Raw genomic sequence first — 72,089 nt, 5'->3', positions numbered from 1 at the left:
AGCTGCAAAGTCACGGGTCTACGGGAGTCCGCGGGCGCCGGTCGCATCCTAGCCCATCCTTTAAGCGCTCTGGAAAGGACAAAAGACCCGGTGGGGTCCGTCATCCCGTGGAGCCGAGAGTGAAAGGAAATGCCTGCAAGGGCAGAAGACATGGACGATTTTGACCTACCCCTTTGAAAATGTTCCCAAACAAAGGCCATCAAAACGTCAGCCGGGGACTCACCTGCCACACCGTACCTACTTTGAAAGGCCGATCAATCATGCCAGGCCGCATCGAGCGTGGAAGGAGCCAACGCACACCTGGCCAGAGCAGCTAACCCGACTCAACAATCTGCCAGACAGAAGGCGGGCACGGTAAACCCTCCGCCGCCGCTCCCGGGACCAACGCCCGGAATTTATCAAACTGGAACCGAGACAACGCATCCGCAATTCCGTTGTCGATTCCGGGAACATGACGGGCCCTGAATTAATATTGCGCCGCAAGCAAACCAGCACCAGATGTCGCAAAAGCCGCAAAGCCTGTGGAGAAGAACGCTGATTATTGATAGCGTGCACCACTCCCAAGTTGTCGCAACGGAACGAGATGTCCCGATTCGAGAACTGGCAGGCCCACAACTCCAGGGCAACTATGATCGGGAACAACTCCAGCAAAAGTAGGTTCTTGGTGAAACCCCACGCCACCCAAGAGGACGGCCAAGCAGCAGCGCACCATGACCCGGCAAAAAATGCCCCAAAGCCCTGACTGCCCGAGGCATCAGTGAACAACTGGAGCCAACTGTTGGAACAACAAGGGGGAGACCACAAAACCTCCCTGTTGAAGGACATCAGGAAAGAAACCCAAATCCGCAAATCATCCCTGATCTTGCAGGAAAGGTACACGGTGTGATGCTGCCGGACCGTCCCCGCCGTGGCCCGTTCAAGTTTGCGACAGAAAACCCTACCCATGGGGATAATCCGGCACACAAAGTTGAAGGAACCCAGCAAAGACTGTACCTGCCTAAGCCGAACCCTGCGCTTGCCCAAACAATTGTGAATTAAACCCAACAGCTTACGCACTTTATCCTCGGGGAGGCGACAGCAACCCGCCACAGTGTCTATTTCAATTCCCAAATAGCTAAGACAACTGCAGGGGCCCTCACACTTGTCCTGCGCGACGGGAACCCCCAAACTTTCGAACAAGGACCTGGTAACCGACAGCATATCGCCACAGACAGGGGAGGACCCGGCATACGAGCCCGCAAAGGCAGGGGGGGACCGCAACCCGGGGCCCACCGACTGACCACGTGGGCTGGACGCCAACGGCCGAACTAGCAAAATAAAAAATGGAAAGTGCGGTGAGGACGGAACCGGGAGGCCTATGAAAGGAACTCCCAGGGCCGTTTCTAGCCAATTTGGCTCCCAGTGCGAGATTTAAAAATGCGCCCCCCCCATTCACATAAAAAAAAAGCGCCCCCCCATAGATATAAATAGTAAAAGCATGCGTGCGCCGAAGGCGCGTGCACTCCCGGGAAGGGGGCGTGGCTTTGTTAAGATGGGCGTGGCCTCATCTGATCTCATCATCACGCCCACCACAGGATAAACAAAACAAAAAAATCCTCATTTTACACATTACAGCAGGCACGCGACCCCATTTTACACAACACGGCAGGCAATTGTCCCCATTTTACATATTGCGGCAGGCACATGCCCCCATTTTACACATTGCGGCAGGAAAGTGTCCCCATTTTACACATTGCGGCAGGCACGTGCCCCCATTTTACACATTGCGGCAGGAAAGTGTCCCCATTTTACATATTGCGGCAGGCAAGTGCCCCCATTTTACACATTGCGGCAGGAAAGTGTCCCCATTTTACACATTGCGGCAGGCACGTGCTCCCATTTTACACAGTACAACAGGCAAGTGTCCCCATTTTACACATTGTGGCAGGCATGTGCCCCCATTTTACACATTGCGGCAGGCACGTGCCCCCATTTTACACATTGCGGCAGGAAAGTGTCCCCATTTTACACATTGTGGCAGGTACGTGCCCCTATTTTACACAACACGGCAGGAAAGTGTCCCCATTTTACACATTGCGGCAGGCACGTGCCCCCATTTTACACATTGCGGCAGGAAAGTGTCCCCATTTTACACATTGTGGCAGGCACGTGCCCCCATTTTACACATTACGGCAGACTGCGTCCCCATTTTAAACATTCCGGCAGGCAAGTGTCCCCATTTTACACATTCCGGCAGGCAAGTGTTCCCATTTTACACATTCCGGCAGACAGGTGTCCCTATTTTACACATTAAGGCAGGCAAGAGTCCCCATTTAACACATTCCGGCAGACTGCGTCCCCATTTTACACATTCCGGCAGGCAAGAGTCCCCATTTTACACATTCCGGCAGACAGGTGTCCCCATTTTACACATAGTACGGCAGGTGGTGGTGAGGGGGAGGGAGGGAGGGAGGGAGAGTGGCTGACTTACATTTGAAGCGGTTCTCCCTGCTCTTCAGCCGCCTCTCCCTCGTCTGCGCGGCGCCGCCGCCGGCCGGCTTGGCTCCCCCTTCTCCCTCCTCCTGAGTGCCCAGCTCGGGGGGCGGGGTTTCGCGGAATGACGCGATTGCGTCGTGACGTCACGATGCAAATGCGTCATTCCGTGAAACCCCGCCCCCCGAGCTGGGCACTCGGGAGGAGAGGGGAGGAGGGATTCAAAGTCCTCAAGAAGTGCCGCGGCGGGCGCCCCGTGCGGTTGCACGGCCCACCCGCCGCTAGAAGCGGCACTGGGCGCTCCGGAAGACGCGGGAAACGCCTGCGCAAGTGGCCAGGGAAGGCCGCCGGAGAAAAACTGTCCCCCGGCAAACCAGTGAGGCACGGCAAATGACAGAGGAGGGCCAGGCAGGTGGAAAGCCGCAGCAATGGACGACTGCGTCGCCACCAGCTGTGCCGCCCCCACCGGGCTGGGGGGGGAGTCTGGAGCCCGACGCCCGGGGACGCCGACGTGGGAAGCTGATCAAGGGGTGACGGGGAGCCAAGCAAAAAGGCTCCCACTGCGGGATCCCCCGCCGGGGACCCCAGCCCAGAAACTGCGCGCGGGGCTTGCGCCGCGGAAATCCCTGCAATCCCCACCCCCCTTAACCCAGCAGGGCCTGTCCTAACCACCCCATCCCCCACCCTATATGCAGGCGAAAAAGGCCCCCCCGCATGGAGGGGCCCGTCCGCAACTGCCCTGGCCCAATGAACAGAGGGCACAGGAGCACCCTGTAACCCCACATCGCTATGTTCCCCCTGACGGTGATGCCCCCCCTCCCCCACCGCAGCCCGCCCGCGGACGCCCGGCACCACGTGGGCACCCGCGCCGCTGTTCGGAGCCGTCGGCGGGGAGGGAAGGGGAGATGATGCGCTGACAGCCGCGCAGGGCGCATAGAGGCCACCAGGGAAGCCAGCGACCGCGGGCCAGCCGAGCCGCGTACCTCAGCGGCATGGGGAGAGCGGCCGCCGGCCGCACGATCCCCGCTGGCAGGGGCGCGGGCCGCAGCGGCCCGACCCTGCTGTGATCCCGCAGCCGCCGGAAGCAACCTCCGGGGGGCCACACTCCGGGAGAGGGAGCGAGGGGTGCCCACAGCCTCCACGAGGCGGCGGGAGGGGGGGCAGAGCGGCGTGGACGCGGCATAGCAGGGCAGCAGACACACTAAAACGGACACAGAGGACTTGTGAAAAGGTAGGGAAAACGAGAGGAGGGGCAGACAATGAAACAATATAAAGGGACAAAAGGCAAACAGCACAATATAACTGATGCAGTATACTCAGCCTTCCTGGGCCATACAATAATGGCAAGAGGAAGTCTGAGGCACATGACTATGCATTATATACTATCCTGAGACCAACCCCTTAAAGCTTGACGGACAACCCTATGATTCTATAGGAAAAAATAAGAATTTACTTACCGATAATTCTATTTCTCGTAGTCCGTAGTGGATGCTGGGGACTCCGTAAGGACCATGGGGAATAGCGGCTCCGCAGGAGACTGGGCACAAAAGTAAAGCTTTAGGACTACCTGGTGTGCACTGGCTCCTCCCCCTATGACCCTCCTCCAAGCCTCAGTTAGGATACTGTGCCCGGACGAGCGTACACAATAAGGAAGGATTTTGAATCCCGGGTAAGACTCATACCAGCCACACCAATCACACCGTATAACTTGTGATCTAAACCCAGTTAACAGCATGATAACAGAGGAGCCTCTAGAAAAGATGGCTCACTACAGCAATAACCCGATTTTTGGTAACAATAACTATGTACAAGTATTGCAGACAATCCGCACTTGGGATGGGCGCCCAGCATCCACTACGGACTACGAGAAATAGAATTATCGGTAAGTAAATTCTTATTTTCTCTGACGTCCTAGTGGATGCTGGGGACTCCGTAAGGACCATGGGGGTTATACCAAAGCTCCCAAACGGGCGGGAGAGTGCGGATGACTCTGCAGCACCAAATGAGAGAACTCCAGGTCCTCCTCAGCCAGGGTATCAAATTTGTAGAATTTTACAAACGTATTTGCTCCTGACCAAGTAGCTGCTCGGCAAAGTTGTAAAGCCGAGACCCCTCGGGCAGCCGCCCAAGATGAGCCCACCTTCCTTGTGGAGTGGGCATTTACAGATTTTTGGCTGTGGCAGGCGTGCCACAGAATGTGCAAGCTGAATTGTACTACAAATCCAACGAGCAATAGTCTGCTTAGAAGCAGGAGCACCCACCTTGTTGGGTGCATACAGGATAAACAGCGAGTCAGATTTTCTGACTCCAGCCGTCCTGGAAACATATATTTTCAGGGCCCTGACAACGTCTAGCAACTTGGAGTCCTCCAAGTCCCTAGTAGCCGCAGGCACCACAATAGGTTGGTTCAGGTGAAACGCTGAAACCACCTTAGGGAGAAACTGAGGACGAGTCCTCAATTCCGCCCTGTCCGAATGGAAAATCAGATAAGGGCTTTTACAGGATAAAGCCACCAATTCTGACACGCGCCTGGCCCAGGCCAGGGCCAACAGCATGACCACTTTCCATGTGAGATATTTTAACTCCACAGATTTAAGTGGTTCAAACCAATGTGACTTTTGGAACCCAAAAACTACATTGAGATCCCAAGGTGCCACTGGAGGCACAAAAGGAGGCTGTATATGCAGTACCCCTTTTACAAACGTCTGAACTTCAGGGACTGAAGCTAGTTCTTTTTGGAAGAAAATTGACAGGGCCGAAATTTGAACCTTAATGGACCCCAATTTTAGGCCCATAGACACTCCTGTTTGCAGGAAATGTAGGAATCGACCCAGTTGAATTTCCTCCGTCGGGCCTTACTGGCCTCGCACCACGCAACATCTTTTCGCCAAATGCGGTGATAATGTTTTGCGGTTACATCCTTCCTGGCTTTGATCAGGATAGGGATGACTTCATCCGGAATGCCTTTTTCCTTCAGGATCCGGCGTTCAACCACCATGCCGTCAAACGCAGCCGCGGTAAGTCTTGGAACAGACAGGGTCCTTGCTGGAGCAGGTCCCTTCTTAGAGGTAGAGGCCACGGATACTCCGTGAGCATCTCTTGAAGTTCCGGTTACCAAGTCCTTCTTGGCCAATCTGGAGCCACGAATATAGTGCTTACTCCTCTCCATCTTATAATTCTCAGTACCTTGGGTATGAGAGGCAGAGGAGGGAACACATACACTGACTGGTACACCCACGGTGTTACCAGAGCGTCTACAGCTATTGCCTGAGGGTCCCTTGACCTGGCGCAATACCTGTCGAGTTTTTCCCAACGGTTTATAATCATGTGGAAGACTTCTGGGTGAAGTCCCCACTCTCCCGGGTGGAGGTCGTGTTTGCTGAGGAAGTCTGCTTCCCAGTTGTCCACTCCCGGAATGAATACTGCTGACAGTGCTATCACATGATTTTCGGCCCAGCGAAGAATCCTTGCAGCTTCTGCCATTGCCCTCCTGCTTCTTGTGCCACCCTGTCTGTTTACGTGGGTGACTGCCGTGATGTTGTCCGACTAGATCAACACCGGCTGACCTTGAAGCAGAGGTCTTGCTAAGCTTAGAGCATTGTAAATGGCCCTTAGCTTCAGGATATTTATGTGAAGTGATGTCTCCAGGCTTGACCATAAGCCCTGGAAATTCCTTCCCTGTGTGACTGCTCCCCAGCCTCGCAGGCTGGCATCCGTGGTCACCAGGACCCAGTCCTGAATGCCGAATCTGCGGCCCTCTAGAAGATGAGCACTCTGCAACCACCACAGGAGGGACACCCTTGTCCTTGGTGACAGGGTTATCCGCTGATGCATCTGAAAATGCGACCCGGACCATTTGCCCAGCAGGTCCCACTGGAAAGTTCTTGCGTGGAATCTGCCGAATGGGATTGCTTCGTAGGAAGCCACCATTTTTCCCAGAACCCTTGTGCATTGATGCACTGAGACTTGGCTCGGTTTTAGGAGGTTCCTGACTAGCTCGGATAACTCCCTGGCTTTCTCCTCCGGGAGAAACACCTTTTTCTGGACTGTGTCCAGGATCATCCCTAGGAACAGAAGACGAGTCGTCGGAACCAGCTGCGATTTTGGAATATTGAGAATCCAACCGTGCTGCCGCAACACTACCTGAGATAGTGCTACACCGACCTCCAACTGTTCTCTGGATCTTACCCTTATCAGGAGATCGTCCAAGTAAGGGATAACTAAAACTCCCTTCCTTCGAAGGAGTATCATCATTTCGGCCATTACCTTGGTAAAAACCCGGGGTGCCGTGGAGCATCCAAACGGCAGCGTCTGAAACTGATAGTGACAGTTCTGTACCACAAACCTGAGGTACCCTTGGTGAGAAGGGTAAATTGGGACATGAAGGTAAGCATCCTTGATGTCCAGAGACACCATGTAGTCCCCTTCTTCCAGGTTCGCAATCACTGCTCTGAGTGACTCCATCTTGAATTTGAACTTCTGTATGTAAGTGTTCAAAGATTTTAGATTTAAAATAGGTCTCACCGTCGCCGAGCCGTCTGGCTTCGGTACCACAACAGTGTGGAATAATACCCCGTTCCCTGTTGCAGGAGGGGTACCTTAATTATCACCTGCTGGGAATACAGCTTGTGAATGGCTTCCAAAACTGCCTCCCTGTCGGAGGGAGACGTCGGTAAAGCCGACTTTAGGAAACGGCGAGGGGGAGACGTCTCGAATTCCAATTTGTACCCCTGAGATACCACCTGAAGGATCCAGGGGTCTACTTGCGAGTGAGCCCACTGCGCGCTGAAATTCTTGAGACGGGCCCCCACCGTGCCTGAGTCCGCTTGTAAAGCCCCAGCGTCATGCTGAGGGCTTGGCAGAGGCGGGAGAGGGCTTCTGTTCCTGGGAACTGGCTGATTTCTGCAGCCTTTTTCCTCTCCCTCTGTCACGGGGCAGAAATGAGGAACCTTTTGCCCGCTTGCCCTTATGGGAACGAAAGGACTGCGCCTGATAATACGGCGTCTTCTTATGTTGAGAGGCGACCTGGGGTAAAAACGTGGATTTCCCAGCTGTTGCCGTGGCCACCAGGTCTGAAAGACCGACCCCAAATAACTCCTCCCCTTTATAAGGCAATACTTCCATATGCCTTTTGGAATCCGCATCACCTGACCACTGTCGTGTCCATAACCCTCTTCTGGCAGAAATGGACAACGCACTTACTCCTGATGCCAGTCGGCAAATATTCCGCTGTGCATCACGCATATATAGAAATGCATCTTTTAAATGCTCTATAGGCAATAATATACTGTCCCTATCTAGGTTATCAATATTTTCAGTCAGGGAATCCGACCACGCCAACCCAGCACTGCACATCCAGGCTGAGGCGATTGCTGGTCGCAGTATAACACCAGTATGTGTGTAAATACATTTTAGGATACCCTCCTGCTTTCTATCAGCAGGATCCTTAAGGGCGGCCATCTCAGGAGAGGGTAGAGCCATTGTTTTGACAAGCGTGTGAGCGCTTTATCCACCCTAGGGGGTGTTTCCCACCGCACCCTAACCTCTGGCGGGAAAGGATATAATGCCAATAACTTTTTAGAAATTATCAGTTTTTATCGGGGGAAACCCACGCTTCATCACACACCTCATTTAATTTCTCAGATTCAGGAAAACTACAGGTAGTTTTTCCTCACCGAACATAATACCCCTTTTTGGTGGTACTCGTATTATCAGAAATGTGTAAAACATTTTTCATTGCCTCAATCATGTAACGTGTGGCCCTACTGGAAGTCACATTTGTCTCTTCACCGTCGACACTGGAGTCAGTATCCGTGTCGGCGTCTGTATCTGCCATCTGAGGTAACGGGTGCTTTAGAGCCCCTGACGGCCTATGAGACGTCTGGACAGGCACAAGCTGAGTAGCCGGCTGTCTCATGTCAACCACTGTCTTTTGTAAAGAGCTGACACTGTTAATTCCTTCCAACAGTTCACCCACTCAGGTGTCGACCCCCTAGGGGGTGACATCCCTATTACAGGCAATTTGCTCCGCCTCCACATCATTTTCCTCCTCATACATGTCGACACAAACGTACCGACACACAGCACACACACAGGGAATGCTCTGATAGAGGACAGGACCCCACTAGCCCTTTGGGGAGACAGAGGGAGAGTTTGCCAGCACACACCAGAGCGCTATATATATACAGGGATAACCTTATATAAGTGTTTTTCCCCTTATAGCTGCTGTATTGTTAATACTGCGCCTAATTAGTGCCCCCCTCTCTTTTTTAACCCTTTCTGTAGTGTAGTGACTGCAGGGGAGAGCCAGGGGAGCTTCCCTCCAACAGAGCTGTGAGGGAAAATGGTGCCAGTGTGCTGAGGAGATATGCTCCGCCCCTTTTTCGCGGACTTTTCTCCTGCTTTTTTATGGATTCTGGCAGGGGTTAAAATTCATCCATATAGCCCTGGGGGCTATATGTGATGTATTTTCGCCAGCCAAGGTGTTTTTATTGCTGCTCAGGGCGCCCCCCCCTAGCGCCCTGCACCCTCAGTGACCGAAGTGTGAAGTGTGCTGAGGAGCAATGGCGCACAGCTGCAGTGCTGTGCGCTACCTTGGTGAAGACAGGATGTCTTCTGCCGCCGATTTTCCGGACCTCTTCTTGCTTCTGGCTCTGTAAGGGGGCCGGTGGCGTGGCTCTGGGACCGGACTCCATGGCTGGGCCTGTGTTCGATCCCTCTGGAGCTAATGGTGTCCAGTAGCCTAAGAAGCCCAATCCACTCTGCACGCAGGTGAGTTCGCTTCTTCTCCCCTTAGTCCCTCGATGCAGTGAGCCTGTTGCCAGCAGGTCTCACTGAAAATAAAAAACCTAAAACTAAACTTTTCACTAAGCAGCTCAAGAGAGCCACCTAGTGTGCACCCTTCTCGTTCGGGCACAAAAATCTAACTGAGGCTTGGAGGAGGGTCATAGGGGGAGGAGCCAGTGCACACCAGGTAGTCCTAAAGCTTTACTTTTGTGCCCAGTCTCCTGCGGAGCCGCTATTCCCCATGGTCCTTACGGAGTCCCCAGCATCCACTAGGACGTCAGAGAAAACAACCGGGAACCATGATCTACCTAGTAACTGCTTAGTCATAAAACAACCAATCACAAAAAATTGGGCTCTTATATGGCCTCAGGCTTATGCAGCCTTCAGCTAATCTTAGAAACAAATGGGCATTAATAGTGCTTTTATAAATGATAAATATTTTATATGATACTCCCCAAACCGCCAGCGATGCACATTGGTTTTAATTGAAGGCAAACCCGCCGCATAGTAAATTTACTCCTATTAAAGTGTACGTGCGGCCGGAGCTCAGTAGAAGTAGTTACTTTGTGTCATTAACCAAGATTTATAACAATGCAGCCTATCAAGTTGCATTAACATCAATATTTCTTCTGAAATTGATGGGATAAGAATTGGTTTAGCCAAAACAATGACTAACTCCAATGTGTGCAGGAGGCAGTTTAAACTTTCAGTTTTGAAGCAGATGTAGAAAAACTTTATAATAATAAATAATGGTCAACGGTTTTCTCATACTTACTAAGGGGGACATGTACTAAGCAGTGATAAAAGTGGAGAAGTGGGCCAGTGGAGAAGTTGCCCATGGCAACCAATCAGCTGCTCTGTATACTCTTATAGTATGCAAATGATAAATGTAACGTTAATGCTGATTGGTTGCCATGGGCAACTTCTCCACTGGCTCACTTCTCCACTTTTATCACTGCTTAGTACATGTCCCCCCATAGCTAGGGGAGGATTGTGAGATCCTGCTAGGTCGGTCCCTTCATCTTCCTGGCTAGGCTGATCCTATAGTCTTCTCACACCGCTGCCTGCTGGGCTGGCTCACAGCCGCGCTTCTAGGATTTGCGTTCCACTGCACAACGCACACCGAAAGCTGTCAGCTGCTCTGGCTTGCAGGCACATCCCGTGTAGGTGTAGCGTGGCTCCAGTGGGATGTAATAGGCTAACCAGCCGCCACAAACTCACGGGACATCACTGCAACGTGGCGTCCTTTGCCCGAGCTGGTCTTATAGTTGACTTTGTGTTTTTTGGTGGCTTGCCTTTACACTGGAACCAGCAACCTTACTGTAAGGGCAGCGAAGCAGATCAATACCCCCCAGCATCCCTGTATCACATCCTCCCACAGCGTTTTACAGAGCAGGTACAGTACCTGTATTGGAGTAGCTTTTAATGAACTGTGCTGAGAGGTATTAATATTACTGTATATTGGGACTACTGTAGTTTGTGGGGAATAAATGTTATGTGTAGAGATGAGCGGGTTCGGTTTCTCTGAATCCGAACCCGCACGAACTTCATGTTTTTTTTCACGGGTCCGAGCGACTCGGATCTTCCCGCCTTGCTCGGTTAACCCGAGCGCGCCCGAACGTCATCATGACGCTGTCGGATTCTCGCGAGACTCGGATTCTATATAAGGAGCCGCGCGTCGCCGCCATTTTCACACGTGCATTGAGATTGATAGGGAGAGGACGTGGCTGGCGTCCTCTCCATTTAGATTAGGAGAGAGAGAGAGAGATTGACCTGAGGCTGATACTGTAGAAGAGAGTGCAGAGTTTAGTGACTGACCACAGTGACCACCAGCAGTGCAGTTGTTTTATTTAATATATCCGTTCTCTGCCTGAAAAAAACGGTACACACAGTGACTCAGTCACATACCATATCTGTGTGCACTGCTCAGCCCAGTGTGCTGCATGCCTGCATCATCTATGTATATATTATATATCTGACTGTGCTCAGCTCACACAGCTTATAATTGTGGGGGAGACTGGGGAGCACTGCAGTGCCAGTTATAGGTTATAGCAGGAGCCAGGAGTACAAGACAGTCACATACCATATCTGTGTGCACTGCTCAGCCCAGTGTGCTGCATCATCTATGTATATATTATATATCTGACTGTGCTCAGCTCACACAGCTTATAATTGTGGGGGAGACTGGGGAGCACTGCAGTGCCAGTTATAGGTTATAGCAGGAGCCAGGAGTACATATTATATTAAAATTAAATAGTGCACTGCACACTTTTGCTGCAGGAGTGCCACTGCCAGTGTGACTGACCAGTGACCTGACCACACTGACCACCAGTATAGTTAGTAGTATACTATATTGTGATTGCCTGAAAAAGTTAAACACTCGTCGTGTGACTTCACTTGTGTGGTGTTTTTTTTTTTATTCTATAAAAAACTCATTCTGCTGACAGACAGTGTCCAGCAGGTCCGTCATTATATAATATATATACCTGTCCGGCTGCAGTAGTGATATATATATATTTTTTATATCATTATTTATCATCCAGTCGCAGCAGACACAGTACGGTAGTTCACGGCTGTAGCTACCTCTGTGTCGGCACTCGGCAGTCCATCCATAATTGTATACCACCTACCCGTGGTTTTTTTTTCTTTCTTCTTTATACATACATACTACTACATCTCTTTATCAACCAGTCTATATTAGCAGCAGACACAGTACAGTACGGTAGTTCACGGCTGTGGCTACCTCTGTGTCGGCACTCGGCAGTCCGTCCATAATTGTATGCCACCTAACCGTGTTTTTTTTTTCTTTCTTCTTTATACATACATACTACGACATCTCTTTATCAACCAGTCTATATTAGCAGCAGACACAGTACAGTACGGTAGTTCACGGCTGTGGCTACCTCTGTGTCGGCACTCGGCAGTCCGTCCATAATTGTATACCACCTAACCGTGGTTTTTTTTTCTTTCTTCTTCATACATACATACTACGACATCTCTTTATCAACCAGTCTATATTAGCAGCAGACACAGTACAGTACGGTAGTTCACGGCTGTGGCTACCTCTGTGTCGGCACTCGGCAGTCCGTCCATAATTGTATACCACCTAACCGTGTTTTTTTTTTCTTTCTTCTTTATACATACATACTACGACATCTCTTTATCAACCAGTCTATATTAGCAGCAGACACAGTACAGTACGGTAGTTCACGGCTGTGGCTACCTCTGTGTCGGCACTCGGCAGTCCGTCCATAATTGTATACCACCTAACCGTGGTTTTTTTTTCTTTCTTCTTCATACATACATACTACGACATCTCTTTATCAACCAGTCTATATTAGCAGCAGACACAGTACAGTACGGTAGTTCACGGCTGTGGCTACCTCTGTGTCGGCACTCGGCAGTCCGTCCATAATTGTATACCACCTACCCGTGGTTTTTTTTTCTTTCTTCTTCATACATACATACTACGACATCTCTTTATCAACCAGTCTATATTAGCAGCAGACACAGTACAGTACGGTAGTTCACGGCTGTGGCTACCTCTGTGTCGGCACTCGGCAGTCCGTCCATAATTGTATACCACCTAACCGTGGTTTTTTTTTCTTTCTTCTTCATACATACATACTACGACATCTCTTTATCAACCAGTCTATATTAGCAGCAGACACAGTACGGTAGTTCACGGCTGTAGCTACCTCTGTGTCGGCACTCGGCAGTCAATCCATAATTGTATACTAGTATCCATCCATCTCCATTGTTTACCTGAGGTGCCTTTTAGTTGTGCCTATTAAAATATGGAGAACAAAAATGTTGAGGTTCCAAAATTAGGGAAAGATCAAGATCCACTTCCACCTCGTGCTGAAGCTGCTGCCACTAGTCATGGCCGAGACGATGAAATGTCAGCAACGTCGTCTGCCAAGGCCGATGCCCAATGTCATAGTACAGAGCATGTCAAATCCAAAACACCAAATATCAGTAAAAAAAGGACTCCAAAACCTAAAATAAAATTGTCGGAGGAGAAGCGTAAACTTGCCAATATGCCATTTACCACACGGAGTGGCAAGGAACGGCTGAGGCCCTGGCCTATGTTCATGGCTAGTGGTTCAGCTTCACATGAGGATGGAGGCACTCAGCCTCTCGCTAGAAAAATGAAAAGACTCAAGCTGGCAAAAGCAGTAGCACCGCAAAGAACTGTGCGTTCTTCGAAATCCCAAATCCACAAGGAGAGTCCAATTGTGTCGGTTGCGATGCCTGACCTTCCCAACACTGGACGTGAAGAGCATGCGCCTTCCACCATTTGCACGCCCCCTGCAAGTGCTGGAAGGAGCACCCGCAGTCCAGTTCCTGATAGTCAGATTGAAGATGTCAGTGTTGAAGTACACCAGGATGAGGAGGATATGGGTGTTGCTGGCGCTGGGGAGGAAATTGACCAGGAGGATTCTGATGGCGAGGTGGTTTGTTTAAGTCAGGCACCCGGGGAGACACCTGTTGTCCGTGGGAGGAATATGGCCGTTGACATGCCTGGTGAAAATACCAAAAAAATCAGCTCTTCGGTGTGGAACTATTTCAACAGAAATGCGGACAACAGGTGTCAAGCCGTGTGTTCCCTTTGTCAAGCTGTAATAAGTAGGGGTAAGGACGTTAACCACCTCGGAACATCCTCCCTTATACGTCACCTGCAGCGCATTCATAATAAGTCAGTGACAAGTTCAAAAACTTTGGGTGACAGCGGAAGCAGTCCACTGACCAGTAAATCCCTTCCTCTTGTAACCAAGCTCACGCAAACCACCCCACCAACTCCCTCAGTGTCAATTTCCTCCTTCCCCAGGAATGCCAATAGTCCTGCAGGCAATGTCACTGGCAATTCTGACGAGTCCTCTCCTGCCTGGGATTCCTCCGATGCATCCTTGCATGTAACGCCTACTGCTGCTGGCGCTGCTGTTGTTGCTGCTGGGAGTCGATGGTCATCCCAGAGGGGAAGTCGTAAGCCCACTTGTACTACTTCCAGTAAGCAATTGACTGTTCAACAGTCCTTTGCGAGGAAGATGAAATATCACAGCAGTCATCCTGCTGCAAAGCGGATAACTGAGGCCTTGACAACTATGTTGGTGTTAGACGTGCGTCCGGTATCCGCCGTTAGTTCACAGGGAACTAGACAATTTATTGAGGCAGTGTGCCCCCGTTACCAAATACCATCTAGGTTCCACTTCTCTAGGCAGGCGATACCGAGAATGTACACGGACGTCAGAAAAAGACTCACCAGTGTCCTAAAAAATGCAGTTGTACCCAATGTCCACTTAACCACGGACATGTGGACAAGTGGAGCAGGGCAGGGTCAGGACTATATGACTGTGACAGCCCACTGGGTAGATGTATGGACTCCCGCCGCAAGAACAGCAGCGGCGGCACCAGTAGCAGCATCTCGCAAACGCCAACTCTTTCCTAGGCAGGCTACGCTTTGTATCACCGGTTTCCAGAATACGCACACAGCTGAAAACCTCTTACGGCAACTTTGGAAGATCATCGCGGAATGGCTTACCCCAATTGGACTCTCCTGTGGATTTGTGGCATCGGACAACGCCAGCAATATTGTGTGTGCATTAAATATGGGCAAATTCCAGCACGTCCCATGTTTTGCACATACCTTGAATTTGGTGGTGCAGAATTATTTAAAAAACGACAGGGGCGTGCAAGAGATGCTGTCGGTGGCCAGAAAAATTGCGGGACACTTTCGGCGTACAGGCACCACGTACAGAAGACTGGAGCACCACCAAAAACTACTGAACCTGCCCTGCCATCATCTGAAGCAAGAAGTGGTAACGAGGTGGAATTCAACCCTCTATATGCTTCAGAGGTTGGAGGAGCAGCAAAAGGCCATTCAAGCCTATACAATTGAGCACGATATAGGAGGTGGAATGCACCTGTCTCAAGCGCAGTGGAGAATGATTTCAACGTTGTGCAAGGTTCTGATGCCCTTTGAACTTGCCACACGTGAAGTCAGTTCAGACACTGCCAGCCTGAGTCAGGTCATTCCCCTCATCAGGCTTTTGCAGAAGAAGCTGGAGACATTGAAGGAGGAGCTAACACGGAGCGATTCCGCTATGCATGTGGGACTTGTGGATGGAGCCCTTAATTCGCTTAACAAGGATTCACGGGTGGTCAATCTGTTGAAATCAGAGCACTACATTTTGGCCACCGTGCTCGATCCTAGATTTAAAGCCTACCTTGGATCTCTCTTTCCGGCAGACACAAGTCTGCTGGGGTTGAAAGACCTGCTGGTGAGAAAATTGTCAAGTCAAGCGGAACGCGACCTGTCAACATCTCCTCCTTCACATTCTCCCGCAACTGGGGGTGCGAGGAAAAGGCTCAGAATTCCGAGCCCACCCGCTGGCGGTGATGCAGGGCAGTCTGGAGCGACTGCTGATGCTGACATCTGGTCCGGACTGAAGGACCTGACAACGATTACGGACATGTCGTCTACTGTCACTGCATATGATTCTCTCACCATTGAAAGAATGGTGGAGGATTATATGAGTGACCGCATCCAAGTAGGCACGTCACACAGTCCATACTTATACTGGCAGGAAAAAGAGGCAATTTGGAGGCCATTGCACAAACTGGCTTTATTCTACCTAAGTTGCCCTCCCACAAGTGTGTACTCCGAAAGAGTGTTTAGTGCCGCCGCTCACCTTGTCAGCAATCGGCGTACGAGGTTACATCCAGAAAATGTGGAGAAGATGATGTTCATTAAAATGAATTATAATCAATTCCTCCGCGGAGACATTGACCAGCAGCAATTGCCTCCACAAAGTACACAGGGAGCTGAGATGGTGGATTCCAGTGGGGACGAATTGATAATCTGTGAGGAGGGGGATGTACACGGTGATATATCAGAGGGTGATGATGAGGTGGACATCTTGCCTCTGTAGAGCCAGTTTGTGCAAGGAGAGATTAATTGCTTCTTTTTTTGGGGGGGGTCCAAACCAACCCGTCATATCAGTCACAGTCGTGTGGCAGACCCTGTCACTGAAATGATGGGTTGGTTAAAGTGTGCATGTCCTGTTTTGTTTATACAACATAAGGGTGGGTGGGAGGGCCCAAGGACAATTCCATCTTGCACCTCTTTTTTCTTTTATTTTTCTTTGCGTCATGTGCTGTTTGGGGAGGGTTTTTTGGAAGGGACATCCTGCGTGACACTGCAGTGCCACTCCTAAATGGGCCCGGTGTTTGTGTCGGCCACTAGGGTCGCTAATCTTACTCACACAGTCAGCTACCTCATTGCGCCTCTTTTTTTCTTTGCGTCATGTGCTGATTGGGGAGGGTTTTTTGGAAGGGACATCCTGCGTGACGCTGCAGTGCCACTCCTAAATGGGCCCGGTGTTTGTGTCGGCCACTAGGGTCGCTAATCTTACTCACACAGTCAGCTACCTCATTGCGCCTCTTTTTTTCTTTGCGTCATGTGCTGATTGGGGAGGGTTTTTTGGAAGGGACATCCTGCGTGACACTGCAGTGCCACTCCTAAATGGGCCCGGTGTTTGTGTCGGCCACTAGGGTCGCTAATCTTACTCACACAGTCAGCTACCTCATTGCGCCTCTTTTTTTCTTTGCGTCATGTGCTGATTGGGGAGGGTTTTTTGGAAGGGACATCCTGCGTGACACTGCAGTGCCACTCCTAAATGGGCCCGGTGTTTGTGTCGGCCACTAGGGTCGCTAATCTTACTCACACAGTCAGCTACCTCATTGCGCCTCTTTTTTTCTTTGCGTCATGTGCTGATTGGGGAGGGTTTTTTGGAAGGGACATCCTGCGTGACACTGCAGTGCCACTCCTAAATGGGCCCGGTGTTTGTGTCGGCCACTAGGGTCGCTTATCTTACTCACACAGTCAGCTACCTCATTGCGCCTCTTTTTTTCTTTGCGTCATGTGCTGATTGGGGAGGGTTTTTTGGAAGGGACATCCTGCGTGACACTGCAGTGCCACTCCTAGATGGGCCAGGTGTTTGTGTCGGCCACTAGTGTCGCTTAGCTTAGTCATCCAGCGACCTTGGTGCAAATTTTAGGACTAAAAATAATATTGTGAGGTGTGAGGTATTCAGAATAGACTGAAAATGAGTGGAAATTATGGTTTTTGAGGTTAATAATAATATGGGATCAAAATGACCCCCAAATTCTATGATTTAAGCTGTTTTTTAGTGTTTTTTAAAAAAAACACCCGAATCCAAAACACACCCGAATCCGACAAAAAAAATTCGGTGAGGTTTTGCCAAAACGCGGTCGAACCCAAAACACGGCCGCGGAACCGAACCCAAAACCAAAACACAAAACCCGAAAAATTTCAGGCGCTCATCTCTAGTTATGTGGGTGTTAGTGTAGACGGGTTGATATTTTGTGCAGACTGGTGCTATGTGAAGAATGATGTGAGGGGAATATGAATGTTATGTGGGGACTAGTGTTTGAATTATCATTTTCTGGGGAGTGATTTACTGTATGTTATTTGTTGGCTAGTAATGTCATGTGGGGTTCTTGGAGGATATTAATGCAATGCATGGTCTATATTAAATGTGTATGTCATTAATTTGATGTTGGGACTAGTTGAGGAAAACAGGCCAGTGTATAAGTATTAATTTCTATTAGATTGGATTTAAGGACACGCTGGAAAACTGTGAGGCTGGATGAGTGTCTGAGGATATTGCAGATATTGTGACCCCACCCCCATTAGGGCTGCTTCCATAGATTTCCCGGGCTGGTTTTCTATCCCAATCCGCCCCTGTAGCTGGATTGCTGCTGGAATATGAATTCACATTTCTAACCTGACAGAATCTACAGAAGCGTAACACAGACAGGATGCAATTTATCTTTTCCCAATACTCGTCATCTAAGCAATTTAAATTATGCTTTAAAATTCTCACTGTGAAGATGAGCAGTGTATTGTTCTTTTGCGTTTGGATATGATTATACTGAGAAAGACTTATGTTGTGAAAACATTACAACAGATATCGTCCCATATATGGTGTGTGAGACATAAAATTCAGCCGCCAGCTGTTCCTGAAAACAAATGACTACATCTGATCCAATTGTAATTTTCCCACATGCATCTAGGTGAAAATGTGTACATATGACTGTCAGCTAAGAAACTCGGAGTAATACTTACGGAAACTGAGCACAAGAAAATGGAGTTTGGTTAAAGAAAAACCTAAAAAAACATGTAATACATTCTTAATAAGCTAAACTTATAAATAATTGTAATAGACCTGAAAATGGCATGGATATGTTTAATTGGGAGGCACTTGATATCCCGGCTGTCGGGATCCCGGCGCCGGAATCCCGACCGCCGGGATACCGACAACTATTCTCCCTCGTGGGGTGTCCGCCACCCGTGCCCACAGCGTGGTGACCACAGCGAACCGGCAAGGGACTCTTTTGCGCTGCCGGCATTCCAGCGGTCGGGATCTCGGTGCTGGTATGCTTGGTGCCAGGTTACAGAGCGCCGGTATATCGTAGTACACCCTGTTTAATTATAACTCCTAGTGGAGGATTACTATAGTGGACATACCTTAGCAAAGTCTGGCCTGTTCTATTGTATAAAGCATATTGCATCTCTAGACATCCAAGTACAGAAATATATGTCAGAAACTAGAGATGAGCGGGTTCGGCTCTCCGAGATCCGAACCCCCCTGAACTTCACCTATTTTACACGGGTCCGAGGCAGCCTCGGATCTTCCCGCCTTGCTCGGTTAACCCGAACGCACCCGAACGTCATCATCCCGCTGTCGGATTCTCGCGAGATTCGTATTCTATATAAAGAGCCGCGCATCGCCGCCATTTCACTCGTGCATTGGAGATTGAACAGAGAGAACGTGGCTGCGTTCTCTCCCTGAAAAACTCCGTAATCTGTGCTCAGTGTGCTGCAAATATCTGTGCTCAGTGTGCTGCAAATTAGAGATGAGCGCCTGAAATTTTTCGGGTTTTGTGTTTTGGTTTTGGGTTCGGTTCCGCGGCCGTGTTTTGGGTTCGAACGCGTTTTGGCAAAACCTCACCGAATTATTTTTGTCGGATTCGGGTGTGTTTTGGATTCGGGTGTTTTTTTCCAAAAACACTAAAAAACAGCTTAAATCATAGAATTTGGGGGTCATTTTGATCCCAAAGTATTATTAACCTCAAAAACCATAATTTACACTCATTTTCAGTCTATTCTGAATACCTCACACCTCACAATATTATTTTTAGTCCTAAAATTTGCACCGAGGTCGCTGTGTGAGTAAGATAAGCGACCCTAGTGGCCGACACAAACACCGGGCCCATCTAGGAGTGGCACTGCAGTGTCACGCAGGATGTCCCTTCCAAAAAACCCTCCCCAAACAGCACATGACGCAAAGAAAAAAAGAGGCGCAATGAGGTAGCTGTGTGAGTAAGATTAGCGACCCTAGTGGCCGACACAAACACCGGGCCCATCTAGGAGAGGCACTGCAGTGTCACGCAGGATGTCCCTTCCAAAAAACCCTCCCCAAACAGCACATGACGCAAAGAAAAAAAGAGGCTTTTTACTGATATTTGGTGTTTTGGATTTGACATGCTCTGTACTATGACATTGGGCATCGGCCTTGGCAGACGACGTTGCTGGCATTTCATCGTCTCGGCCATGACTAGTGGCAGCAGCTTCAGCACGAGGTGGAAGTGGATCTTGATCTTTCCCTAATTTTGGAACCTCAACTTTTTTGTTCTCCATATTTTATAGGCAGAACTAAAAGGCACCTCAGGTAAACAATGGAGATGGATGGATTGGATACTAGTATACAATTATGGACGGACTGCCACGGTTAGGTGGTATAAAAAAACCACGGTTAGGTGGTATATATTGTAATACAATTATGGATGGACGGACTGCCTGCCGAGTGCCGACACAGAGGTAGCCACAGCCGTGAACTACCGCACTGTACACTGGTTGATAAAGAGATAGTAGTATACTCGTAACAACTAGTATGACTGACTATGACGGTATAAAGAATGAAAAAAAAACCACGGTTAGGTGGTATATATTGTAATACAATTATGGATGGACGGACTGCCTGCCGAGTTCCGACACAGAGGTAGCCACAGCCGTGAACTACCGCACTGTACACTGGTTGATAAAGAGATAGTAGTATACTCGTAACAACTAGTATGACTGACTATGACGGTATAAAGAATGAAAAAAAAAACACGGTTAGGTGGTATATATTATAATACAATTATGGATGGACGGACTGCCTGCCGACTGCCGACACAGAGGTAGCCACAGCCGTGAACTACCGCACTGTACACTGGTTGATAAAGAGATAGTAGTATACTCGTAACAACTAGTATGACACTATGACGGTATAAAGAATGAAAAAAAAACCACGGTTAGGTGGTATATATTATAATACAATTATGGATGGACGGACTGCCTGCCGACTGCCGACACAGAGGTAGCCACAGCCGTGAACTACCGCACTGTACACTGGTTGATAAAGAGATAGTAGTATACTCGTAACAACTAGTATGACACTATGACGGTATAAAGAATGAAAAAAAAACCACGGTTAGGTGGTATATATTATAATACAATTATGGATGGACGGACTGCCTGCCGAGTGCCGACACAGAGGTAGCCACAGCCGTGAACTACCGCACTGTACACTGGTTGATAAAGAGATAGTAGTATACTCGTAACAACTAGTATGACTGACTATGACGGTATAAAGAATGAAAAAAAAACCACGGTTAGGTGGTATATATTATAATACAATTATGGATGGACGGACTGCCTGCCGACTGCCGACACAGAGGTAGCCACAGCCGTGAACTACCGCACTGTACACTGGTTGATAAAGAGATAGTAGTATACTCGTAACAACTAGTATGACACTATGACGGTATAAAGAATGAAAAAAAAACCACGGTTAGGTGGTATATATTATAATACAATTATGGATGGACGGACTGCCTGCCGACTGCCGACACAGAGGTAGCCACAGCCGTGAACTACCGCACTGTACACTGGTTGATAAAGAGATAGTAGTATACTCGTAACAACAACTAGTATGACACTATGACGGTATAAAGAATGAAAAAAAAACCACGGTTAGGTGGTATATATTATAATAATACAATTATGGATGGACGGACTGCCTGCCGACTGCCGACACAGAGGTAGCCACAGCCGTGAACTACCGCACTGTACACTGGTTGATAAAGAGATAGTAGTATACTCGTAACAACTAGTATGACTATGACGACGGTATAAAGAAAGAAAAAAAAATACCACGGTTAGGTGGTATATAATTATACAATTATGGATGGACGGACTGCCTGCCGAGTGCCGACTGCCGACACAGAGGTAGCCACAGCCGTGAACTACCGCACTGTACTGTGTCTGCTGCTAATATAGACTGGTTGATAAAGAGATAGTATACAACAATATACTACTATACTGGTGGTCAGGCACTGGTCACCACTAGTCACACTGGCAGTGGCACTCCTGCAGCAAAAGTGTGCACTGTTTAATTTTAAATTAATATAATATTATGTACTCCTGGCTCCTGCTATAACAACCTGCAGTGCTCCCCAGTCTCCCCCACAATTATTATAAGCTTTTATACATTGATGTGCAGCACACTGGGCTGAGCTGAGTGCACACAGACTGAGTCACACTGTGTGACTGCTGTGTATCGTTTTTTTCAGGCAGAGAACGGATATAGCAGAGAACGGATATATTAAATAAAAGTTAACTTAACAACAACTGCACTGGTCACTGTGGTAAACTCTGTCTGCACAATCTCTCTCTCTCTCTCTCTCTTCTAATCTATTCTAATGGAGAGGACGCCAGCCACGTCCTCTCCCTATCAATCTCAATGCACGTGTGAAAATGGCGGCGACGCGCGGCTCCTTATATAGAATCCGAGTCTCGCGAGAATCCGACAGCGTCATGATGACGTTCGGGCGCGCTCGGGTTAACCGAGCAAGGCGGGAAGATCCGAGTCGCTCGGACCCGTGAAAAAAAAAAAGTGAAGTTCGTGCGGGTTCGGATTCAAAGAAACCGAACCCGCTCATCTCTACTGCAAATATCTGTGCTCAGTGTGCTGAAAATATCTACGTTCTCTGCCTGAAAACGCTCCATATCTGTGCTCAGTGTGCTGCAAATATCTGTGCTCAGTGTGCTTTATTGTGGGTACTGGGGACCACCAGTATAATAGTAGTACAGTACAGTAGGCCATTGCTGTATCTTGCAGCTCTGTGTCACTGCAAGTATCCATTCCATATCTGTGCTGCGTTTTTATGAGCAGTATATATAGTATTACAGTGCAGCATTTTGGTGACCAACAGTATATAGTTGTACAGTAGGCCATTGCTGTATCTTGCAGCTCTGTGTCACTGCAAGTATCCATTCCATATCTGTGCTGCATTTTTGTGAGCAGTATATATAGTATTACAGTGCAGCATTTTGGTGACCAACAGTATATAGTTGTACAGTACAGTAGTCCATTGCTGTATCTTGCAGCTCTGTGTCACTGCAAGTATCCATTCCATATCTGTGCTGCCGTTTTGTGAGCAGCATGTATACTGTACTGTGCGATGTGTGTTATACACCTGGTGATTATACATCCAGTAATCTGTACTGAGCGATGTGTGAGATACACCTGGGAATTATACACCCTATATACTGTACTGTGTGATGTGTGAGATACACATAGGGATTATACACCCTATATTATTTTTATTATTATTATTATCCTTTATTTATATGGCGCCACAAGGGTTCTGCAGTGCCCAGTTACAGAGTACATAAATAATCAAACAGGAAAACAGCAACTTACATGACAGTATAGGACAAGTACAGGGTAAATACACATAGTTACATCAGCAGATGACACTGGAATAAGTATCAGGTGGCAGAAGACTGCTGGATGTGGTACAGTTGAAAATTATTAAAGTAAGACAAAGGATAAGCACATGAGGGAAGAGGGCCCTGCTCGTGAAAGAGCTTACAATCTAAAGGGGAGGGGTAGACAGACATGGGTGACACAGATGGGGTACATAGAGAACGTGGAACAGAGGGTTAGGATGATATTTGGCTGGGTTTGGTGAAGAAGTGGATCCACAGAAGACACAAGTCAATACTTAACATTTCAACATTTTACTGGGCTATGCAGGAGAAAATTAAAAATAGGGGAAAATAAAAATAATAAAAAAGAATCGATAACTTCTACTGCTTTCAAAAAGGTCAATGGAAGCTGAAATAATGGACAACTACCTCATGGAAGCCAGATACAGTATACCAAACAGTACTTAGCAGAGTTAGGAATGAGTGATTATGAAATACAATAACATTTTGTCATAATATTTCAGAAACTGCATGGCTGGTCTCTTGCACTCTTTTGCTCTAATACACCACCTGCTTTAGGATTTATATTCAAAAACATTATGTCTCCATAATCCCAAAAAAGTCAGTCTTCTTGGAAGTGGTTTGTTCCTTTGTAAGGGAAAGAGAACAAACGTTCTCAAACAATGGTTTCTCAATTTCTTTTTCCTCTGGGAAGGGATTGTGGATTCGCAGGAATATCTGAGCATTTCTGTAATCAGAAAGCAGTGACTTTCTACAAATGTTTACGAATAATTACAGTGATTTTTTCATTTTCTTCCAGTGATTTGGACCAATAATACCATTGATTAGAACGAATAATTCCAGTGATTTTGTCATTTTCTTCCAGTGATTTGGACCAATAATACCATTGATTAGAACGAATAATTCCAGTAATTTTGTCATTTTCTTCCAGTGATTTGGACCAATAATACCATTGATTAGAACAAATAAATCCTGTGATATTGAGGTGTTTGTGTAGCTTAGCTTAGCCGTCCAGCGACCACAGTGCACCTCTTTTTCTCTTTTCTTTGCATCATGTGCTGTTTGAGGCCAATTTTTTTAAGTGCCATCCTGTCTGACACTTCCGTATATGTCCAGTGGTACTGCCATTTGATATAATTCCCGACATTACAGCCATTTAATTCCAGTGATTTTGTCATTTTCTTCCAGTGATTTGGACCAATAATACCATTGATTAGAACTAATAATTGCAGTGATTTTGTCATTTTCTTCCAGTGATTTGGACCAATAATACCATTGATTAGAACGAATAATTCCAGTGATTTTGTCATTTTCTTCCAGTGATTTGGACCAATAATACCATTGATTAGAACAAATAATTCCTGTGATATTGAGGTGTTTGTGTCGCTTAGCTTAGCCGTCCAGCGACCACAGTGCACCTCTTTTTCTCTTTTCTTTGCATCATGTGCTGTTTGGGGCCAATTTTTTTAAGTGCCATCCTGTCTGACACTGCAGTGCCACTCCTAGATGAGCCAGGTGTTTGTGCCGCCCTCTTGGGTCGCTTTGCTTAGTCATCCAGCTACCTCTGTGCAAATTTTAGGACTAAAAATAGTATTGTGAGGTGTTCAGAATAGACTGGAAATGAGTGGAAATTGTGGTTATTGAGGTTAATAATACTATAGGATCAAAGTTACCCCCAAATTCTATGATTTAACCTGTTTTTGAGGGTTTTTTGAAAAAAAAAAACACCCAAATCCAAAACACACCTGAATCCGACAAAAAAATTTCTGGGAGGTTTTGCCAAAACGAGACCGAATCCAAAACACGGCCGCGGAACCGAATCCAAAACTAAAACACAAAACCCGAAAATTTTTCGCTGCACATCTCTATCAGAAACAGGGCTGCAGATCATACCCTCAAGCTCATCTCATGGAGCTTTTTTACACCTTAACTGAACTGGTGCTGACAGTAAAATCATGTCTGGAACTATTGTAATATATTTGGGCATAACATGCAAAGCAGCAGGAATGGACTGGGAGCAATAATCGGCTGTGGCATTTGCAGTACCTGTGGTGTGCTGGCACAAAGAAAATGGCCATGGCTACATAGCACAGGATGTACCCATGCATCTCAGGGGCATGATGAGTAATGGTGGAATGGCCTTGCAGCACTCACAGAGCCCAAGAAGCAGAGCTACAGTACTCATCCTGCCTCAGGAGGCCATACCGGCCTATCAGGCCATTGGCCCTGGTTGCTTTTGCCAGAAGTGCCAGATGGCCCTGTAAAGCAAATCTGAATATAGTATACAGTGATCAGCCATATTTATATATATGTGTTAAATATTGGTGGCTTGGGCTAAGACACTTGGGGTAGTGGCTTGGGCTAAGACCCAGCGGTTGGCAGCTACGACTAACCCCCCTGTCCAGTGCTTCATCACCCCCATCCCCGGGCCCTATCCCTAACATTCACACATATTTACCTTCAGGATGTCGACGGTCGGTGTTCTGTTGACGGGATTCTGAGTGGTGTTGGGATTCCGGCGTTGGTCCCATGACCGCCGGCTTCCAGAGTGCTGGGTTGCTGACTGTATCTCTTTTGAACATCTTAACTGTAATTTAAGGACCACAATAATCTCACTCATAGGTAGAAAGATGCTGCACCTGTTTAAGCTGGAAAATTTCTAAACACCTTTAACCACTTACAGTAACTGACAATTTTCTCCCCCAGAAAACCGCTCAGAAATTATTGTTGTTTTTTTAATAAGCAAATTAGGCAAAGAACATGTTTTTAAACTTATCCAAAATGATTTAAGGGCCTAATTCAGACCTGATCGCTAGCAGGCGATTTTTGCAGCCCTGCAATCAAATAGTCGCCGTCTACAGGGGTAGAGTATTTTAGCTGTGCAAGTGTGCGAACGCATGTGTAGCAGAGCTGTACAAACAGATCTTGTGCAGTCTCTGCACAGCCCAGGACTTACTCAGCCGCTGCGATCGCTTCAGCCTGTTCAGAACCGGAATTGATGTCAGACACCAGCCCTGCAAACGCTTTGACACGCCTGCGTTTTTCCAAACACTCCCAGAAAACGGTCATGTTTCATATCACTGAATGCAGATACCTGACAGCCAGGAAGGTTCTTCTAACAAGTCTCTAAAACTCCTCTCTTCCCTTACAACACACCACACTACACTGTTCTGGACTCTCTGCACTGCAATCAGTGACATGGAACATGCAGGCAGTGTGGTGGCCACCCCTTCCCTCTCTTACAGTCATCTCCTTCTACCCCAAGATCCTGGCTCTCAGCTCTGTTACAGAGAGCCGGCGCCTTCTGTCCTTCAAGCTCCACTTGTTCCACCCTCGCAACGTCCCTTAGTGGGGGGTCCTGCCGTGCTGACCAATCCGACCGGTAAAGACTGGGGGAAGCTGCAGGGAGGCAGAGGGACCTTCCAGCAAGTGGTTAAGGACTTGATTCAGACATGCACACAAATTGCTATACAGCTGCCATTCTGTAAGCAATGGGTGAACAAATATGCTAATAGTTTAACTGATGTCATATGCATGGAGACGTCTACCTCCACAATCTCACATCCTCCGCTTGTGCATAAAAGACTGAACATATGTTGTACATCAGTTACACATTGAACGTCTGAGCAAGTCTATGTTGTCTCAGAATGAACAGCTGCCCAAAGACACCGAGGCCTCTCTCCAGCTGCAAACAAATGAACAGTGGCTGACTAGGGAACACCTCCTTGATGCGACACATCAAACTCATCACTGCACACGCACTGCAACTGCTTTAGTATGTGTGCAGTAGCCTAAAGTCACTCCAATTCGTCCAACATCGACAAAGCGTGCATCTCTGAATCAGGCACTAAGTGCATTGACGTACAATAGGGCCACATTGGACACCATTGCAAAGCCAAATACTTGCAGATTATAAGCCCCATCATGGAAGAAATAATTCAAGTAATGACAGAAAAAACTTTATACAAGGACCTTGGTTCAACTGGTTGTTAGTAAGTAACAATTTTCCTGCTTGCATACCTAATGCTTGAGGGATACATGTATATAAAGGTTACTAATGTATACTGAACACAAAAAACAATCTGACGTGACTTAAGGTAACTTCGACAATGATAACAGAAGACTATTGGTGTCCTTCAGGTAGGTTGGACGTGCTTCCACACAGGGTTGCATACGATATGTTGATATTGGCTGATATAATGATCGCCGTGCCACTATAATGGGATGCCCCTGAGGAAGGATGAAAGAGGAGCCTAATTGGATGTGACATCTCTAATGCTGTTTTTAATAGCCAAGGAAATAATACCCTGAGTACAAGCAGTACTAATCACCTGATCTTTTGAAATCCATGCACAAAATACCAACATCTGCTAGGTAAGTATTCTATCCATCCCCTAACCCTCCCTACCCGCAGCCTAACCCTAACACCCCACCCCCAGCCTAGCCCTAACCCTCCCTGCTTAGTGCCTAACCCTCCCTCCCCACAGCCTAACACTAACCCTCCCCGCTTAGTGCCTAACCCTAACCCCCCCCAGCCTATCCCTAACCCTCCCTGCTTAGTGCCTAACCCTCCCTCCCCACAGCCTAACACTAACCCTCCCCGCTTAGTGCCTATCCCTCTCTCCCCATAGCCTAACACTAACCCTCTCCCCTTAATGTCTAACCCTAACCCTCCCTTTTTGATGCATAACTATAACCCTCCCTCCCCGCAGCCTAACCCTAACCTTCTCCCCCTCACAGCCTAAACCTCCCTCAAGTGAATAAATCTAACCTCTGCCCCACACCCTCCTCCTCGCATCCTAACCATAACCCTGCCCGGCATACTAATGACCGGGATGCCGACTGTCTGGATTCCGGCACCAGCATTGTGATTGATGTCAGGATGCCAGCGTCGGTCTTCTGACCATTCTTCGAGATTCCAGCATAGGTATTCTGACTGCCGGCATCCTAAATGCCGGTATGATAACAGGATCCCTTATAAAGGGCTGAGGTTCTCTTCTGTTTTTAAATGTTATACTCACTGGTGCATTTATATTGAGTGCAGTGTGTGCGATGCGCACAGGCCCCCAGGGTCCATGGGGCGCCCACACCCTGCACCCATTATTTTTAATACTTACCCTGTGGAGTACCGCGGTGCCATTTTCCCATTTTTTCATGAATGCACAGTAGCAAAATCATTGGGAAAATGGTCGTTGCACCATTTTCTCGGAGATCTGCACATGTGCTCTAGGCTCTGGGACAGTGCTAGAATCTCCTAGGGAACCTAGTGCCCTGAGCTACAGCGCTGCCGGCTAGAGAGGAGGTGTCCCAGACGGATCCTGCACACAAGTCTCCTCATCTCTAGATACGTCCCTGGTTATACTTATTACTATCTGATGTATTTATCTCATATGAATTCATGTGATTCTAATGAGTATTAAATCTACTGTATGTATGAATTATAATCGCTAAGTCTTGAATTTTATTTAGCCAAATTGGTGTCATGTATTTTTATTTTTATTAGCGCTGGTCTGCATTTGGTTTCAAAAGTGTAAAGACCTTTAATGAGAAATTGTAGTGTTTGTATCTCTATGTTAGATTAAATAAGATTTTAAATCTACCGGTAAATCTTTTTCTCCTAGTCCGTAGAGGATGCTGGGGACTCCGTAAGGACTATGGGGGTTTAGACGGGCTCCGCAGGAGACATGGGCACTATAAAGAACTTTAGATGGGTGTGCACTGGCTCCTCCCTCTATGCCCCTCCTCCAGACCTCAGTTAGAGAAACTGTGCCCAGAGGAGACGACAATACGAGGAAAGGATTTTTGTTAATCTAAGGGCAAGATTCCTACCAGCCCACACCAGCCACACCGTATAACCTGGAATATACGCAACCAGTTAACAGTATGAACAAAACAGTATCAGCCAATGACTGATCTCTACTGTAACATAACCCTTATGTAAGCAACAACTATATACAAGTCATGCAGAAATATGTCCGCACTGGGACGGGCGCCCAGCATCCTCTACGGACTAGGAGAAAAAGATTTACCGGTAGGTTTAAAATCTTATTTTATCTTACGTCCTAGAGGATGCTGGGGACTCCGTAAGGACCATGGGGATTATACCAAAGCTCCAAAACGGGCGGGAGAGTGCGGTTGACTCTGCAGCACCGATTGAGCAAACAAGAGGTCCTCATCAGCCAGGGTATCAAACTTGTAGAATTTTGCAAAAGTGTTTGAACCCGACCAAGCAGCCGCTCGGCAAAGCTGTAAAGCCGAGACGCCTCGGGCAGCCGCCCAAGAAGAGCCCACCTTCCTAGTGGAATGGGCCTTTACCGAATTTGGTGACGGCAATCCAGCCGTAGAATGAGCCTGCTGAATCGTGTTACAGATCCCACAAGCAATAGTCTGCTTAGAAGCAGGAGCACCAACCTTGTTGGCTGCATACAGGACAATCAGTGCCTCTGTTTTCCTAATCCGAGCCGTCCTGGCTACGTAAATTTTTAAGGCCCTGACTACATCAAGGGACTTGGAATCCTCCAAGTCTCCCGTAGCCACAGGCACCACAATAGGTTGGTTCATATGAAATTATGACACCACCTTAGGCAAAAATTGAGGACGAGTCCTCAACTCAGCTCTATCCACATGGAAAATCAGATAGGGGCTCTTATGAGACAAGGCCGCCAATTCGGACACCTGCCTTGCAGATGCCAAGGCCAACAACATGACCACCTTCCAAGTGAGAAATTTTAATTCAACTGTTTGAAGAGGCTCAAACCAGTGAGATTTTAGGAACTGTAACACCACATTAAGGTCCCATGGTGCCACTGGGGGCACAAAAGGAGGCTGGATGTGTAGCACTCCCTTTACAAAAGTCTGGACTTCTGGGAGAGAAGCCAATTCCTTCTGGAAGAATATAGATAGGGCCGAAATCTGTACCTTAATGGAGCCTATATCCACTCCTGTCTATAGAAAGTGGAGAAAACGGCCCAAGTGGAAATCTTCCGTAGGAGCATTCTTGGCTTCACACCAAGATACATACTTCCTCCAAATACGGTGATAATGTTTCGCCGTCACCTCCTTCCTAGCCTTTATCAGAGTAGGGATGACTTCCTCCGGAATACCTTTCCCAGCTAAGATTCGGTGTTCAACCGCCATGCCGTCAAACGTAACCGCGGTAAGTCTTGGAACACGCAGGGCCCCTGCTGCAACAGGTCCTCCCTGAGAGGAAGAGGCCATGGATCTTCTGTGAGCATCTCCTGAAGCTCTGAATACCAGGCCCTTCGAGGCCAATCTGGAACAATGAGTATTGTCTGCACTCTTTTTCGTCTTATGATTCTCAATATTTTTGAGATGAGAGGAGAAGGAGGGAACACATAGACCGAGTGAAACACCCATGGTGTCACCAGGGTGTCCACCGCTACTGCCTGAGGGTCCCTTGACCTGGCACAATACCTCCGAAGCTTCTTGTTGAGGCGTGACGCCATCATGTCTATTTGAGGAAGTCCCCAAAGACTTGTTATCTCTGCAAAAACTTCTTGATGAAGTCTCCACTCTCCTGGATGGAGATCGTGTCTGCTGAGGAAGTCTGCTTCCCAGTTGTCCACTCCCGGAATGAATACCGCTGACAGAGTGCTTACGTGATTTTCTGCCCAGCGCAGAATCCTGGAGGTTTCCGCCATTGCCACTCTGCTCCTTGTCCCGCCTTGGCGGTTTACATGAGCCACGGCTGTGATGTTGTCTGATTGAATCAGAACCGGTAGGTCGCAAAGAAGATTCTCCGTTTGCTGAAGGCCGTTGTATATGGCACTTAATTCCAGTATGTTGATGTGTAGACAAGCCTCTTGGCTTGACCATAGTCCCTGAAAATTCCTTCCTTGTGTGACTGCTCCCCATCCTCGGAGGCTTGCATCCGTGGTCACCAGAACCCAGTCTTGAATGCCGAACCTGCGACCCTCTAGAAGGTGAGCACTCTGCAGCCACCACAGGAGAGACACCCTGGCCCTGGGGGACAGGGTTATTTTCTGATGTATTTGAAGATGGGACCTGGACCACTTGCCCAGAAGGTCCCACTGAAAAGTCCTCGCATGAAACTTGCCGAAGGGGATGGCCTCGTAGGTCGCCACCATTTTCCCCAGTACTCAAGTGCATTGATGTACTGACACTCTCTTCGGATTTAACAGGTCTCTGACCATGTTCTGGAGTTCCTGGGCTTTTTCCATCGGGAGAAAAACCCTCTTTTGTTCTGTGTCCAGAATCATGCCTAAGAAAGACAGCCGAGTTGTAGGAACCAACTGTGACTTTGGTAGATTTAGAATCCAGCCATGCTGTTGCAGCACTCTCAGGGAGAGCGACACGCTTTTCTGCAACTGTTCCTTTGATCTCGCTTTTATCAGGAGATCGTTCAAGTACAGGATAATTGTGACTCCTTGCCTGTGCAGGAGCACCATCATTTCCGCCATTACCTTGGTGAAAACCCTCAGGGCCGTGGAAAGCCCAAACGGCAATGTCTGAAACTGGTAATAACAGTCCTATACAGCGAATCTCAGGTATGCCTGATGAGGATATATAGGGACGTGAAGGTATGCATCCTTTATGTCTAGTGACACCATAAAATCCCCCCCCTTCCAGGCTGGAGATAACCGCCCTGAGTGATTCCATCTTGAACTTGAACCTTTTTAAGTACAGGTTTAGGGATTTTAAATTTAGAATGGGTCTGACCGAGCCATCTGGTTTCGGGACCACAAACAGGGTTGAATAGTACCATTTTCCCTGTTGAATTAGGGGAACCTTGATAATCACTTGCTGTTGACACAGCTTTTGAATTGCAGCTAAAACTATCTCCCTCTCTGGGGGAGAAGCTGGTAAAGCCGATTTGAAGAATTGGCGAGGAGGCACGTCTTCGAATTCCAGCTTGTAGCCTTGCGATACAATTTCCATCGCCCAAGGATCCACGTCCGACTGAACCCAGACGTGGCTGAAAAGTCGAAGACGTTCCCCCACCGGCGCGGACTCCCTCAGTGGAGCCCCAGCGTCATGCGGTGGATTTAGTAGAAGCCGGGGAGGACTTCTGCTCCTGGGAACTAGCCGTAGCAGGCATTCTTTTCCCTCTACCCTTACCTCTGGCGAGGTAGGAAGAGCCCCGACCTCTTCTGGACGTATGCGACCGAAAGGACTGCATTTGATACTGTGGTGTTTTCTTTTGCTGTGGGGGAACATAAGGCAAAAAAGTAGATTTACCCGCGGGAGCTGTGGAAACCAGGTCCGTGAGACCTACCCCAAATAAAACCTCACCCTTGTAAGGCAAAACTTCCATATGCCTTTTTGAGTCGGCATCACCCGTCCATTGGCGGGTCCACAGTGCTCGCCTAGCAGAAATCGCCATGGCGTTGGCTCTCGAACCTAGCAGCCCAACGTCTCTCTGAGCGTCTCTTATATATAAGACTGCATCTTTAATGTGACCTAAGGTCAATAAAATGGTATCCCTATCTAGGGTATCAATATCAGCTGACAAGGTATCTGTCCAAGCTGATACAGCGCTACAAACCCAAGCCGATGCTATTGCTGGTCTGAGTAAAGCACCTGTATGTGTATATATTGATTTTAAAGTCGTTTCCTGTCTGCGATCAGCAGGATCCTTGAGGGCTGCCGTGTCTGGAGACGGTAGCGCCACCTTCTTGGATAAGCGCGTTAAAGCCTTGTCCACCCTGGGTGAGGATTCCCACCGTACCCTGTCCTGTGCAGGGAAAGGATACGCCATAAGAATTCTTTTGGGAATTTGCAGTTTCTTGTCTGGAGATTCCCAAGCCTTTTCAAATAACTCATTCAGCTCATGAGATGGGGGAAAGGTTACCTCAGGTTTCTTTTCCTTAAACATGTGTACCCTCGTGTCAGATACAGAGGGGTCATCTGTGACATGCAAAACATCTTTTATTGCAATAATCATATAATTAATGATTTTGGCCACCCTTGGGTGTAACCTTGTATCATCGTAGTCGACACTGGAGTCAGAATCCGTGTCGGTATCAGTGTCTGCTATTTGGGATAGGGGACGTTTTTGAGACCCTGAAGGGCCCTGTGACACCGTCAAAGCCATTGATTGACTCCCTGTATTATCCCTGGACTCTGCTTTGTCTAATCTCTTATGTAACAAAGTCACATTTGCATTTAAAACATTCCACATGTCCAACCAATCAGGTGTCGGCGTTGCCGACGGAGACACCACAATCATCTGCTCCACCTCCTCCTTAGATGAGCCTTCCGCTTCAGACATGCCGACACACACAGGGATATATTTAATTTTATATGGAGACAGTTCCCCAATAAGGCCCTTTGGAGAGACAGAGAGGGAGTATGCCAGCACACACCCAGCGCCAACTGACACTGGAAACAAAATTCCCAGATAAACAGCGCTTTTATATAATTATATTTATATATCTATACACTCACTGCGCCTTACAAGTGCCCCCCCTCCCCCTCTTTTTTGCCCTGTGTCACCGTGTTCAGCAGGGGAGAGTCCGGGGATCCAGCTTCTCTGCAGTGTGCTGTGGAGAAAATTGTGCTGGTTAATGCTGTGGGATCAAGCTCCGACCCCTCAGCGGCGGGCTTCGGTCCCGCTCAATTTTTCAATACTGGCGGGGGATTATAATATATATTGCATCCGTAGCCTATATATGCCTGTTAGCCAGTCCTAGAGGTTTATTATTGCTGCAAAGGGCACCCCCCCCCCTGCGCCCTGCACCCATCCGTGCCTGCAGTGTGTGTTGTGCGTGGGAGCAATGGCGCGCAGATCTGAAGTCTTCTGCCGCCTTTGAAGTCTTCTTTCTTCTTATACTCACCCGGCTTCTATCTTCCGGCTCTGTGAGTAGGACGGCGGCGCGGCTCCGTGATGAACGGCGAGGGTGAGACCTGCGTTCCGACCCTCTGGAGCTAATGGTGTCCAGTAGCCTAAGAAGCAGAGCCTATCATTTAAGTAGCTCTGCTTCTCTCTCCTCAGTCCCACGATGCAGGGAGCCTGTTGCCAGCAGTGCTCCCTGAAAATAAAAAACCTAACAAAATTATTTTTCAGAGAAACTCAGGAGAGCTCCCCTGTAATGCACCCAGTCTCCTAGGGGCACTGGATCTAACTGAGGTCTGGAGGAGGGGCATAGAGGGAGGAGCCAGTGCACACCCATCTAAAGTTCTTTATAGTGCCCATGTCTCCTGCGGAGCCCGTCTATACCCCCATGGTCCTTACGGAGTCCCCAGCATCCTCTAGGACGTAAGAGAAAGAAATATTAGTGCAATGTGGTAGAATACAAATATACTACAGTAATAGTAACAGTAATAGGATAGCGAGATAGGGGACAATTTATCAAATCATATTTGTGGTATATTCCCCAAAAACAGCCGTGTCGGGGGTTACCCACAAATATTAAGGATCCCCAGATGTACTATGGAGAGTTTGCAGCCTCAGTCCCCATAGGTACTGGATTTTATCTTTAGATTAGACGCATGTTCTTCAGAAAGCCAGTTGCATGGCATTCTAGGCCACAAAATTAACAGTGATCTCTGCTGTCACAATCTGCTACATCACTGCAGGGTGCCAAGCCATCAGTAGGAAGTCAGTTCTGCATTTGTGCAGTACTGCTTTCTTATTTAAAATGCTGGACATGCACTAGGGCTTCATGTTGCATGTGATGCGACCATGTTAGAGAAAGCCTATCTGGCTGCAGTCGCATCTCATGTGACCATACCAGGTAAGTGGTTAAGGGCTAGGGCACTGTTAAAGGACAAGACCATGTTAGTGTAGCCGCATGCAGTCCACTCTGGACAGGCATACTGTAAAAGAAACCACATGCATTTTCTACACACTGGCTTCATTAGTACAGAGGTGTTGATAACTTTTATCCCATGTTGACAAAGGATGCTTATTTTCTGGGTGCCCTATTTTAATTTGTCTATTGGGGGATATTTACTAAGCAGTGAAAAGAGTGGAGACGTGAGCCAGTGGAGAAGTTGCCCATAGCAAACAATCAGCATTGAAGTAACATTTATCATTTGCATACTTTCAAATTATTAGAGATGAGCGCCTGAAATTTTTCGGGTTTTGTGTTTTGGTTTTGGGTTCGGTTCCGCGGCCGTGTTTTGGGTTCGAACGCGTTTTGGCAAAACCTCACCGAATTATTTTTGTCGGATTCGGGTGTGTTTTGGATTCGGGTGTTTTTTTCCAAAAACACTAAAAAACAGCTTAAATCATAGAATTTGGGGGTCATTTTGATCCCAAAGTATTATTAACCTCAAAAACCATAATTTACACTCATTTTCAGTCTATTCTGAATACCTCACACCTCACAATATTATTTTTAGTCCTAAAATTTGCACCGAGGTCGCTGTGTGAGTAAGATAAGCGACCCTAGTGGCCGACACAAACACCGGGCCCATCTAGGAGTGGCACTGCAGTGTCACGCAGGATGTCCCTTCCAAAAAACCCTCCCCAAACAGCACATGACGCAAAGAAAAAAAGAGGCGCAATGAGGTAGCTGTGTGAGTAAGATTAGCGACCCTAGTGGCCGACACAAACACCGGGCCCATCTAGGAGTGGCACTGCAGTGTCACGCAGGATGGCCCTTCCAAAAAACCCTCCCCAAACAGCACATGACGCAAAGAAAAAAAGAGGCGCAATGAGGTAGCTGACTGTGTGAGTAAGATTAGCGACCCTAGTGGCCGACACAAACACCGGGCCCATCTAGGAGTGGCACTGCAGTGTCACGCAGGATGGCCCTTCCAAAAAACCCTCCCCAAACAGCACATGACGCAAAGAAAAAAAGAGGCGCAATGAGGTAGCTGACTGTGTGAGTAAGATTAGCGACCCTAGTGGCCGACACAAACACCGGGCCCATCTAGGAGTGGCACTGCAGTGTCACGCAGGATGTCCCTTCCAAAAAACCCTCCCCAAACAGCACATGACGCAAAGAAAAAAAGAGGCGCAATGAGGTAGCTGTGTGAGTAAGATTAGCGACCCTAGTGGCCGACACAAACACCGGGCCCATCTAGGAGTGGCACTGCAGTGTCACGCAGGATGTCCCTTCCAAAAAACCCTCCCCAATCAGCACATGATGCAAAGAAAAAGAAAAGAAAAAAGAGGTGCAAGATGGAATTATCCTTGGGCCCTCCCACCCACCCTTATGTTGTATAAACAAAACAGGACATGCACACTTTAACCAACCCATCATTTCAGTGACAGGGTCTGCCACACGACTGTGACTGATATGACGGGTTGGTTTGGACCCCCCCCAAAAAAGAAGCAATTAATCTCTCCTTGCACAAACTGGCTCTACAGAGGCAAGATGTCCACCTCATCTTCACCCTCCGATATATCACCGTGTACATCCCCCTCCTCACAGATTATCAATTCGTCCCCACTGGAATCCACCATCTCAGCTCCCTGTGTACTTTGTGGAGGCAATTGCTGCTGGTCAATGTCTCCGCGGAGGAATTGATTATAATTCATTTTAATGAACATCATCTTCTCCACATTTTCTGGATGTAACCTCGTACGCCGATTGCTGACAAGGTGAGCGGCGGCACTAAACACTCTTTCGGAGTACACACTTGTGGGAGGGCAACTTAGGTAGAATAAAGCCAGTTTGTGCAAGGGCCTCCAAATTGCCTCTTTTTCCTGCCAGTATAAGTACGGACTGTGTGACGTGCCTACTTGGATGCGGTCACTCATATAATCCTCCACCATTCTATCAATGTTGAGAGAATCATATGCAGTGACAGTAGACGACATGTCCGTAATCGTTGTCAGGTCCTTCAGTCCGGACCAGATGTCAGCATCAGCAGTCGCTCCAGACTGCCCTGCATCACCGCCAGCGGGTGGGCTCGGAATTCTGAGCCTTTTCCTCGCACCCCCAGTTGCGGGAGAATGTGAAGGAGGAGATGTTGACAGGTCGCGTTCCGCTTGACTTGACAATTTTGTCACCAGCAGGTCTTTCAACCCCAGCAGACCTGTGTTTGCCGGAAAGAGAGATCCAAGGTAGGCTTTAAATCTAGGATCGAGCACGGTGGCCAAAATGTAGTGCTCTGATTTCAACAGATTGACCACCCGTGAATCCTTGTTAAGCGAATTAAGGGCTGCATCCACAAGTCCCACATGCCTAGCGGAATCGCTCCCTTTTAGCTCCTTCTTCAATGCCTCCAGCTTCTTCTGCAAAAGCCTGATGAGGGGAATGACCTGACTCAGGCTGGCAGTGTCTGAACTGACTTCACGTGTGGCAAGTTCAAAGGGCATCAGAACCTTGCACAACGTTGAAATCATTCTCCACTGCACTTGAGACAGGTGCATTCCATCTCCTATATCGTGCTCAATTGTATAGGCTTGAATGGCCTTTTGCTGCTCCTCCAACCTCTGAAGCATATAGAGGGTTGAATTCCACCTCGTTACCACTTCTTGCTTCAGATGATGGCAGGGCAGGTTCAGTAGTTTTTGGTGGTGCTCCAGTCTTCTGTACGTGGTGCCTGTACGCCGAAAGTGTCCCGCAATTTTTCTGGCCACCGACAGCATCTCTTGCACGCCCCTGTCGTTTTTTAAAAAATTCTGCACCACCAAATTCAAGGTATGTGCAAAACATGGGACGTGCTGGAATTTGCCCATATTTAATGCACACACAATATTGCTGGCGTTGTCCGATGCCACAAATCCACAGGAGAGTCCAATTGGGGTAAGCCATTCCGCGATGATCTTCCTCAGTTGCCGTAAGAGGTTTTCAGCTGTGTGCGTATTCTGGAAAGCGGTGATACAAAGCGTAGCCTGCCTAGGAAAGAGTTGGCGTTTGCGAGATGCTGCTACTGGTGCCGCCGCTGCTGTTCTTGCGGCGGGAGTCCATACATCTACCCAGTGGGCTGTCACAGTCATATAGTCCTGACCCTGCCCTGCTCCACTTGTCCACATGTCCGTGGTTAAGTGGACATTGGGTACAACTGCATTTTTTAGGAGACTGGTGAGTCTTTTTCTGACGTCCGTGTACATTCTCGGTATCGCCTGCCTAGAGAAGTGGAACCTAGATGGTATTTGGTAACGGGGGCACACTGCCTCATTAAATTGTCTAGTTCCCTGTGAACTAACGGCGGATACCGGACGCACGTCTAACACCAACATAGTTGTCAAGGACTCAGTTATCCGCTTTGCAGTAGGATGACTGCTGTGATATTTCATCTTCCTCGCAAAGGACTGTTGAACAGTCAATTGCTTACTGGAAGTAGTACAAGTGGGCTTACGACTTCCCCTCTGGGATGACCATCGACTCCCAGCGGCAACAACAGCAGCGCCAGCAGCAGTAGGCGTTACACGCAAGGATGCATCGGAGGAATCCCAGGCAGGAGAGGACTCGTCAGACTTGCCAGTGACATGGCCTGCAGGACTATTGGCATTCCTGGGGAAGGAGGAAATTGACACTGAGGGAGTTGGTGGGGTGGTTTGCGTGAGCTTGGTTACAAGAGGAAGGGATTTACTGGTCAGTGGACTGCTTCCGCTGTCACCCAAAGTTTTTGAACTTGTCACTGACTTATTATGAATGCGCTGCAGGTGACGTATAAGGGAGGATGTTCCGAGGTGGTTAACGTCCTTACCCCTACTTATTACAGCTTGACAAAGGGAACACACGGCTTGACACCTGTTGTCCGCATTTCTGGTGAAATACCTCCACACCGAAGAGCTGATTTTTTTGGTATTTTCACCTGGCATGTCAACGGCCATATTCCTCCCACGGACAACAGGTGTCTCCCCGGGTGCCTGACTTAAACAAACCACCTCACCATCAGAATCCTCCTGGTCAATTTCCTCCCCAGCGCCAGCAACACCCATATCCTCCTCATCCTGGTGTACTTCAATACTGACATCTTCAATCTGACTATCAGGAACTGGACTGCGGGTGCTCCTTCCAGCACTTGCAGGGGGCGTGCAAATGGTGGAAGGCGCATGCTCTTCACGTCCAGTGTTGGGAAGGTCAGGCATCGCAACCGACACAATTGGACTCTCCTTGTGGATTTGGGATTTCAAAGAACGCACAGTTCTTTGCAGTGCTTTTGCCAGCTTGAGTCTTTTCAGTTTTCTAGCGAGAGGCTGAGTGCTTCCATCCTCATGTGAAGCTGAACCACTAGCCATGAACATAGGCCAGGGCCTCAGCCGTTCCTTGCCACTCCGTGTGGTAAATGGCATATTGGCAAGTTTACGCTTCTCCTCCGACAATTTTATTTTAGGTTTTGGAGTCCTTTTTTTACTGATATTTGGTGTTTTGGTTTTGACATGCTCTGTACTATGCCATTGGGCATCGGCCTTGGCAGACGACGTTGCTGGCATTTCATCGTCTCGGCCATGACTAGTGGCAGCAGCTTCAGCACGAGGTGGAAGTGGATCTTGATCTTTCCCTAATTTTGGAACCTCAACATTTTTGTTCTCCATATTTTAATAGGCACAACTAAAAGGCACCTCAGGTAAACAATGCAGATGGATGGATTGGATACTAGTATACAATTATGGACGGGCTGCCGAGTGCCGACACAGAGGTAGCCACAGCCGTGAACTACCGCACTGTACTGTGTCTGCTGCTAATATATAGACTGGTTGATAAAGAGATAGTATACTCGTAACTAGTATGTATGTATAAAGAAAGAAAAAAAAACCACGGTTAGGTCACTGGTATATACAATTATGGACGGGCTGCCGAGTGCCGACACAGAGGTAGCCACAGCCGTGAACTACCGCACTGTACTGTGTCTGATGCTAATATATAGACTGGTTGATAAAGAGATAGTATACTCGTAACTAGTATGTATGTATAAAGAAAGAAAAAAAAACCACGGTTAGGTCACTGGTATATACAATTATGGACGGGCTGCCGAGTGCCGACACAGAGGTAGCCACAGCCGTGAACTACCGCACTGTACTGTGTCTGCTGCTAATATATAGACTGGTTGATAAAGAGATAGTATACTCGTAACTAGAGATGAGCGCCTGAAATTTTTCGGGTTTTGTGTTTTGGTTTTGGGTTCGGTTCCGCGGCCGTGTTTTGGGTTCGAACGCGTTTTGGCAAAACCTCACCGAATTATTTTTGTCGGATTCGGGTGTGTTTTGGATTCGGGTGTTTTTTTCCAAAAACACTAAAAAACAGCTTAAATCATAGAATTTGGGGGTCATTTTGATCCCAAAGTATTATTAACCTCAAAAACCATAATTTACACTCATTTTCAGTCTATTCTGAATACCTCACACCTCACAATATTATTTTTAGTCCTAAAATTTGCACCGAGGTCGCTGTGTGAGTAAGATAAGCAACCCTAGTGGCCGACACAAACACCGGGCCCATCTAGGAGTGGCACTGCAGTGTCACGCAGGATGTCCCTTCCAAAAAACCCTCCCCAAACAGCACATGACGCAAAGAAAAAAAGAGGCGCAATGAGGTAGCTGTGTGAGTAAGATTAGCGACCCTAGTGGCCGACACAAACACCGGGCCCATCTAGGAGTGGCACTGCAGTGTCACGCAGGATGGCCCTTCCAAAAAACCCTCCCCAAACAGCACATGACGCAAAGAAAAAAAGAGGCGCAATGAGGTAGCTGACTGTGTGAGTAAGATTAGCGACCCTAGTGGCCGACACAAACACCGGGCACATCTAGGAGTGGCACTGCAGTGTCACGCAGGATGTCCCTTCCAAAAAACCCTCCCCAAACAGCACATGACGCAAAGAAAAAAAGAGGCGCAATGAGGTAGCTGTGTGAGTAAGATTAGCGACCCTAGTGGCCGACACAAACACCGGGCCCATCTAGGAGTGGCACTGCAGTGTCACGCAGGATGTCCCTTCCAAAAAACCCTCCCCAATCAGCACATGATGCAAAGAAAAAGAAAAGAAAAAAGAGGTGCAAGATGGAATTATCCTTGGGCCCTCCCACCCACCCTTATGTTGTATAAACAAAACAGGACATGCACACTTTAACCAACCCATCATTTCAGTGACAGGGTCTGCCACACGACTGTGACTGATATGACGGGTTGGTTTGGACCCCCCCCAAAAAAGAAGCAATTAATCTCTCCTTGCACAAACTGGCTCTACAGAGGCAAGATGTCCACCTCATCTTCACCCTCCGATATATCACCGTGTACATCCCCCTCCTCACAGATTATCAATTCGTCCCCACTGGAATCCACCATCTCAGCTCCCTGTGTACTTTGTGGAGGCAATTGCTGCTGGTCAATGTCTCCGCGGAGGAATTGATTATAATTCATTTTAATGAACATCATCTTCTCCACATTTTCTGGATGTAACCTCGTACGCCGATTGCTGACAAGGTGAGCGGCGGCACTAAACACTCTTTCGGAGTACACACTTGTGGGAGGGCAACTTAGGTAGAATAAAGCCAGTTTGTGCAAGGGCCTCCAAATTGCCTCTTTTTCCTGCCAGTATAAGTACGGACTGTGTGACGTGCCTACTTGGATGCGGTCACTCATATAATCCTCCACCATTCTATCAATGTTGAGAGAATCATATGCAGTGACAGTAGACGACATGTCCGTAATCGTTGTCAGGTCCTTCAGTCCGGACCAGATGTCAGCATCAGCAGTCGCTCCAGACTGCCCTGCATCACCGCCAGCGGGTGGGCTCGGAATTCTGAGCCTTTTCCTCGCACCCCCAGTTGCGGGAGAATGTGAAGGAGGAGATGTTGACAGGTCGCGTTCCGCTTGACTTGACAATTTTGTCACCAGCAGGTCTTTCAACCCCAGCAGACCTGTGTCTGCCGGAAAGAGAGATCCAAGGTAGGCTTTAAATCTAGGATCGAGCACGGTGGCCAAAATGTAGTGCTCTGATTTCAACAGATTGACCACCCGTGAATCCTTGTTAAGCGAATTAAGGGCTGCATCCACAAGTCCCACATGCCTAGCGGAATCGCTCCGTGTTAGCTCCTTCTTCAATGCCTCCAGCTTCTTCTGCAAAAGCCTGATGAGGGGAATGACCTGACTCAGGCTGGCAGTGTCTGAACTGACTTCACGTGTGGCAAGTTCAAAGGGCATCAGAACCTTGCACAACGTTGAAATCATTCTCCACTGCACTTGAGACAGGTGCATTCCATCTCCTATATCGTGCTCAATTGTATAGGCTTGAATGGCCTTTTGCTGCTCCTCCAACCTCTGAAGCATATAGAGGGTTGAATTCCACCTCGTTACCACTTCTTGCTTCAGATGATGGCAGGGCAGGTTCAGTAGTTTTTGGTGGTGCTCCAGTCTTCTGTACGTGGTGCCTGTACGCCGAAAGTGTCCCGCAATTTTTCTGGCCACCGACAGCATCTCTTGCACGCCCCTGTCGTTTTTTAAAAAATTCTGCACCACCAAATTCAAGGTATGTGCAAAACATGGGACGTGCTGGAATTTGCCCATATTTAATGCACACACAATATTGCTGGCGTTGTCCGATGCCACAAATCCACAGGAGAGTCCAATTGGGGTAAGCCATTCCGCGATGATCTTCCTCAGTTGCCGTAAGAGGTTTTCAGCTGTGTGCGTATTCTGGAAAGCGGTGATACAAAGCGTAGCCTGCCTAGGAAAGAGTTGGCGTTTGCGAGATGCTGCTACTGGTGCCGCCGCTGCTGTTCTTGCGGCGGGAGTCCATACATCTACCCAGTGGGCTGTCACAGTCATATAGTCCTGACCCTGCCCTGCTCCACTTGTCCACATGTCCGTGGTTAAGTGGACATTGGGTACAACTGCATTTTTTAGGACACTGGTGAGTCTTTTTCTGACGTCCGTGTACATTCTCGGTATCGCCTGCCTAGAGAAGTGGAACCTAGATGGTATTTGGTAACGGGGGCACACTGCCTCAATAAATTGTCTAGTTCCCTGTGAACTAACGGCGGATACCGGACGCACGTCTAACACCAACATAGTTGTCAAGGACTCAGTTATCCGCTTTGCAGTAGGATGACTGCTGTGATATTTCATCTTCCTCGCAAAGGACTGTTGAACAGTCAATTGCTTACTGGAAGTAGTACAAGTGGGCTTACGACTTCCCCTCTGGGATGACCATCGACTCCCAGCGGCAACAACAGCAGCGCCAGCAGCAGTAGGCGTTACACGCAAGGATGCATCGGAGGAATCCCAGGCAGGAGAGGACTCGTCAGACTTGCCAGTGACATGGCCTGCAGGACTATTGGCATTCCTGGGGAAGGAGGAAATTGACACTGAGGGAGTTGGTGGGGTGGTTTGCGTGAGCTTGGTTACAAGAGGAAGGGATTTACTGGTCAGTGGACTGCTTCCGCTGTCACCCAAAGTTTTTGAACTTGTCACTGACTTATTATGAATGCGCTGCAGGTGACGTATAAGGGAGGATGTTCCGAGGTGGTTAACGTCCTTACCCCTACTTATTACAGCTTGACAAAGGGAACACACGGCTTGACACCTGTTGTCCGCATTTCTGGTGAAATACCTCCACACCGAAGAGCTGATTTTTTTGGTATTTTCACCTGGCATGTCAACGGCCATATTCCTCCCACGGACAACAGGTGTCTCCCCGGGTGCCTGACTTAAACAAACCACCTCACCATCAGAATCCTCCTGGTCAATTTCCTCCCCAGCGCCAGCAACACCCATATCCTCCTCATCCTGGTGTACTTCAACACTGACATCTTCAATCTGACTATCAGGAACTGGACTGCGGGTGCTCCTTCCAGCACTTGCAGGGGGCATGCAAATAGTGGAAGGCGCATGCTCTTCACGTCCAGTGTTGGGAAGGTCAGGCATCGCAAACGACACAATTGGACTCTCCTTGTGGATTTGGGATTTCAAAGAACGCACAGTTCTTTGCGGTGCTTTTGCCAGCTTGAGTCTTTTCAGTTTTCTAGCGAGAGGCTGAGTGCTTCCATCCTCATGTGAAGCTGAACCACTAGCCATGAACATAGGCCAGGGCCTCAGCCGTTCCTTGCCACTCCGTGTGGTAAATGGCATATTGGCAAGTTTACGCTTCTCCTCCGACAATTTTATTTTAGGTTTTGGAGTCCTTTTTTTTCTGATATTTGGTGTTTTGGATTTGACATGCTCTGTACTATGACATTGGGCATCGGCCTTGGCAGACGACGTTGCTGGCATTTCATCGTCTCGGCCATGACTAGTGGCAGCAGCTTCAGCACGAGGTGGAAGTGGATCTTGATCTTTCCCTAATTTTGGAACCTCAACTTTTTTGTTCTCCATATTTTATAGGCAGAACTAAAAGGCACCTCAGGTAAACAATGGAGATGGATGGATTGGATACTAGTATACAATTATGGACGGACTGCCACGGTTAGGTGGTATAAAAAAACCACGGTTAGGTGGTATATATTATAATAATAATACAATTATGGATGGACGGACTGCCTGCCGACTGCCGACACAGAGGTAGCCACAGCCGTGAACTACCGCACTGTACACTGGTTGATAAAGAGATAGTAGTATACTCGTAACAACTAGTATGACACTATGACGACGGTATAAAGAATGAAAAAAAAACCACGGTTAGGTGGTATATATTATAATAATAATACAATTATGGATGGACGGACTGCCTGCCGACTGCCGACACAGAGGTAGCCACAGCCGTGAACTACCGCACTGTACACTGGTTGATAAAGAGATAGTAGTATACTCGTAACAACTAGTATGACACTATGACGACGGTATAAAGAATGAAAAAAAAACCACGGTTAGGTGGTATATAATAAGAATTTACTTACCGATAATTCTATTTCTCGTAGTCCGTAGTGGATGCTGGGGACTCCGTCAGGACCATGGGGATTAGCGGGCTCCGCAGGAGACAGGGCACATCTAAAAAAGCTTTTAGGTCACATGGTGTGTACTGGCTCCTCCCCCTATGACCCTCCTCCAAGCCTCAGTTAGGTACTGTGCCCGGACGAGCGTACACAATAAGGAAGGATCTTGAATCCCGGGTAAGACTCATACCAGCCACACCAATCACACCGTACAACTTGTGATCTGAACCCAGTTAACAGTATGATAACAAAACGAAGTAGCCTCCGAAAAGATGGCTCACAACAATAGTAATAACCCGATTTTTGTAACAATAACTATGTACAAGCATTGCAGACAATCCGCACTTGGGATGGGCGCCCAGCATCCACTACGGACTACGAGAAATAGAATTATCGGTAAGTAAATTCTTATTTTCTCTAACGTCCTAGTGGATGCTGGGGACTCCGTCAGGACCATGGGGATTATACCAAAGCTCCCAAACGGGCGGGAGAGTGCGGATGACTCTGCAGCACCGAATGAGAGAACTCCAGGTCCTCCTTAGCCAGAGTATCAAAATTTGTAAAATTTTACAAACGTGTTCTCCCCTGACCACGTAGCTGCTCGGCAAAGTTGTAATGCCGAGACTCCTCGGGCAGCCGCCCAGGATGAGCCCACCTTCCTTGTGGAATGGGCATCTACATATTTCGTCTGTGGCAGGCCTGCCACAGAATGTGCAAGCTGAATTGTACTACAAATCCAGCGTGCAATAGACTGCTTAGAAGCATGAGCACCCAGCTTGTTGGGTGTATACAGTATAAACAGCAAGTCAGACTTTCTGACTCCAGCCGTCCTAACTATATATATATATATATATATATATATATATATATATTTTTAGGGCCCTGACCACGTCTAGTAACTTGGAGTCCTCCAAGTCCCTAGTAGCCGCAGGCACCACAAGAGGTTGTTTCAGGTGAAAACGCTGACACCCCTTTATGAAGAAACTGGAGACGAGTCCCAGTTCTGTCCTGTTCAAATGGAAAATTTTAATATGGGCTTTTGTAAGACAAAGCCGCCCATTCTGACAATCGCCTGGCCGAGGCCAGGGCTAACAACATGGTCACTTCCCATGCGAGATATTTGTCAACAGCATGGTCACTTTCCATGTGAGATATTTCAAATCCACAGATTTGAGCGGTTCAAACCAATATGATTTTAAGAAATCCCAACACTATGTTGAGATCTCACGGTGCCCCTAGGGGCACAAAAAAGCTGTATATGCAATACATCCTTTACAATCTGGACTTCAGGAACTGAAGTCAATTCTTTCTGGAAGAAAATCTACAGGGCCGAAATTTAAATGTTAATGAACCCCAATTTGAGGTCCAAAACACTCCTGTTTTCAGGAAGTGTAGAAATCGACCTAGTTGAATTTCCGTCGTGGAGCCTTCCTGGCCTCACCCACGCAACATATTTTCACCACATGTGGTGATGACGTTGTGCGGTCACCTCCTTCCTGGCTTTGACCAGGGTAGGTATGACCTCTTATGGAATGCCTTTTCCCCTCAGGATCCGGCATTCAACCGCCATGCCGTCAAACGCAGCCGCGGTAAGTCTTGGAATAGACATGGTACTTGCTGAATCAAGTCCCTTCTTAGCTCCCCAGGCCCTTAGTCCTCTGTGAGCATTTCTTGAAGTTCCGGGTACCAAGTCCCTCTTGGCCAATCCGGAGCCACTAGTATAGTTCATACTCCTCTATGTCTTATAATTCTCAATACCCTGGTTATGAGAAACAGAGGAGGGAACACATACACAGACTGGTACACCCACGGTGTTACCAGAACATCCACAGCTATCGCCTGAAGGTCTCATGACCTGGCGGAATACCTGTCCCGTTTTTTGTTCGGGCGGGACGCCATCATGTCCACCTTTGGTCTTTGCCAACGGTCCACAATCATGTTGAAAAACTTCCCTATGAAGTTTCCACTCTCCCGGGTGGAGGTCATGCCTGCTGAGGAAGTCTGCTTCCCAGTCGTCCACTCCCGGAAAGAACACTGCTGACAGTGCTATCACATGATTTTCCGCCTAGCGAAAAATCCTTGCAGTTTTCACTGCCCTCCTGCTTCTTGTGCCGCCCTTCTGTTTACGTGGGCGACTGCCGTGATGTTATCCCACTGGATCAATACCGGCTGACCTTGAAGCAGAGGTCTAGCTAAGTTTAGAGCATTATAAAATTGCTCTAAGCTTATTTATGCGGAGAGAATTCTCCAGACTTAATCACACTTCCCTGGAAATTTTTTCCCTGTGTGACTGTTCCCCAGCCTCTCAGGCTGGCCTCCGTGGTCACCGGCATCCAATCCTGAATGCCGAATCTGCGGCCCTCTAGAAGATGAGCACTCTGTAATCACCACAGGAGAGACACCCTTTTCCTTGGATATAGGGTTATCCGCTGATGCATCTGAGGATGCGATCCGGACCATTTGTCCAGCAGATCCCACTGAAGAGTTCTTGCGGGAAATCTGCCGAATGGAATTGCTTCGTAATAAGCCACCATTTTTACCAGGACTCTTGTGCAATGATGCACTGACACTTTTCCTGGTTTTAGGAGGATCCCGATTAGCTCGGATAACTCCCTGGTTTTCTCCACTGGGAGAAACACGTTTTTCTGGACTGTGTCCAGAATCTTCCCTAGGAACAGTAGACGTGTCGTCGGAAAAAGCTGCGATTTTGGAATATTTAGAATCCACTCGTGCTGTCGTAGAACTACTTAAGATAGTGCTACTCCGACCTCCAACTGTTCTCTGGACCTTGCCCTTATCAGGAAAGCGTCCATGTTTCTTTTAAGAAAAATCATCATTCCGGCCATTACCTTGGTAAAGACCCGGGGCGCCGTGGACAATCCAAACGGCAGCGTCTGAACTGATAGTGACAGTTCTGTACCAGGAACCTGAAGTACCCTTGGTGAGAAGGGCAAATTTGGACCTGTAGGTAAACGTCCCTGATATCCAGTGACATCATATCGTCCCCTTCTTCCTGGTTCGCTATCACTGCTCCGAGTGACTCCATCTTGATTTGAACGCTTGTATGTAAGTGTTCAAATATTTCAGATCTCACCGAGCCGGTTGGCTTCAGTACCACAATATAGTGTGGAATACTACCCCCTTCCTTGTTGTAAGAAGGGTACTTTGATTATCACCTGCTGGGATTACAGCCTGTGAATTGTGTGAGGGGGAGACGTCTCGAATTTCCAATGTACACCTGGGATATTACATGTAGGATCCCGGAGTTCCCTTGCGAGTGTTGCTGAAACTCTTGAGATGACCCCCTACCGCACCTGAGTCCGCTTGTACGGCCCCAGCGTTATGCTGCGGACTTGGCAGAAGCCGTGAGGAGCTTCTGTTCCTGGGAATGAGCTGCTTGCTGCAGTCTTCTTCCCTTTCCTCTCCCCCTGGGCAGATATGACTGGCCTTCGCCCGCCTGCCCGTATGGGGACGAAAGGACTGAGACTGAAAAGACTGTGTCCTTTTCTGCCAATATGTGACTCGGGGTAACAAAAGGTGGATTTTTCAGCTGTTGCCATGGCCACCAGGTCCAATGGACCGCCCCTTTATACGGCAATACTTCCATATGCCGTCTGGAATCTGCCTCACCTGACCACTGTCGTGTCTTCGTCTGGCAGATATGTACATCACATTTACTCTTGATGCCAGAATGCAAATATGCCTCTGCGCATCACACATATATAGAAATGCATCCTTAAAATGCTCTATAGACAATAAAATCCTGTCCCTGTCAAGGGTATCAAAATTTTCAGTCAGGAAATCCGACCAAGCCCCCTCAGCGCTGCACATCCAGGCTGAGGCGATTGCTGGTCGTAGTATAACACCAGTATGTGTGTATATACTGTTATGATATTTTCCAGCTTCCTATCAGCTGGCTCCTTGAGGGCGGCCGTATCTGGAAACGGTAACGCCATGTTTTTTATAAGCGTGTGAGCGCCTTGTCCACCCTAAGGTGTGTTTTCCAACTCGCCCTTACTACTGGCGGGAAAAAGGGTATACCGCCCATAACTTTCTGTCGGAGGAACCCCACGTATCATCACACACTTCATTTAATTTATCTGATTCAGGCAAAACTACAAGTAGTTTATTCCCACCCTACAAAATACCCTTATTTGTGGTACTTGTGGTATCAGAAATACGTAACACCTCCTTCATTGCCCTTAACATGTAACTTGTGGCCCTAAAGGAAAAATACGTTTGTTTCTTCACCGTCGACACTGGGGTCAGTGTCCGTGTCAGTGTCTGTCGACCGACTGAGGTAAATGGGCGTTTTTACAAGCCCCTGACGGTGTCTGAGACGCCTGGACCGATACTAATTTGTCCGCCGGCTGTCTCATGTCGTCAACCGGCTTGCAGCGTGTTGACATTATCACGTAATTCCATAAGTAAGCCATCCATTCTGGTGTCGACTCCCTAGAGAGTGACATCACCATTACAGGCAATTTTCTCCGTCTCCTCACCAACATTTTCCTCATACATGTCGACACACACGTACCGACCTACAGCACACACATACAGGGAATGCTCTGATAGAGGACAGGACCCACTAGCCCTTTGGGGAGACAGAGGGAGAGTTTGCCAGCACACACCAAAAGCGCCATAATGTATATAACAACCCTAGAAGGTGTTGTTTCTATATATGGGCTCTTAATATATAATTATATCGCCAATTTATGCCCCCCTTCTCTTTAACCCTGTTTCTGTAGTGCAGGGGAGAGTGGGAGCCTTCCTCACCAGCGGAGCTGGTCAGGAAAATGGCGCTGAGTGCTGAGGAGAATAAGCTCCGCCCCTTTCACGGCGGGCTTTTCTCCCGGTTATTAGGAAAACTGGCCTGGGTTAAATACATACATATAGCCTTAATGGCTATATGTGATGTATTTATTTGCCTCTAAGGTAATCTATATTGCTGCCCAGGGCGCCCCCAGCAGCGCCCTGCACCCTCCGTGACCGAGATCAGTGAGCCGTGTAGCAACAATGGCGCACAGCTGCAGTGCTGTGCGCTACCTTCATGAAGACTGAGGAGTCTTCTGCCGCCTGTTTCCGGACCTCCGTTCTGCCGTTCTTCAGCGTCTGTAAGGGGGATCGGCGGCGCGGCTCCGGGACGAACCCCAGGCTGACCTGTGTTCCGACTCCCTCTGGAGCTCAGTGTCCAGTAGCCTAAGACTTCAATCCTCCTGCACGCAGGTGAGTTGCAAGTCTCTCCCCTAAGTCCCTCGTTGCAGTGATCCTGTCGCCAGCAGGAATCACTGATTAGAAACCTAAAAAAAAAAACTTTTCTAAACAGCTCTTTAAGAGAGCCACCTAGATTGCACCCTCTCGGACGGGCACAAAAACCTAACTGAGGCTTGGAGGAGGGTCATAGGGGGAGGAGCCAGTACACACCATGTGACCTAAAAGCTTTTTTAGATGTGCCCTGTCTCCTGCGGAGCCCGCTAATCCCCATGGTCCTGACGGAGTCCCCAGCATCCACTAGGACGTTAGAGAAATTATAATAATAATACAATTATGGATGGACGGACTGCCTGCCGACTGCCGACACAGAGGTAGCCACAGCCGTGAACTACCGCACTGTACACTGGTTGATAAAGAGATAGTAGTATACTCGTAACAACTAGTATGACACTATGACGACGGTATAAAGAATGAAAAAAAAACCACGGTTAGGTGGTATATATTATAATAATAAAACAATTATGGATGGACGGACTGCCTGCCGACTGCCGACACAGAGGTAGCCACAGCCGTGAACTACCGCACTGTACACTGGTTGATAAAGAGATAGTAGTATACTCGTAACAATTAGGATGACACTATGACGGTATAAAGAATGAAAAAAAAACCACGGTTAGGTGGTAGGTATATAATAATAAATAATACAATTCTGGTCGGACGGACTGCCTGCCGTGTGCCGACACAGAGGTAGCCACAGCCGTGAACTACCGCACTGTACACTGGTTGATAAAGAGATAGTAGTATACTCGTAACAATTAGGATGACACTATGACGGTATAAAGAATGAAAAAAAAACCACGGTTAGGTGGTAGGTATATAATAATAAATAATACAATTCTGGTCGGACGGACTGCCTGCCGTGTGCCGACACAGAGGTAGCCACAGCCGTGAACTACCGCACTGTACACTGGTTGATAAAGAGATAGTAGTATACTCGTAACAATTAGGATGACACTATGACGGTATAAAGAATGAAAAAAAAACCACGGTTAGGTGGTAGGTATATAATAATAAATAATACAATTCTGGTCGGACGGACTGCCTGCCGTGTGCCGACACAGAGGTAGCCACAGCCGTGAACTACCGCACTGTACACTGGTTGATAAAGAGATAGTAGTATACTCGTAACAATTAGGATGACACTATGACGGTATAAAGAATGAAAAAAAAACCACGGTTAGGTGGTAGGTATATAATAATAAATAATACAATTCTGGTCGGACGGACTGCCTGCCGTGTGCCGACACAGAGGTAGCCACAGCCGTGAACTACCGCACTGTACACTGGTTGATAAAGAGATAGTAGTATACTCGTAACAATTAGGATGACACTATGACGGTATAAAGAATGAAAAAAAAACCACGGTTAGGTGGTAGGTATATAATAATAAATAATACAATTCTGGTCGGACGGACTGCCTGCCGTGTGCCGACACAGAGGTAGCCACAGCCGTGAACTACCGCACTGTACACTGGTTGATAAAGAGATAGTAGTATACTCGTAACAATTAGGATGACACTATGACGGTATAAAGAATGAAAAAAAAACCACGGTTAGGTGGTAGGTATATAATAATAAATAATACAATTCTGGTCGGACGGACTGCCTGCCGTGTGCCGACACAGAGGTAGCCACAGCCGTGAACTACCGCACTGTACTGTGTCTGCTGCTAATATAGACTGGTTGATATTTAAAGAGATATTAGTAGTATACAACAATACTATACTGGTGGTCAGGCACTGGTCACCACTCCTGCAGCAAAAGTGTGCACTGTTAATTAATATAATTGTACTCCTGGCTCCTGCTAACAACCTGCAGTGCTCCCCAGTCTCCCCCACAATTAATTATAAGCTTTTAATTTATACATTGATGACTGTGCAGCACACTGGGCTGAGCTGAGTGCACACAGACTGAGTCACACTGTGTGACTGACTGTGCTGTGTATCGTTTTTTTTTTCAGGCAGAGAACGGATATAGCAGAGAGAAGTGAACGGATATATTATATTAAATAAAAGTTAACTAGCAACTGCACTGGTCACTGACTGTGGTAAACTAACTCTGTCTGCGACTCTGCACAATCTCTCTCTATCTAATCTATCTATCTCTATTCTAATGGAGAGGACGCCAGACACGTCCTCTCCCTATCAATCTCAATGCACGAGTGAAAATGGCGGCGACGCGCGGCTCCTTATATAGAATCCGAGTCTCGCGATAGAATCCGAGCCTCGCGAGAATCCGACAGCGTCATGATGACGTTCGGGCGCGCTCGGGTTAACCGAGCAAGGCGGGAAGATCCGAGTCGCTCGGACCCGTGGAAAAAAAAGTGAAGTTCGTGCGGGTTCGGATTCAAAGAAACCGAACCCGCTCATCTCTACTCGTAACTAGTATGTATGTATAAAGAAAGAAAAAAAAACCACGGTTAGGTCACTGGTATATACAATTATGGACGGGCTGCGGAGTGCCGACACAGAGGTAGCCACAGCCGTGAACTACCGCACTGTACTGTGTCTGCTGCTAATATATAGACTGGTTGATAAAGAGATAGTATACTCGGAACTAGTATGTATGTATAAAGAAAGAAAAAAAAACCACGGTTAGGTGGTATATACAATTATGGACGGGCTGCCGAGTGCCGACACAGAGGTAGCCACAGCCGTGAACTACCGCACTGTACTGTGTCTGCTGCTAATATATAGACTGGTTGATAAAGAGATAGTATACTCGTAACTAGTATGTATGTATAAAGAAAGAAAAAAAAACCACGGTTAGGTCACTGGTATATACAATTATGGACGGGCTGCCGAGTGCCGACACAGAGGTAGCCACAGCCGTGAACTACCGCACTGTACACTGGTTGATAAAGAGATAGTAGTATACTCGTAACAACTAGTATGACGACGGTATAAAGAATGAAAAAAAAACCACGGTTAGGTGGTATATAATACAATTATGGTTGGACGGACTGCCTGCCGAGTGCCGACACAGAGGTAGCCACAGCCGTGAACTACCGCACTGTACACTGGTTGATAAAGAGATAGTAGTATACTCGTAACAACTAGTATGACGACGGTATAAAGAATGAAAAAAAAACCACGGTTAGGTGGTATATAATACAATTATGGTTGGACGGACTGCCTGCCGAGTGCCGACACAGAGGTAGCCACAGCCGTGAACTACCGCACTGTACACTGGTTGATAAAGAGATAGTAGTATACTCGTAACAACTAGTATGACGACGGTATAAAGAACAAAAAAAAAACCACGGTTAGGTGGTATATATTATAATACAATTATGGATGGACGGACTGCCTGCCGAGTTCCGACACAGAGGTAGCCACAGCCGTGAACTACCGCACTGTACACTGGTTGATAAAGAGATAGTAGTATACTCGTAACAACTAGTATGACGACGGTATAAAGAACGAAAAAAAAACCACGGTTAGGTGGTATATATTATAATACAATTATGGATGGACGGACTGCCTGCCGAGTTCCGACACAGAGGTAGCCACAGCCGTGAACTACCGCACTGTACACTGGTTGATAAAGAGATAGTAGTATACTCGTAACAACTAGTATGACTATGACGACGGTATAAAGAAAGAAAAAAAAAACCACGGTTAGGTGGTATATAATACAATTATGGATGGACGGACTGCCTGCCGAGTGCCGACACAGAGGTAGCCACAGCCGTGAACTACCGCACTGTACTGTGTCTGCTGCTAATATAGACTGGTTGATAAAGAGATAGTATACAATACTACTAATATACTGGTGGTCAGGCACTGGTCACCACTAGTCACACTGGCAGTGGCACTCCTGCAGCAAAAGTGTGCACTGTTTAATTTTAATATAATATTATTTATCATGTACTCCTGGCTCCTGCTATAACAACCTGCAGTGCTCCCCAGTCTCCCCCACAATTATAAGCTTTATATACAATACATTGATGTGCAGCACACTGGGCTGAGCAGTGCACACAGACTGAGTCACTGTGTGACTGTGTATCGTTTTTTTCAGGCAGAGAACGGATATATTAAATAAAACAAACAACTGCACTGTCTCTGGTGGTCACTGGTCACTGTGGTCGTCAGTCACTAAACTCTGTCTGCACTCTGCACTCTCTTCTAATCTACAGTATCACAGCAATCTCTCTCTCTCTCTTCTAAATCTAATCTAAATGGAGAGGACGCCAGCCACGTCCTCTCCCTATCAATCTCAATGCACGTGTGAAAATGGCGGCGACGCGCGGCTCCTTATATAGAATCCGAGTCTCGCGATAGAATCCGAGCCTCGCGAGAATCCGACAGCGTCATGATGACGTTCGGGCGCGCTCGGGTTAACCGAGCAAGGCGGGAAGATCCGAGTCGCTCGGACCCGTGAAAAAAAAAGTGAAGTTCGTGCGGGTTCGGATTCAAAGAAACCGAACCCGCTCATCTCTACAAATTATACAGAGCAGCTGATTGGTTGCCATGGGCAATTTCTCCACTGGCTCATTTTCTCCATTCCTAGTTGAATCTCATATATATTTGTCCAGATCTGTGACTCTATGACTCATTTGCTAACGCTGGGTGTGGTGCTGGGCATGGCTAGGAGCTCTGAGTCATAGAGTCACAGATCTGGACAGGAGAGACCAGGCCTGCAAGTGTGGCGGTACGCTTAGGTACGGCGTACCGTTAAGAATCTAGCCTCCCGTATGCCTCCACTCACACACACTAGAGATGAGCGCCTGAAATTTTTCGGGTTTTGTGTTTTGGTTTTGGGTTCGGTTCCGCGGCCGTGTTTTGGGTTCGAACGCGTTTTGGCAAAACCTCACCGAATTTTTTTTGTCGGATTCGGGTGTGTTTTGGATTCGGGTGTTTTTTTCAAAAAACACTAAAAAACAGCTTAAATCATAGAATTTGGGGGTCATTTTGATCCCAAAGTATTATTAACCTCAAAAACCATAATTTACACTCATTTTCAGTCTATTCTGAATACCTCACACCTCACAATATTATTTTTAGTCCTAAAATTTGCACCGAGGTCGCTGTGTGAGTAAGATAAGCGACCCTAGTGGCCGACACAAACACCGGGCCCATCTAGGAGTGGCACTGCAGTGTCACGCAGGATGTCCCTTCCAAAAAACCCTCCCCAAACAGCACATGACGCAAAGAAAAAAAGAGGCGCAATGAGGTAGCTGTGTGAGTAAGATTAGCGACCCTAGTGGCCGACACAAACACCGGGCCCATCTAGGAGTGGCACTGCAGTGTCACGCAGGATGTCCCTTCCAAAAAACCCTCCCCAAACAGCACATGACGCAAAGAAAAAAAGAGGCGCAATGAGGTAGCTGTGTGAGTAAGATTAGCGACCCTAGTGGCCGACACAAACACCGGGCCCATCTAGGAGTGGCACTGCAGTGTCACGCAGGATGTCCCTTCCAAAAAACCCTCCCCAAACAGCACATGACGCAAAGAAAAAAAGAGGCGCAATGAGGTAGCTGACTGTGTGAGTAAGATTAGCGACCCTAGTGGCCGACACAAACACCGGGCCCATCTAGGAGTGGCACTGCAGTGTCACGCAGGATGTCCCTTCCAAAAAACCCTCCCCAATCAGCACATGATGCAAAGAAAAAGAAAAGAAAAAAGAGGTGCAAGATGGAATTGTCCTTGGGCCCTCCCACCCACCCTTATGTTGTATAAACAAAACAGGACATGCACACTTTAACCAACCCATCATTTCAGTGACAGGGTCTGCCACACGACTGTGACTGATATGACGGGTTGGTTTGGACCCCCCCCAAAAAAGAAGCAATTAATCTCTCCTTGCACAAACTGGCTCTACAGAGGCAAGATGTCCACCTCATCTTCACCCTCCGATATATCACCGTGTACATCCCTCTCCTCACAGATTATCAATTCGTCCCCACTGGAATCCACCATCTCAGCTCCCTGTGTACTTTGTGGAGGCAATTGCTGCTGGTCAATGTCTCCGCGGAGGAATTGATTATAATTCATTTTAATGAACATCATCTTCTCCACATTTTCTGGATGTAACCTCGTACGCCGATTGCTGACAAGGTGAGCGGCGGCACTAAACACTCTTTCGGAGTACACACTTGTGGGAGGGCAACTTAGGTAGAATAAAGCCAGTTTGTGCAAGGGCCTCCAAATTGCCTCTTTTTCCTGCCAGTATAAGTACGGACTGTGTGACGTGCCTACTTGGATGCGGTCACTCATATAATCCTCCACCATTCTATCAATGTTGAGAGAATCATATGCAGTGACAGTAGACGACATGTCCGTAATCGTTGTCAGGTCCTTCAGTCCGGACCAGATGTCAGCATCAGCAGTCGCTCCAGACTGCCCTGCATCACCGCCAGCGGGTGGGCTCGGAATTCTGAGCCTTTTCCTCGCACCCCCAGTTGCGGGAGAATGTGAAGGAGGAGATGTTGACAGGTCGCGTTCCGCTTGACTTGACAATTTTGTCACCAGCAGGTCTTTGCACCCCAGCAGACTTGTGTCTGCCGGAAAGAGAGATCCAAGGTAGGCTTTAAATCTAGGATCGAGCACGGTGGCCAAAATGTAGTGCTCTGATTTCAACAGATTGACCACCCGTGAATCCTTGTTAAGCGAATTAAGGGCTGCATCCACAAGTCCCACATGCCTAGCGGAATCGCTCCCTTTTAGCTCCTTCTTCAATGCCTCCAGCTTCTTCTGCAAAAGCCTGATGAGGGGAATGACCTGACTCAGGCTGGCAGTGTCTGAACTGACTTCACGTGTGGCAAGTTCAAAGGGCATCAGAACCTTGCACAACGTTGAAATCATTCTCCACTGCACTTGAGACAGGTGCATTCCACCTCCTATATCGTGCTCAATTGTATAGGCTTGAATGGCCTTTTGCTGCTCCTCCAACCTCTGAAGCATATAGAGGGTTGAATTCCACCTCGTTACCACTTCTTGCTTCAGATGATGGCAGGGCAGGTTCAGTAGTTTTTGGTGGTGCTCCAGTCTTCTGTACGTGGTGCCTGTACGCCGAAAGTGTCCCGCAATTTTTCTGGCCACCGACAGCATCTCTTGCACGCCCCTGTCGTTTTTAAAAAAATTCTGCACCACCAAATTCAAGGTATGTGCAAAACATGGGACGTGCTGGAATTTGCCCATATTTAATGCACACACAATATTGCTGGCGTTGTCCGATGCCACAAATCCACAGGAGAGTCCAATTGGGGTAAGCCATTCCGCGATGATCTTCCTCAGTTGCCGTAAGAGGTTTTCAGCTGTGTGCGTATTCTGGAAACCGGTGATACAAAGCGTAGCCTGCCTAGGAAAGAGTTGGCGTTTGCGAGATGCTGCTACTGGTGCCGCCGCTGCTGTTCTTGCGGCAGGAGTCCATACATCTACCCAGTGGGCTGTCACAGTCATATAGTCCTGACCCTGCCCTGCTCCACTTGTCCACATGTCCGTGGTTAAGTGGACATTGGGTACAACTGCATTTTTTAGGACACTGGTGAGTCTTTTTCTGACGTCCGTGTACATTCTCGGTATCGCCTGCCTAGAGAAGTGGAACCTAGATGGTATTTGGTAACGGGGGCACACTGCCTCAATAAATTGTCTAGTTCCCTGTGAACTAACGGCGGATACCGGACGCACGTCTAACACCAACATAGTTGTCAAGGACTCAGTTATCCGCTTTGCAGTAGGATGACTGCTGTGATATTTCATCTTCCTCGCAAAGGACTGTTGAACAGTCAATTGCTTACTGGAAGTAGTACAAGTGGGCTTACGACTTCCCCTCTGGGATGACCATCGACTCCCAGCGGCAACAACAGCAGCGCCAGCAGCAGTAGGCGTTACACGCAAGGATGCATCGGAGGAATCCCAGGCAGGAGAGGACTCGTCAGAATTGCCAGTGACATGGCCTGCAGGACTATTGGCATTCCTGGGGAAGGAGGAAATTGACACTGAGGGAGTTGGTGGGGTGGTTTGCGTGAGCTTGGTTACAAGAGGAAGGGATTTACTGGTCAGTGGACTGCTTCCGCTGTCACCCAAAGTTTTTGAACTTGTCACTGACTTATTATGAATGCGCTGCAGGTGACGTATAAGGGAGGATGTTCCGAGGTGGTTAACGTCCTTACCCCTACTTATTACAGCTTGACAAAGGGAACACACGGCTTGACACCTGTTGTCCGCATTTCAGGTGAAATACCTCCACACCGAAGAGCTGATTTTTTTGGTATTTTCACCTGGCATGTCAACGGCCATATTCCTCCCACGGACAACAGGTGTCTCCCCGGGTGCCTGACTTAAACAAACCACCTCACCATCAGAATCCTCCTGGTCAATTTCCTCCCCAGCGCCAGCAACACCCATATCCTCCTCATCCTGGTGTACTTCAACACTGACATCTTCAATCTGACTATCAGGAACTGGACTGCGGGTGCTCCTTCCAGCACTTGCAGGGGGCGTGCAAATGGTGGAAGGCGCATGCTCTTCACGTCCAGTGTTGGGAAGGTCAGGCATCGCAACCGACACAATTGGACTCTCCTTGTGGATTTGGGATTTCGAAGAATGCACAGTTCTTTGCTGTGCTGCTTTTGCCAGCTTGAGTCTTTTCATTTTTCTAGCGAGAGGCTGAGTGCTTCCATCCTCATGTGAAGCTGAACCACTAGCCATGAACATAGGCCAGGGCCTCAGCCGTTCCTTGCCACTCCGTGTGGTAAATGGCATATTGGCAAGTTTACGCTTCTCCTCCGACAATTTTATTTTAGGTTTTGGAGTCCTTTTTTTACTGATATTTGGTGTTTTGGATTTGACATGCTCTGTACTATGACATTGGGCATCGGCCTTGGCAGACGACGTTGCTGGCATTTCATCGTCTCGGCCATGACTAGTGGCAGCAGCTTCAGCACGAGGTGGAAGTGGATCTTGATCTTTCCCTAATTTTGGAACCTCAACATTTTTGTTCTCCATATTTTAATAGGCACAACTAAAAGGCACCTCAGGTAAACAATGGAGATGGATGGATTGGATACTAGTATACAATTATGGACGGGCTGCCGAGTGCCGACACAGAGGTAGCCACAGCCGTGAACTACCGCACTGTACTGTGTCTGCTGCTAATATATAGACTGGTTGATAAAGAGATAGTATACTTGTAACTAGTATGTATGTATAAAGAAAGAAAAAAAAAACACGGTTAGGTGGTATATACAATTATGGACGGGCTGCCGAGTGCCGACACAGAGGTAGCCACAGCCGTGAACTACCGCACTGTACTGTGTCTGCTGCTAATATATAGACTGGTTGATAAAGAGATAGTATACTCGTAACTAGTATGTATGTATAAAGAAAGAAAAAAAAACCACGGTTAGGTGGTATATACAATTATGGACGGGCTGCCGAGTGCCGACACAGAGGTAGCCACAGCCGTGAACTACCGCACTGTACTGTGTCTCCTGCTAATATATAGACTGGTTGATAAAGAGATAGTATACTCGTAACTAGTATGTATGTATAAAGAAAGAAAAAAAAACCACGGTTAGGTGGTATATACAATTATGGACGGGCTGCCGAGTGCCGACACAGAGGTAGCCACAGCCGTCAACTACCGCACTGTACTGTGTCTGCTGCTAATATATAGACTGGTTGATAAAGAGATAGTATACTCGTAACTAGTATGTATGTATAAAGAAAGAAAAAAAAACCACGGTTAGGTGGTATATACAATTATGGACGGGCTGCCGAGTGCCGACACAGAGGTAGCCACAGCCGTGAACTACCGCACTGTACTGTGTCTGCTGCTAATATAGACTGGTTGATAAAGAGATAGTATACTCGTAACTAGTATGTATGTATAAAGAAAGAAAAAAAAACCACGGTTAGGTGGTATATACAATTATGGACGGGCTGCCGAGTGCCGACACAGAGGTAGCCACAGCCGTGAACTACCGCACTGTACTGTGTCTGCTGCTAATATATAGACTGGTTGATAAAGAGATAGTATACTCGTAACTAGTATGTATGTATAAAGAAAGAAAAAAAAACCACGGTTAGGTGGTATATACAATTATGGACGGGCTGCCGAGTGCCGACACAGAGGTAGCCACAGCCGTGAACTACCGCACTGTACTGTGTCTGCTGCTAATATAGACTGGTTGATAAAGAGATAGTATACTCGTAACTAGTATGTATGTATAAAGAAAGAAAAAAAAACCACGGTTAGGTGGTATATACAATTATGGACGGGCTGCCGAGTGCCGACACAGAGGTAGCCACAGCCGTGAACTACCACACTGTACTGTGTCTGCTGCTAATATATAGACTGGTTGATAAAGAGATAGTATACTCGTAACTAGTATGTATGTATAAAGAAAGAAAAAAAAACCACGGTTAGGTGGTATATACAATTATGGACGGGCTGCCGAGTGCCGACACAGAGGTAGCCACAGCCGTGAACTACCGCACTGTACTGTGTCTGCTGCTAATATAGACTGGTTGATAAAGAGATAGTATACTCGTAACTAGTATGTATGTATAAAGAAAGAAAAAAAAACCACGGTTAGGTGGTATATACAATTATGGACGGGCTGCCGAGTGCCGACACAGAGGTAGCCACAGCCGTGAACTACCGCACTGTACTGTGTCTGCTGCTAATATAGACTGGTTGATAAAGAGATAGTATACTACTAATATTATATATACTGGTGGTCAGGTCACTGGTCACTAGTCACACTGGCAGTGGCACTCCTGCAGCAAAAGTGTGCACTGTTTAATTTTAATATAATATTATGTACTCCTGGCTCCTGCTATAACCTATAACTGGCACTGCAGTAGTGCTCCCCAGTCTCCCCCACAATTATAAGCTGTGTGAGCTGAGCAGTCAGACAGATATATAATATATATAGATGATGCAGCACACTGGCCTGAGCCTGAGCAGTGCACACAGATATGGTATGTGACTGACTGAGTCACTGTGTGTATCGCTTTTTTCAGGCAGAGAACGGATATATTAAATAAACTGCACTGTGTGTCTGGTGGTCACTCACTATATAATATATTATGTACTCCTGGCTCCTGCTATAACCTATAACTGGCACTGCAGTAGTGCTCCCCAGTCTCCCCCACAATTATAAGCTGTGTGAGTTGAGCAGTCAGACAGATATATATAATATTATATATAGATAATAGATGATGCAGCACACTGGCCTGAGCCTGAGCAGTGCACACAGATATGGTATGTGACTGAGTCACTGTGTGCTGTGTATCGCTTTTTTCAGGCAGAGAACGGATTATAAAGTAAACTGCACTGTCCTCACTAGTAAACTCTCTCCACTCAGTCTCTACACTTCTACAGTAACAGTACTCCTCCTAGTCAGCTCCAGTAAATCTCTCTCAGTCTCTTATAATCTAAATGGAGAGGACGCCAGCCACGTCCTCTCCCTATCAATCTCAATGCACGTGTGAAAATGGCGGCGACGCGCGGCTCCTTATATAGAATCCGAGTCTCGCGATAGAATCCGAGCCTCGCGAGAATCCAACAGCGTCATGATGACGTTCGGGCGCGCTCGGGTTAACCGAGCAAGGCGGGAAGATCCGAGTCGCTCGGACCCGTGAAAAAAAACATGAAGTTCTGGCGGGTTCGGATTCAGAGAAACCGAACCCGCTCATCTCTAACACACACCATAGCTGCTGTTAGTGGCTATTACGGTAAAAGCCACCAATGTGCTTCCCCTCCCCTTCCCAGCCCGCTGCTGTGTCGGGGAAGGAGAGGAGAGCGGAGCGCGGACCTGTCCCTCAGTGCTGCTAAGACAGACTTTGGTCTCCGGCCACCGCGTGTATCTGTTCAACTGAGCACCGGTTCGTTAGCCAAACAGAGCTCGCAGACCGGCAGCCAATTAGGAGCCGCGGCTGCCGGTCTGCGTGCTCTGATTGGTTAACGAACCGTGCTCAGTTGAGAAGATACACGCCGCGTCCGGAGACCACCTGAGTCTGACTGAGCAGCACTGAGGGATGGGCCTGCTCTCCGTCCCCCGACCCTGACACAGGAGCAAAGGATGAGCAGCGGGACGGTGGTGAGAGGTGCGGGGTGGGGCATATGTATAACTGGCATTGTGGGGCATATCTGGCACTGGGGGCATATGTATATATGGCACTGTGGGGCATATGTATATCTGGCATTGTGGGGCATATGTATATCTGGCATTTGTGGAGCATATGTATAGCTGGCACTGTGGAGCATATCTGGCACTGTGGGGTATATGTATAACTAGCACTGTGGGCCAAATGTATATCTGGCATTGTGGGGCATATCTGGCACTGTGGGGCATATGGTTATCTGGCATTGTGGGGCACATGTAGATCAGAGTTGATCGCAGCAGCAAATTTGTTAGCAGTTGGGCAAAACCATATGCACTGCAGGTGTGGCAGATAAAATATTTGCAGAGACAGTTAGATTTGGGTGGCTTATATGGTTTCTGTGCAGGGTAAATACTGGCTGCTTTATTTTTACACTGCAATTTAGATTTCAGTTTGAACACACCGCACCCAAATCTAACTCTCTCTGCACATGTTATATCTGCCCCCTCTGCACATGGGGGGTCATTCCGACCCGATCGCTCGCTGCAGTTTGTCGCAGCGCAGCGATCGGGTCGGAACTGCGCATGTGCCGCGCCGCAGTGCGCCGGCGCATGGCAGCTTTCGTTACCTAGCAATCGCCTCTGAGACAGAGATGGTCGCTGGGCGGGAGGAGGCTGAACGTTTAGGGGGAGCGGTCCGGCCAATGCAGGCGTGGTCGCAGCCGCTGCGGCCAGCAGGTGCGACTAACAACTCCCGGCCAGCCGCAGGAGCTGCACTGGCCGGGAGTTACTCCTCACATACAAAGGCATCGCCACTGTGCGATGCGTTTGTATATGTGCGGGGGGGCCGGACTGACATGCGGGGCCGACTAGCCCTGTGCTGGGCGTCCCCCCGCATGTCAGGGAACATGATTGTAGCTGTGCTAAATTTAGCACAGCTATGATCAACTCGGAATGACCTCCACGGTTTTGCCCAACTGCTAACAAATTTGCCGCTGCGATCAACTCTGATTTAGGCCCATCGTCTTTATACCTACATTATGTACACATAACATCTTATTATTAACACACTAGGTCATTCATCGTGCCCTGCATCTGTTAGTCACGCCATTGCAAGGGCCTACGCCCCCTTGACCATCACATGCCCTTTGCCTGTAAAATATTTAACCACTAACAACATTATGGTTGAAGGTACAGTAATACTCCATATAATACAAATATTGCCTGCCCAAAGGACGTGCAGGGGTTAAGGGGGCGAAGCCCCTCGCAACGGTGTGAAGAGCGCCCATAGGGTGCTATGAATCACCTAGTACATATATACTTTCATATTCCATACAGTTCCATAAAGTGTCTGTATAAACTTTCTGCATTCTTAACCTTCAAGTCTTAACATGCTTTATGCCTGTGCACTTATGTAGAGGCATTTATCTTCTGCCAAATTTTATCTTGCTCCCCTCTGTTCAAGGTTGCATTCATTGCTGTAACACTTTAACGTATTGTTCTTTCCCCTACACCTACTGGATTAATGATTAGCAAAAGTTCTTCTAATCTTCAAAGCCTATAAAATGCCACAACACAGCTACTGTAGTTAAACATTTAACATTCAAGGGCTTAATTCATCTACCTTTTTTGCATATACCTATCTGCCCAGGGCCGGCTCCAGACCAACTAGAGCCCTGAGTGAGAAAATTTCAAAGAGATACATATGCCCATCACACAGTGCCAGATACATATGCCCATCACACAGTGCCAGATACATATGCCCCCCACACACAGTGCCAGATACATATGTCCCCCCCCACACACACAGTACCAGATACAAATGCCCCCAAACAGTGCCAGATACATATGCCCCACAAACAGTGTCAAATACATATGCCCCCCCCCCCCACACAGTGCCAGATACATATGCCCCCCACACTGTACCAGATACACATGCCCGGCCCCTGTAGTGCTGCTCACCGCCGCCGGCCTCGTCCTGCTGCTCCCGTGCTGCCACCACTTCTGCCACTGCTCTCTGTGTGAGGGGAGGGGAGCGCAGTGTGTGCCTCTCCTTCCCTTCACTGCCGTCTCCAGCTGTCCCCTGCCTGAAGTAGCCGGTCAGTCAGTCAGACAAAGACCCGGTCCGCAAGCTCTGATTGGCTGACGGACCAGAGGCAGATTTAAAATTGCGGCCGGCTACCGGCCGCCCTTAGGAATCGGTGCCCTGCGTGGCCGCTCCTAAGGGACGTGCCTGGAGCTGGCCCTGTATCTGCCATTGGTTTATTCCTTTTTAAAGTAAATTATTGTGTTACACTAAACATAATGTTGGCCTGCCTCCTCTCATCTCTACCCAAGTAAAAGCATCACTGTGCTGGCTCTATAGCATTCAGCTGTCTATCTATCTATCTGTCTATCTATCTATCTATCTATCTTTCTCTGACGTCCTAGTGGATGCTGGGAACTCCGTAAGGACCATGGGGAATAGACGGGCTCCGCAGGAGACTGGGCACTCTAAAAGAAAGATTAGGTACTATCTGGTGTGCACTGGCTCCTCCCTCTATGACCCTCCTCCAGACCTCAGTTAGATTTCTGTGCCTGGCCGAGCTGGATGCACACTAGGGGCTCTCCTGAGCTCCTAGAAAGAAAGTATATTTTAGGTTTTTTATTTTACAGTGAGACCTGCTGGCAACAGGCTCACTGCATCGAGGGACTAAGGGGAGAAGAAGCGAACCTACCTGCTTGCAGCTAGCTTGGGCTTCTTAGGCTACTGGACACCATTAGCTCCAGAGGGATCGACCGCAGGACCCGTCCTTGGTGTTCATTCCCGGAGCCGCGCCGCCGTCCCCCTTACAGAGCCAGAAGCAAGAAGATGGTCCGGAAAATCGGCGGCAGAAGACTTCAGTCTTCACCAAGGTAGCGCACTGCACTGCAGCTGTGCGCCATTGCTCCTCATGTACACCTCACACTCCGGTCACTGATGGGTGCAGGGCGCTGGGGGGGGGGGGGGGGGCGCCCTGAGGGCAATATAAACACCTTGGCTGGCAAAATAATCACAATATATAGCCCCAGAGGCTATATATGTGATAAATACCCCTGCCAGAATCCATGAAAAAGCGGGAGAAAAGTCAGCGAAAAAGGGGCGGAGCTATCTCCCTCAGCACACTGGCACCATTTTCTCTTCACAGTGCAGCTGGAAGACAGCTCCCCAGGCTCTCCCCTGTAGTTTCAGGCTCAAAGGGTTAAAAAGAGAGGGGGGGCACTAAATTTAGGCGCAATATTGTATATACAAGCAGCTATTGGGGAAAATTCACTCAGTTATAGTGTTAATCCCCACATTATATAGCGCTCTGGTGTGTGCTGGCATACTCTCTCTCTGTCTCCCCAAAGGGCTTTGTGGGGTCCTGTCCTCAGTCAGAGCATTCCCTATGTGTGTGCGGTGTGTCGGTACGGCTGTGTCGACATGTTTGATGAGGAGGCTTATGTGGTGACGGAGCAGATGCCGATAAATGTGATGTCGCCCCCTGTGGGGCCGACACCAGAGTGGATGGATAGGTGGAAGGTATTAACCGACAGTGTCAACTCCTTACATAAAAGGCTGGATGACGTAACAGCTATGGGACAGCCGGCTTTTCAGCCCGCGCCTGCCCAGGCGTCTCAAAGGCCATCAGGGGCTCAAAAACGCCCGCTCCCTCAGGTGGCAGACACAGATGTCGACACGGAGTCTGACTCCAGTGTCGACGAGGTTGAGACATATACACAATCCACTAGGAACATCCGTGACTTGATCCCGGCAATAAAAAATGTGTTACACATTTCTGACATTAACCCAAGTACCACTAAAAAAGGGTTTTATGTTTGGGGAGAAAAAGCAGGTAGTGTTTTGTTCCCCCATCAGATGAGTGAATGAAGTGTGTGAAAAAGCGTGGGTTCCCCCGATAAGAAACTGGTAATTTCTAAAAAGTTACTGATGGCGTACCCTTTCCCGCCAGAGGAAAAGTTACGCTGGGAGATATCCCCTAGGGTGGATAAGGCGCTCACACGTTTGTCAAAAAAGGTGGCACTGCCGTCTTAGGATACGGCCACTTTGAAGGTACCTGTTGATAAAAAGCAGGAGGCTATCCTGAAGTCTGTATTTACACACTCAGGTACTAGACTGAGACCTGCAGATAGTGCTGCTGCAGCGTGGTCTGTGACCCTGTCAAACAGGGATACTAGTTTGCTAACATAAGAGCATATTAAAGACGTCGTCTTATATATGAAGGATGCACAGAGGGATATTTTACCGGCTGGCATCCAGAATAAATGTAATGTCCATTCTGTCAGGAGGGTATTAGAGACCCGACACTGGACAGGTGATGCTGACTTTAAAAGGCACATAGAGATTCTGCCTTTTAAGGGTGAGGAATTGTTTGTGGATGGTCTCTGGGACCTCGTATCCACAGCAACAGCTGGGAAGAAAATTTTTTATATCAGGTTTCCTCACAGCCTAAGAAAGCACTGTATTATCAGGTACAGTCCTTTCGGCTTCAGAAAAGCAAGCGGGTCAAAGGCGCTTCCTTTCTGCACAGAGACAAGGGAAGAGGGAAAAAGCTGCACCAGTCAGCCAGTTCCCAGAATCAAAATTCTTCCCCCGCTTCCTCTGAGTCCACCGCATGACGCGGGGGCTCCACAGGCGTAGCCAAGTACGGTGGGCGGCCGCCTCAAAAATTTCAGCGATCAGTGGGCTCGCTCACAGGTGGATCCTTCAAGTAGTATCTCAGGGGTACAAGCTAGAATTCGAGATGTCTCCCCCCCCCCCGCCGTTTTCCTCAAATCTGCCTTGCCGACAACTCCCTCAGGCAGGGAGGCTGTGCTAGAGGCAATTCACAAGCTGTATTCCCAGCAGGTGATAGTCAAGGTGCCCCTACTTCAACAAGGAGGGGGTTACTATTCCACACTGTTTGTGGTACCGAAACCGGACGGTTCGGTGAGACCCATTTTAAATTTGAAATCCTTGAACACATACATAAAAAAATTCAAGTTCAAGATGGAATCGCTCAGGGCGGTTATTGCAAGCCTGGACGAGGGGGATTACATGGTATCCCTGGACATCAAGGATGCTTACCTGCATATCCCAATTTACCATCCTCACCAGGAGTACCTCAGATTTGTGGTACAGGATTGCCATTACCAATTCCAGACACTGCCGTTTGGTAGAAATGATGATACTCCTTCGAAAAAAGGGAGTTTTAATTATCCCGTACTTGGACGATCTCTTTATAAAGGCGAGGTCCAAGGAGCAGTTGTTGGTCGGAGTAGCACTATCTCGGGAAGTGCTACAACAGCACGGATGGATTCTAAACATTCCAAAGTCACAGCTGGTTCCTTCCACACGCCTACTGTTCCTGGGGATGGTTCTGGACACAGAACAGAAAAAAGTGTTTCTCCCGCAGGAGAAGGCCAAGGAGCTGTCATCTCTAGTCAGAGACCTCCTAAAACCAAAACAGGTATCGGTGCATCACTGCACACGAGTCCTGGGAAAAATGGTAGCTTCCTACGAAGCAATTCCATTCGGCAGGTTCCATGCAAGAACCTTTCAGTGGGACCTCTTGGACAAGTGGTCGGGATCGCATCTTCAGATGCATCGGCTGATAACCCTGTCTCCAAGGACCAGGGTATCTCTACTGTGGTGGCTGCAGAGTGCTCATCTAAAGAGGGCCGCAGATTCGGCATACAGGACTGGGTCCTGGTGACCACGGATGCCAGCCTTCGAGGCTGGGGGGCAGTCACACAGGGAAGAAATTTCCAAGGACTTTGGTCAAGTCAGGAGTCGTCCCTACACATAAATATTCTAGAACTGAGGGCCATTTACAATGCCCTAAGTCAGGCAAGGCCCCTGCTTCAAAACCAGCCGGTACTGATCCAATCAGACAACATCACGGCAGTCGCCCATGTAAACCGACAGGGCGGCACAAGAAGCAGGATGGCGATGGCAGAAGCCACAAGGATTCTCCGATGGGCGGAAAATCACGTCTTAGCACTGTCAGCAGTGTTCATTCCGGGAGTGGACAACTGGGAAGCAGACTTCCTCAGCAGACACGACCTACACCCGGGAGAGTAAGGACTTCATCCAGAAGTCTTCCAACTGATGGTAAACCATTGGGAAAGGCCACAGGTGGACATGATGGCGTCCCGCCTAAACAAAAAACTAGAGAGATATTGCGCCAGGTCAAGGGACCCTCAGGCAATAGCTGTGGACGCTCTAGTGACACCGTGGGTGTACCAGTCGGTTTATGTATTCCCTCCTCTGCCTCTCATACCAAAGGTACTGAGAATAATAAGAAGACGAGGAGTAAGAACGATACTCGTGGTTCCGGATTGGCCAAGAAGAGCTTGGTACCCAGAACTTCAAGAAATTATATCAGAGGACCCATGGCCTCTACCGCTCAGACAGGATCTGCTACAGCAGTTTGACGGCATGGCGGTTGAATTCCGGATCCTAAAGGAAAAGGGCATTCCGGAAGAAGTCATTCCTACGCTGATAAAAGCCAGGAAAGATGTAACCGCAAACCATTATCACCGTATTTGGCGAAAATATGTTGCGTGGTGTGAGGCCAGGAAGGCCCCAACAGAGGAATTTCAGCTGGGTCGTTTTCTGCACTTCCTACAGTCGGGAGTGACTATGGGCCTAAAATTGGGTTCCATTAAGGTCCAGATTTCGGCTCTGTCGATTTTCTTCCAGAAAGTACTGGCTTCACTGCCTGAAGTTCAGACATTTGTAAAGGGAGTGCTATATATTCAGCCCCCTTTTGTGCCTCCTGTGGCACCTTGGGATCTCAACGTGGTGTTGAGTTTCCTAAAATCACATTGGTTTGAGCCACTTAAGACTGTGGATCTGAAATATCTCATGTGGAAAGTGGTCATGTTATTGACCTTGGCTTCGGCCAGGCGTGTGTCAGAATTGGCGGCTTTGTCATGTAAAAGCCCTTATCTGATTTTCCATATGGATCGGGCAGAATTGAGGACTCGTCCCCAGTTTCTCCCTAAGGTGGTATCAGCTTTTCACTTGAACCAACCTATTGTAGTGCCTGCGGCTACTATGGACTTGGAGGATTCCAAGTTACTGGACGTAGTCAGGGCCTTGAAAATGTATGTTTCCAGGACGGCTGGAGTCTGGAAAACTGACTCGCTTTTTATCCTGTATGCACCCAACAAAATAGGTGCTCCTGCTTCTAAGCAGACTATTGCTCGCTGGATTTGTAGCACAATTCAGCTGGCGCATTCTGCGGCTGGATTGCCGCTTCCTAAATCAGTAAAAGCCCATTCCACGAGGAAGGTGGGCTCATCTTGGGCGGCTGCCCGAGGGGTCTCGGCTTTACAACTTTGCCGAGCTGCAACTTGGTCAGGGGCAAACACGTTTGCTAAATTCTACAAATTTGATACCCTGGCTGAGGAGGACCTTGAGTTCTCTCATTCGGTGCTGCAGAGTCATCCGCACTCTCCCGCCCGTTTGGGAGCTTTGGTATAATCCCCATGGTCCTTACGGAGTTCCCAGCATCCACTAGGACGTCAGAGAAAATAAGATTTTACTCACCGGTAAATCTATTTCTCGTAGTCCGTAGTGGATGCTGGGCGCCCATCCCAAGTGCGGATTGTCTGCAATACTTGTATATAGTTATTGCCTAACTAAAGGGTTGTTGTTGAGCCATCTGTTGAGAGGCTCAGTTATATTTCATACTGTTAACTGGGTATAGTATCACGAGTTATACGGTGTGATTGGTGTGGCTGGTATGAGTCTTACCCGGGATTCAAAATCCTTCCTTATTGTGTCAGCTCTTCCGGGCACAGTATCCTAACTGAGGTCTGGAGGAGGGTCATAGTGGGAGGAGCCAGTGCACACCAGATAGTACCTAATCTTTCTTTTAGAGTGCCCAGTCTCCTGCGGAGCCCGTCTATTCCCCATGGTCCTTACGGAGTTCCCAGCATCCACTACGGACTACGAGAAATAGATTTACCGGTGAGTAAAATCTTATTTTTTTACTCCAAAACAATAGATTAATGAATCTAGTAGACTTTGGAAAACAATTGACAGATGTATAAAATGTATACTAAGCAGAGGCATAAGTAGAACTTTGTGGACCCCATAACACAATTTTTAAGGGCCCTCCCAACTCAGGTCTCCATCAGAGGGGTAATGCAGCAGGTATTTATAACAGGTACACAGTGTTCATATAATGTACTGTAGGTACCAGAACAAGCCAGGAATGTATACAGAAGCAGGTGGTGTGCGGAAGGTGTGAGCACACAATTGTGTCAGGTGTGTTGCAGCAGTGGAGTATATACAGTACACTGGCTGTATACATGCAGCAGTACAGCAGTGGTGGTACAGTGGAACTAACAGAGGTACTGGCCTCTGTAACACTGTCTCTGTAAGTATGTAATGCTGGAGAGTCTCAGGGGTAGGTACGTCCTTGTAGCATGGAGGAAAATGCATGGCATTGACGCACGTGCTGTAGTGCACAAGGGCCCTCATTCCGAGTTGTTCGCTCGTTGCTGAGTTTCGCTATGTTGCGATTAGTCGCTTACTGCGCATGCGCAAGGTTCGCAGAGCGCATGCGCTTAGTTATTTTACTCAAAAGTTTGGTATTTTACTCACGGCATAACGAGGATTTTTCATCGTTCTGGTGACCAGTGAGTGATTGACAGGAAGTGGGTGTTTCTGGGCGGAAACTGGCCGTTTTATGGGAGTGTGCGAAAAAAACGCTGGCGTTTCTGGGAAATACGCGGAAGTGTCTGAAGAAACGGGGGAGTGTCTGGGCGAACGCTGGGTGTGTTTGTGACGTCAAACCAGGAACGAAACTGACTGAACTGATCGCAATGGCTGTGTAAGTCTGGAGCTACTCAGAAACTGCTAAGAATTTTCTATTCGCAAATCTGCTAATCTTTCGTTCGCAATTCTGCTATGCTAAGATACACTCCCAGATGGCGGAGGCTTAGCGTGTGCAATGCTGCTAAAAGCAGCTAGCGAGCGAACAACTCGGATTGAGGGCCAAGGTCAGAGGTCGTGTCTCCACCAATCTGATCATTCTATGCTAACATTATTAACCATGTATTTCCCATCACTTCACATTAAGGGTCTGATCAGATGCAAGTGGAAATGAAGTCTCTAATCTCTATGATAGTATGGGGTAGATTTATGATCCTTTTTTATGGGCTAATACGCTATCTGCACATGTTATGTGCTGCAAATAGCGCATCCCCTGATGTATGAACCAGGCGAAACGCTACTGAAGGCTGGGGCGGTATGCTGCCGCTGCCTTTTTGGCTCCTCTATATGTTAGATCAGCTCCCTAACTTATTAATGTTCGCTGTGCCCGAACGTTAGTCACTCCGACCTTGTTATTCTTCGCCTCACAGAACCAGCGCTGCGGGTCTCCAAGCAGTTCCTCTACTTTCTTTTTTGTGTCTTTCAATAAACTTTATTGTTATAAAGTATAACATACAAGGGCTCCAGCGTCCAGCAAAACAAACCACACATGCGCCAGCATTACTCCCGCAGGGTACGTTGGGAGTGAATGTACGGCGCAGGCATGGAAGTGACAACTGTGGCCGAGGGAGACGGACGTTATGGGAGGACGCGTATCACCAGAAGGGTGAGATAATGCACTCCCATAACGAAGACAGCAGGCTTAGTAAATGTACAATAACGATAATGTGGTGAAGCGGGTCCCTGCATATAAGGAACAAAAATGGCATTTTATTAAATCTACCCCTATGTTCTTCATTGCTCATGTATATATTATATGATTTTGAGGGGTTGACATTTTTGTTACTTTCGTAAGCATGACAGAAGAAAGATTACACTTGGTACCTGAGATATTATAAAAGGTTTTTGTTTTTTTTAAATCAAACATTTTTCTTTTGTT

The sequence above is a fragment of the Pseudophryne corroboree genome, chromosome 6 (genome assembly GCF_028390025.1).
Source record: "Pseudophryne corroboree isolate aPseCor3 chromosome 6, aPseCor3.hap2, whole genome shotgun sequence".
In the NCBI taxonomy this organism is placed as follows: Eukaryota; Metazoa; Chordata; class Amphibia; order Anura; family Myobatrachidae; genus Pseudophryne; species Pseudophryne corroboree.
This window is presented reverse-complemented; position numbering follows the sequence as displayed.